At 39.0% G+C, this 51,186-nt stretch overlaps 3 protein-coding genes and 1 pseudogene across 3 annotated transcripts in view; 2 read left to right on the forward strand and 2 right to left on the reverse strand.

The window, feature by feature from the left end:
* Positions 1 to 10,533: 10,533 nt before the first annotated feature.
* Positions 10,534 to 11,542, reverse strand: LOC146470945 (uncharacterized). The gene has a single exon (XM_085121362.1). It carries the CDS (start codon positions 11,505 to 11,507, stop codon positions 10,893 to 10,895), a length of 615 nt encoding a protein of 204 aa, XP_084977488.1. The 5' UTR covers positions 11,508 to 11,542; the 3' UTR covers positions 10,534 to 10,892.
* Positions 11,543 to 13,648: 2,106 nt separating this feature from the next.
* On the forward strand, positions 13,649 to 21,424 carry LOC146470946 (uncharacterized; annotated as a pseudogene).
* A 3,633-nt stretch (positions 21,425 to 25,057) lies between these two features.
* On the reverse strand, positions 25,058 to 37,764 carry LOC146470947 (uncharacterized). Its single transcript, XM_085121367.1, has 10 exons — positions 36,495 to 37,764; positions 35,623 to 35,703; positions 33,084 to 33,251; positions 32,893 to 32,932; positions 32,311 to 32,328; positions 31,509 to 31,647; positions 30,325 to 30,430; positions 28,145 to 28,440; positions 25,570 to 25,644; positions 25,058 to 25,218 (listed from the first exon to the last, which is right to left on the reverse strand). Exons 1-9 carry the CDS (start codon positions 36,792 to 36,794, stop codon positions 25,590 to 25,592), a joined length of 1,203 nt encoding a protein of 400 aa, XP_084977493.1. The 5' UTR covers positions 36,795 to 37,764; the 3' UTR covers positions 25,058 to 25,218; positions 25,570 to 25,589.
* An 11,212-nt stretch (positions 37,765 to 48,976) lies between these two features.
* The window catches only part of LOC146470948 (uncharacterized), a 16,727-nt gene continuing 14,517 nt past the window's right edge, over positions 48,977 to 51,186 (forward strand). Inside the window, exon 1 of the mRNA XM_085121356.1 lies at positions 48,977 to 49,331. Within this exon, the coding sequence (XP_084977482.1) occupies positions 48,977 to 49,331 (355 nt within the window). The remainder of the gene's footprint in view (positions 49,332 to 51,186) is intronic.

Genomic DNA, 51,186 nt, shown 5'->3' on the forward strand with positions numbered 1-51,186 from the left:
GGCGTGCGGAATGGCATAATTACGCGAAATACGATTTACGTGGGAAATAAATTAACTTAAGAGCGCGTCATGTTTTCGCGCCAATTTTATAAGAGCAGCAGTTTTTTTGATGCTGTGGACTCTTGCTAAATATTAACAACAATTCGAGGATTTGATCGTCTGATTGTTGATTTGGAAGAAGTGAGGGTAAAGAAAGCGATGAAAACTGTTTATAGTTTTCGCATTCAAGGAACTCTGAGTAAATTCATGTTCACTTTACTCCATGCGACTTCGGTTGACAAAAATAACGTGGCAGCGTGAAGTCTTCTCAGGACAAAGATTGATCCTTTACCGAGGGCAAATAATAAACATTTTTTTTTATTTTTTTATTTTAACCCTCGGTAAAAGATCAATTCTCATACCCTGTATGCTCGATGATTCATTTATCATGAGCGGGAAAATGAACAACAATCTGACCAAAATGCATTTGTGATAAGAATAGTTTCACAACCTTTCAAACAACCAGTGTCGATAATTAGACATCATACTTGTCATCTGCTTTTTTGCTCTAGAGCTTTTCGCTTTTAAATCTCATTTTAGGTTTGGACGTCTGGCACTGAAAGACCTTAATTAAAGACGGATATGTTTAGTTCGATAACGCGTAACTGAACAATAGCTACCTCAGAATCGCCGTATTAAATAGCTAGTAGCTAGCTCAGCAGCTCAACAGTTACAGTGACTTGCGTACTCGTCGCTCGACGAAAATGTAAGGTGAGAAAAGGTAGAACATACTTTTCCCATGAGTTGTACAAATTGTAACCGTCAAAGAGTCTGATAAAATGACCGAGTTTAAATTTAAAATTTCTCACATAATAGTTTTGGCCTTGGACTGCAGTTATTTCTCCAGTCTGGTGTTGCTTTTTGTCTAGGCTACTCGCTGCCACGTTCTTTTTGTCAACTAGAAATTTAATTTATTCTTAGTTCCTTGAATGCGAAACTTCATCGATTTCTTCACTGTCACTTCCTAACCAGCGATCAGACATGTTCTATCCCAGGCCTATATTTTCTAATCTTCGATCTGTTGTTTGGTTGTTTAATAGTCCGCAACATCGAAAAAACTACTGCTCTTATAAAATTGGCGCGAAAACAGGATGCGCGCTTCAGTTAATTAATTTCCTGCGTAAATCGTATTTGGCATAATTATGCCATTCCTCACGCCATTCCACATACCATTCCGCAAACTCTTTCCGCCTTTTACCCTCACCGGGAAACAGGTGCGTACGGACGGGATGTTTTTTTTTACTGCGTCTCTGACACAAAGTAAAAGGTATCAATGTTTCTCAAAAATATTTTCCATTTTGTCTACATACTTTGCCAACGCGTGCAATATGTTTCTCTTTGTCAGGTGCGAGCAAATGTTGTTGTCAGCGATTGGTTTCAGTTTGTAATCCATATTCATGACTAACTTGACACGTAACTCTCAGACTGGTAAGAAATCCGTTGTACCGTTGTAAAGAGAGATTTGACGGTCTTCTTCAACGATGAAGAATGGTAAGATACGAAAGCGTTTTGATAAAGCATAGAAAGAAGTACACGCTAAAGGTGAGTCCTATTTTACAAAGATTACTTAAGGTTTGTGTGGACGCTACAAACAAACCATGGACATGTTGCCGACTTAACACGTGCGTTGGCTCGCCGGCTGCTTGTTAAAAACGTCAATTTCAACTCCTCGACTGCTCTAAATGGATTAAGACTTGGTCTCGTTCTTAGCAGTATCCTTTAAGTTACTTCGAAAGTTTAAAGAACACACTGACTGTTCCGCTTTGTACAAAATTTTTCTGAGGCAATATTTTTAAACAGCCCCACACATTAATTATGCATATACTTTACGACACAAAGTGTAGTCACGTTTATCGTTTTTGGAAGAGGCTTAGTGTGACAATGGTGCATGTATAATTAATGTAACGAGCTGTACGGAAAGTTTTCCTCTTACCGCCCTTTGCCGAATGGATGCCTCAGTTAAAAATTGAAATTTTCACAATTGAAGCGTAGCTTGAAATTTTAGGTTTTCAGAATTTCTGACATGATAATTTGCATTTTCAGACGCCCTAATTCAGTAAATTGGAAGTAAAAATGTGAAGGCAGAAACTGAAAGAACAAACTGGGATTACTTCAAAGGTAAGAACTTTGCGTCATCATGCAATCAAACCGCGGTGGTTTACCTTCAGGGGCCCGTTTCTCGAAAGACCCGGTAACTTATTGGGCCCGATAAGTATATTTTCAAATGTTTTTTCGCCGATTACACAGTGATTACAGGCATGGCACTTGGCCAATGTTTTCATAGAGTTATAAGATTTAAAAATTTAGTGCTCAAAGCTAACAAAAATTGACTTCGTTAAAAACTTTTATCACCAAAAACACTACCGGACCCGGGAAATTACTGGGACTTTCGAGAAACGGGCCCCATGCAGGCCCGAGATCAACAAGAAACTTCCCCTGGTCGTTCTCCATATTTTTTCGTCTTTCATTAGAGTTCAATCGTCAAACAAGTCTGTTTGAGGATTAAGATATTTTTTTGGTGATCACTACATTTATTCTCCCAACCTGCAGTTGGGTTTAGTGATCATGTAAACAGGACAAATCCTTGGCAGAAAAAGTACCCTTTTTGCATACCTTCCATTGACAAATGGTACCCCTTTCGTGTACCTTTCATTGGAAATAGTGCCCCCTTTCACAAACCTATTTAAGAACACTGCATCCCCTTTCTATCCCTTAGAATAAAGGCCTCCTTAAATACCTAACTGACAGATTTCACAACCCTTTCATATATTTTGACTCGTGAAATCCCTACCCTTTCACAAACCTGAAGCGTAAAAAAGTAACCCTTTCGGGCGAAGCCTCCCAGTATAGGCCATTACAGGGAAAAACCCCGGGCCAATTAACCAGTCAAATTATGCTGCCCAATCAACGGCACTTTCACAGTAACTGTGTTCGGGGGTAATAATCCTCTGTTTCATTGCTCGTTGCTTCCAAATAATTCGCTAAATAATTAGAGGAGTACTTTCTAAAAATTATAGTAAAAAATCTTTCAATTTGGTCAATTCTGCGCTGAGCAATTATTTTAGAGACTTCGCTTGTGAATTAATTTACGCTTAAACTTTAAACAGGACAGTCGACAGGAGTTTGGCAATGAGTCTCTTTGAGGCTAAACATATCGTTTTCTATTGCTCATTGCTTCCAAATAATTTACTAAATGATTAGACAATGGTTTCCTGAAGAATATAGTAAAATAGTATTTCAATTTTTTCAATTCTACGCTCAGAAATAGTCTTCCGAATTTGCACATCAGTTAATTCAGCCGTCACTAATTTAACCCGCGCACTGAACTGCACCGTTAAGAGTAAGTGCCCTCAGGAGTAAAAATCTTGGTGTTTATCTCTGGTTGCTTACAAATTCTACGGAAAATGGTTAGAAGATCCTTTTCTCGATATGACAGTAAAAAAGCTTTTAATTTTTTCAAATCCATGCTAAGAAAAATATTTTAGCGAGTATCTCAATAAATTAATTTAAGCGTAGAATGAAACCCACGCAGTAACCGGAAATTCAATACTTCGTATCTTGCACAATTTATATCTTCAATCTCAGTTCTACTAGCTTGCCGCTAATTCGCTCAATAACAGTAGTGTTTTTGGCTGAAGATTATTGTGAAAGAATACTTTAATTGGGTCGATTCTACGTTGAGAAATAGTTTTCCGAGTTTGCCGGTCAGTTAATTCAGCCGTCATTAATTTTATCCGCATACTAAACGGAACAGTAACTCTTTTCAGGAGTAAAAATCTTCGTTTTTATTGATCGATGCTTAGAAATAATTCTCAAAATGATAAGAGCATCCTTTTCTAAATATTTTTTTTTTTTTTTTTTTTTTTTTTTTATTGTTTGCAAAATCACATTACTTACATTACTTACAGTACGGGCTAAATATATCACTAGACAATACAGTATTCTACCTACAATACATGTTTACTGGTTACTTACGCTACTGAACGAAACAGGACTCTACTTACAATTTAATACAGATAGCCTTAAACATAACAGTAACTAGATTACTTACAAACTGCGGGTTACACGCTACTAAAAAAAAAAAAAAAAAACAGGAAAGCAGTAAGAAAAGGATGAAATTTTGTCACTGGAAGAAAAAAAAAAAAAAAAATTGTGCGTTTTCGTTAATTTAAATTAATTTTAAATTTCCCATTTTTCAACTTTCCATTGTAAGATTAGCGCTGACTTCAATTCTAGAAAATTTGTAGGTTTTTCTAACATTTTACATACACCTCTAGAGTGCTCTGAGCCGTGAGAAAATAATATCTGTCCACCCCATTCAGCACGCCAAATAGTTTCGTCTTCTGTCTTTGAGAATGTTTCTTGAAGGCAAAAAATTGAAGCTTTTTGTTTTTTCAGATAACAGAATATAGCTCTTCTTTTTTCTGCTTTACGAAGGCCACGCACATTCAGCGACAAAATCTTCAAGTTAGACATTGTTTATACAAAACAGTAAGAAACAAAATTCGAGCATAAATTAAGCTAAAGAAAATTAGGCCCCCCAAAAAAAGAAACAAAACACGGACTACAAAATAATTGACACTAAACTAAGGCTAATAACAAAAGGACACTAACGCTTAAATTACTATTCTGGGATTTATCCGCGTTCGTCCGAAAGTGAAAAAAACAAGCTATGCAAAATCCTAAACCTCCATCCGTCATTGAAGCAAATGAAGCAAAATTTGTAATAATATCAGTTTTGTAACGTGATCGACGATCGAGAGGAAGAGAAAGATAAAGGCTGCGGGCATAATAAATAAACTAAGCTTAAGCTACATATGAAGTATAAACTATCAACGTAATCTGCTAAGGTCCGCCTCACACTTAATTCGAGTAGCAGAACTACCTTCAGGATCTGTTTTCACATATATTGTGCCATCTTAAGTCCAGATTCTCCAGTTTCGACTTCCTTTTTTTTCTCTGACCTTTTTGAACAATTGTGATCTTAAGGCAGTCAAATTCTCGTTGATATAGATTTTGTGAGCTCCTTCGATAAAATCTTCGAAATTTGCCCTGCGTAGCTTTTTCCTGTTCTTGTATAGTCTATTTCTACTATAATAATTGGTAAACCGGACAATAATCGGCCTAGGCCGAGTATTACCTTTCTTCATCCGGTGTGCTATATCGATGTCCTCGGGCTCCAGATTGACATTTATGCGTTTAGCGAGGTTGAGCACGATTTCCTCTCTATCTTCTCTTTCCTGTTCGGGAATCCCGTATATTTCTAAGTTGAATTTTCTTGAATACTGTTCCAAGTTGTCGTGCATTTTTGTCGCTTCTTCCAATTTCTTCTCTAAAATATTTCCCTGCTCGACGCTTGACTGGAGCTTGTTTTCCAACTGGTCAACTTTCTTCTCTAGTTCGTTGTTTTTCTCGTTAACTGCCTTCATTGTATCTTTAAGCTTCTGGTTTTCTTTCTTCATGTCTTCCACGTCTGCTTGGGTGAATTGTATGCTCTTTTGAAGCTCTTCACAATGTGTCTTTAACGCTTTATGCTCATTAATGAGAAGATTTGTATTTGCTTCGATGCGTACCACCACCTCCCATATCGCTGCTAACGCTGGAACCTGAGGGTCGCTTCTTGATACGCCTACATTGCTCGCATCATCTACAACGTCCGCCATTTGTCGGGTGTTGCCAGCACGTTTTGCTTCTGGCGTTCCCTGCGAATTTTCGCTACTTAAACTGCTCATTTCTTCTCTTTTACGTCTACCGGTTTTCTTCTTCGTTCCCTGGTCTTTCCCTTCCATTTTTTTTATGGTTTTTACATGTCTGCTTCGAGACCCAGACGGAGCTTAGAAGTTTGCGTCCGTCGCCATTGCCGCTCGTCCCAGTACCATCCTTTTCTAAATATGATAGTGAAAAAAGTTTTTAATTTGGTCCAATCTTCGCTAAGAAATATTTTTAGGGAGTATCTTAATAAATTTATTTGCGCGTAAAATAGAACACGCGTAGTGAGCGGAAATTCAATATTTCATATCTTCCACAATTTATATCTTGATGTTTGTTTTTTCTAGCTTCTAAATAAATCACAGAAATGATTAGAGGATCTTTCTCTCTCTCTCAACGTTATAGCGAAAAAATCTTCTTATTTGGGAAATTCTACACTGAGAAATAGCTTTTATAAGTTTGTCGGTCAATTAATTGAGTCGTGAAATTTATGTTGCTTAGTGAACAGCACTTCACAGTAACTGTGTCGTCGAGAGTAAAAATCTTCTTTTTATTGCTCGTTGCTTGCAAATAACTCGCTAAATGATAAGAGGATCGTTTTATAAAGATAACACAGAAAGAAACTTTTAATTTGGTCAATTCTACGGTGAGAGAAAGGTTTCTTTTTAAATGTGCTAGGCAATCAATTAAACAGTGAAATTAAGCTGCATAATCAACGGCACTTTCACAGTAAGTGTGTTCGAAGTAAAAATCTTCTCTTACATTGCTCTTTGCTTCAAAATAATTCGCTAACTAATTAGAGGTTTTTTTGCTGAAAATTATAGTGAAAGAATCTTTTAATGTGGTCAATACTATGCTGAGCAATAATTTTAGAGACTTGCCTCGTAAATTAATTTACGCTTAAACTTTAACCAGGACAGTCAACAGGAGTTAAGCTGTGAGTATCTTTGAGACTAAAATTCTTCTTTTGTATTACTCATTGCTTCCAAATAATTAGCCAAATGATTAGACAATGGTTTCCTGGAGAATATAGTAAAAGAATATTTTTATTTGGTCAATTCTACGTTCAGAAATAGTTTTCCGAATTTGCACGTCAATTAATTCAGCCGTCACCAATTTAACCCGCTCACTGAACTGCACAGCTTTAAGAGAAAGAGTCTTCAGGAGGAAAAATCTTTGCTTATATTTCTGGTTGCTTACAAATTTCTCGGAAAAAGATTAGAAGATTCTTTTCTCGATATGATAAGGAAACAATAGTTTTAAATTTATCAAATTTACGCTAAAAAATTGTTTAGCAAGTATCTCAATAAATTTATTCACGCGTAGAATGGAACCCGCGCAGCCACCGGAAATTTAATGCTTCATATCTTGCACAATTTATATCTTCAATTTCATTTCTACTAGCTTCCCGCTAATTTGCTTAATGATAGCAGTAATCTTGCCTGAAGATTATAGTGAAAAAAATATTTTAATTTGGCCAATTCTACGTTGAGAAACAGTTTTCCGAGTTTGCCAGTCAGTTAATTCAGCCGTCCTTTTATTCATTCGCAAACTTAAGGGCACTTGAACAGTAACTCTCTTACGGAGTGAAAATCTTGGTTTTTGTTGCTCGATACTTACAAATAAATCTGAAAGTGATAAGAACATTCCTTTCTGAATATAATAGTGAAAGAAATTTTTAATTTAGTCAAATCCTAGCTGAGAAATAACTTTAGGGAGTATCTCAATAAATTCATTTACGCGTAAAATAGAACACGCGTAGTAAGCGGAAATTCAATACTTTATATCTTCCACAATTTATATCTTCATGTCCGTTTCTTCTAGCTTCTAAATAATTCACTTAATGATTAGAGGATCTCTATTTCTCAACATTATAGTGAAATAATCTTTAAATTGTCTCTTTTCTACACTGAGAAATAGTTTTTATAAGTTTGTCGGTCAATTAATTGAGCCGTGAAATTTATGTTGCTCAGTAAACCGCACTTCACAGTAACTGTGTCTTCGAGAGTAAAAATCTTCTTTTTTTATTGCTCGTTGCCTCAAAATAATTCGCTACTTGATCAGAGGATTGCTTTACGAAGATTACAGTCAAAGAAAGTTTTAATTTGGTAAATTCTACGGTGAGAGAAAGGGTTTTAAACAAAATTGGCTAGGCAATTAATTAACCTGTGAAAGTATGCTGTACAATCAACGGCACTCTCACAGTAAGTGTGTTTTGGAGTAAAATTCTTCTTTTTCATTGCTCGTTGCTACTAAATATATAATTCGCTAAATCATTAGAGGATTATTTTTTGAAATTTATAATGAAAGAATCTTTTTATTTGGTCTATTCTAGGCTGAGCAATAATTTTGGAGACCTCACTTGTTAATTAATTTACGCTTAAACTTTAACCATCACAGTAAACAGGAGTTTACCAGTGAGTCTCTTTGAGACAAAAAATATTCTTTTTTTTTTATAGCTCTTTGCTTCCAAATAATTAACCAGATAATTAGGCAATGGTTTTCTGAAGAATGAAGTAAAATAATATTTTAATTTTGCTAATTTTACGTTCAGAAATAGTTTTCGGAATTTGCACGTCAGTTAATTGAGCCGTCACTAATTTAACACGCGCACTGAACTGCACTTTAAGAGTAAGTGTCTTCAGGAGGAAAAATATTGGTGTTTATTTCTGGTTGCTTACAAATTCTAAGGAGAATGGCTAGAAAATCCTTTTCTAGATATGATAGCAGAAAAGCTTTTAATTTTATCAAATCTATGCTAAGAAAAAATTTTAGCGAGTACGGCTCAATAAATTAATTTACGCGTAGAATGGAACCCGCGCAGTAACCGGAAATTCAATACTTCGTATCTTGCACAATTTATATCTTCAATCTCATTTCTACTAGCTTTCCGCTAATTCGCTTAATAACAGTAGTATTCTTGGCTGAAGATTATTGTGCAAGAATATTTTAATTTGGTCAATTCTACGTTGAGAGTTTGCCGGTCAGTTAATTCAGCCGTCGTTAATTTTATCCTCATACTGAACGTAACAGTAACTCTTTTCCGGAGTAAAAATCTTCGTTTTTATTGATTGATGCTTACAAATAATTCTCAAAATGACAAGAATATCCTTTTCTGAATATGATAGTGCAAGAAGTTTTTAATGTAGTCGAATCCTTGCTAAGAATTATTTTTAGGGAGTATCTTGATAAATTCAGTTACGCGTAAGATGGAACACTCGTTGTGAGCGGAAATTCAATACTTTATATCTTCGTTTATTTATATCTTCATGTTTGTTTTTTCTAGCTTCTAAGTAATTCAAAGAAATGATTAGACAATCTTTCTTTCAACATTGTAGCGAAAAAATCTTTTTATTTGGGTAATTCTACACTGAGAAATAGCTCTTATAAGTTTGTCTGTCAATTAATTAAGCCGTGAAATTTTTGTTTCTCAGTGAACAGCACTTCACAGTAACTGTGTCTTCGAGAGTAAAATTATTAGTTTCATTGCTCGTTGCTTGCAAATAACTCGCTAAATGACCAGAGGATTGTTTTATAAAGATGACAGAGAAAGAAACTTTTAATTTGGTTCATTCTACGTTGAGAAATAGTGTTCCGAGTTTGCCAGTCAGTTAATTCACCCGTCATTAATTTTATCCGCAAACCGAATGGCACTTGAACAGTAACTCTCTTACGGAGTGAAAATCTTCGTTGCTGTTGCTCGATGCTTACAAATAAATCCAGAAATGATAAGAACATCCCTTTCTGAATATGATAGTGAAAGAAATTTTTATTTTTATCAAATCCTCGCTGAGAAATAATTTTAGGGAGTATCTCAATAAATTCATTTACGCGTAAAATAGAACACGCGTAGTAAGCGGATATTCAATACTTCATATCTTCCACAATTTATATCTTCATGTTTATTTTCATAGCTTCTAAATAATTCACCGAATAATTCGACGATCTCTCTCTCAACATTATCGTGAAAGAATCTTTTAATTTGGTTGATTCTACACTGAGAAATAGTTTTTATAATTTTTGTCGGTCAATTAATTGAGCTGTGAAATTTATGTTGCTCCGTGAACCGCACTTCACAGTAACTGTGTCTTCGAGAGTAAAAATCTTCTTTTTTTATTGCTCGTTGCTTCCAATTTAATAAAAACTAAACTAGTGAGCAGCACTCTGCGAACTGTAGTTGTATAACTTCTTTATTTCTCCTACGCGTTTCGTGTGACTAGCGCACACTTCGTCAGGGAGGTTAACAATACAACATGATGTGCCTGTATTTAAGAATTGGTTCATGCTTAGCGTGCGTATATCGAGTTATCGATGCACGCTGGAAGTTTGGAGAGCACGAAAGAAACGTAAGAGTTGCTCGAGGCGTAGCCGAGAGCAAATCTTACTAGCTTCTTGAGTGCTCTCCAAACTTCCCAAATGCATCCATAACTCGATATACGCACAGCTAAAGGCATGAACCAATTCTTTTATAACATAGTGACAAGAAAATAGTGCCCGGAAAACAGGTTTATTTGTGATCGATTACAAAATTCTCTCAATGCACGTTTGTGAACGAGAACGTTTCATCCGAAATTGGCAATGAAAATTGCTTCTTTGAATATGTTGAAAGTCAATGAAAATGTAGACAAACGTTTTTCAAAGTCCAAAGAATGACAAAGTACTCAAATTTGTCAAATGTTCAAGTCAAAGTTAACGGCCGAAACTGGAGTTTGGATTCATAACGATGTTTACGTTCTGCACGGTACAGTTGGAGAAGACCGAGCTCAGGAGCTTGCTTGTGCGACGACCACACTGTTGTTTTGAATTTCTCTGCAAACAGCAGTGGTAAAAGACTCAGATGAACCAGGCACAAGGCTTCTTGAGAGAACTTCACTGCAACTGCGAAGCTGAGACGAAGATGGGCGCGTATTGTAATGTGCAAGACTTTGCTCACTCCTGTGGCCGGAGATCGCCATGATGTGTCTGTTGGGGATCCCTGCGTTAGACCACAGAGTTATGGCAGTTGCTCTGATGCTATGGTTCGTGTAGGTTTTTGACAGGGATGCTGCTTCGCTGATATTCTTCATCATGGAGTCGAGCGAGTTCGCTCCGACGGGACGCGTTTCATACCATACGTTGTCTCCAACACTCCAATTCTTTCGTGGTTATTGAAAAAACGAATTGCACTTTGGATTTAATTTCGACAAGTACAGCTCCAAGGCCTTATAGCCGTCGTTCGGGTCTTCTGTTTCATACATTCGGGCGTACTTTTCTGTGCTGGGAACGTCAGATACTCCACCGGGATGATTCTTTGTAGCCTTGTCATGTGCCATCGTCACGTACTTTCGGCCAGTGGGGTCGACTTCAAACTTGAAGCTGGTCGGTTTGAGCTGTCTCTGTCCCTCCCGACCTCTTTTACAAAAAAAGGGAACCACATGGAACCATACATTTCGTAGAAGAGCGAGTGGGTTGCTCAGTGCAAGAACCTGTGAGGATTTAAGCCGCACCAAATCTTCGTTTTCAATTGTCGGCTTGTGCTTTACGTTTTCTTTCCCTTGACGCTTCAGGTTGACAACTTGGGCATTCAGCATCTCGTTTGATCTTTTAAACCTCGGGTCAGACGAAAGCTTTAGGCCTTTATTAAGTGGCGGTTCGTTTAAAAATCGTTCCACGGACTGGCGAAAACCGAGGAGTGTAGACTTGCTGTACACTTCTCCTGATTTGTTCCTGGCCTCTGGGTAGAATCTGCGAAGGTTTGTATCCAGCTGACCAAGTGTCATATTTTCAAGCGGCGTTTGTATTTTTCTCTCAGTACACCAAGCTAAAAAAATGTTAATACGATTTATGTCGCGACATTTGCCTGTTAGACTAGCTAAAGATCGCTAAACGTGAACTCTGTGATAAATTACTTTGGTAAGTCCCACGCAACCGAGAGTACTGAAACCACCCAACTGTGTTGGATAAATCTGGCCCCGGATGTGGCAGGTTTATTAAGGGTAAAACTGACAACACCGCAATAAATGTAAACGGTTTAAACTTAATTAACAAACGTGGGGCAAAAAGCAACGCCACTAATATATATTGACTAGTAGACAAAGAAACAGCAATAACCCGTTGGCTGGCGAAAGGGGGGGGGGGGGGGGGGAAACTTGTCCTTGAAAGTCCTGCTTATTTTAAATGATACCAACAACGGCGGCATTGTCACTGCAAATGTACTACTCACGGCAATGGCGTTGGTTGCAGTGGCAACAGCTTGCTCAATACAGCCAAGTCCGTCTGTGATCCTGGGCGTCAAGAAAGCCGCGATGTGGTCCTGAGAAAGCGCGGACTGTACTGCTTGAGCGACCACGGTGGAGATGAAGTATTGACGTCAAAGGACACCATATCTGGGTTACCCTGTGTTGCTATCGGTGGGACTTCAGCAGTTCAGGCAATCTCGGCCGTTTACTCCTTGATTAACGAGTGGCTGTAGAGATTGACGCGGCACGCTTTCCAGGAGGCAATATTACTTGCAAAAGAAAATCGGTAAGGGGATAAGACAGGAGCCAAACAGGAAACACCTTGAGACAGTGTTCCGGCCTATAATTAAATTACAGATATATTGACGAAAGAAACAAATGCCGAGGTCAATAACATTCCTCGCTAATCTAAATTTGTGGGTTCAAGAAAGACAGTGTGATTAGGGCAGAACGAGATCAATGAAACAGAATGCCGGCCCAACCAGGTCGAGCATTGCACAAGTATTAAAAGAACAAAGAAAAATGGATCAGAACAAACACTGCCAAGTTCCAGCCATAACAAAGTGCAATATCACAGAGCCGAGTGCATTGGACACACCCCCAAAGGGGCGATCAAGTGGGTTGTACACTCATGTGGCAAAGTGAAAGCACAAAAACAACATGACCAAAGCCGTGAAAAGCACGATAAAAATTACCGTGACGTACATGGTCCAAAGGACCCAGTGAGCCTTGAAAGAAAAATGGGAATTACCCAGTGAACAAATAAACAAGAACTCACGAACAATCACAAATGAAAACGGCTTGGTAAACAAATGGGAACTGGCAGGTATCTTTCAAATTCAATATAATCACTGAAGGCGCAATGGCCCTCAAAAATCTCAATACTGCCCCTCTCAGACTGCGAAAAAAAAAATTGTACTGTCCTAACATATTTAAAGGAATACCATTGCAAGCAAGAAAAAACGGGATTCACAATTCTAAAACCCCGGTGACACCAATATAAGACATTGGTAATCGGTTCAAACACAACTTGTAAATATTGAGTTAAAATGATAACTAGAGATAAATCGTCTGACATACACATATAAATTGGACACCGTAAGACTCAAACATCAACCGGGCAAGGTCCTCGATCGCTGAACTAGTCTCAACGGCGGAAAGGAAAGCCAAGTCGTTAGTCCTGAGCTGTAAAATTACGATATTAGGGCAAGAAACTCAACGACCCCAAGGACGTGTTGAATAGTCTTAGCTATTGTTCTCCCTCCGGTCCCTCGCCATATCTCATAACGAGATCATCAATCAAGTGAAAATCGGTCAGGAAAGCAAGACTATACTTTGCAATAAGAAACGACCGCAGGCGGTGGATAAAAGAATGCCCGAGGATGAAAACACGAGTTGGCGCCATCTCGCCAAGATACAAAAACCACGATACAAATCGGAAAATACTCGAGAATAAACACCAATGCCCAAAAACGGGGGAAATGCAACAATTAAAAACAGAAATATCCAAAGTGATAACTTGTCTGAATAGGTTTGTGAGGGAAAGCTTGTCCTTGATATGAACACACCGATGGCAAGGGAAGGAAGGACGCTTTTTTCAAGGAATCTTGAATATCAACCTCGTCAGAACCGCCCTAACACCTCATTGGTTAGACTTTACGCAATCTTGGTACCTAGCACCGATGACCTCAACGGGTTATCACGCGGGCACCATGTCGCGACATAAATAACATTATGGGTTCCATAATGTTTGCTTTTCGTTTATAGACAATGCGTGAAGATTTTTTTAACCGTGTTTGAATAAATTTCTCAGCTTAGATACAAGTTGTCAAGAACTTTACTTGTTGTTGTTGTTGTTGTTGTTGCGTAATTAGTCAAATACCGTACACTTTAGCAACTGCGGAAATTTTTTCTTCTCGGATTATTTCGTTTTAATAATTTTGTTACCGAGTCTTTAAGTAACTTCTTGTTTTTCATTAGCATGAACAAACGAAAGAAACAGTAATAATTACCTTTGAATGTTGCCACAGACCAATTTGTGGCTTTTTTAGTGCGAGCGGAGTGCCTTTCCGCGAGAATTTTCTGCAGCTCGGGCTCTGTTAAATTTGGAAAACGCGTTTTTTACTGCTTTTGCTCTTCTCTTTGGGTGCTAAAAACTCCATTTCAAGAGAAAAGTCGGGTAGTACTTCATTATTTTCTAGTTCCATTTCCGGTGAAAATTTGTAACAACTTTAAGCGACGGAAACCCGAGTTTGTCTGCAAGTTGCACACGTCATCGAATGGACGCACGGCCGTGCGTATGTTGAGAATTATAATCCATCAAATATTTTCGCTCGCGCGCGATTGGTCTAAACGCCTCACGTGACCAAATATACCCCAGCTAAAACTGAGGAATATCCGAGGATATTCCCCAAGTGATATTCCCCAATTTCAAAAACTTTAAGGAGCGTCAAGTTTGCAATTAAAATGAATGTCAAGATGGGGGAACGGTTTGCTTTTGTGACAGAAGAAGAGATAAACCTGCTGGTCGATAAACCAGTACCAGAAAACAATATACGCTCTAAACTTTTTTGACGGTAAGCTGTTCGTAAACGAAATGTTGAAATACTCAAGCTCGTATGTGCAACATTTTCTCTTGGTTTGAACTCTGTTTAACAGTCCTTGAATTAAAAATGTGGTGAAACTGAAAAATATGAAAGGCGAAAAGTTTAAGCCCGTCTCATTTAGGAGTATTTATGGTTTTCTTTCAGTCTGGCGAAATGAAAAAGCCATCAACAAGCTATTAAACGAGTTTAATTAATAAGCTCGAAGCTCGCTCACACGACGGCAAATGTTACAGTTGTAATTCAATGAGAGCAATTTGTGCTGGCCTGGATATAAGGAATTTAAATCACGAAAACATAAATTTCAGTACCATTACTGACAGAGTTCAAGCCGGTAAATGATGCTATTGTCGAAATAGTTGTGTTACCACATTTACATTCAAGTGACATTGATTGACATTGATTATCTTTCAATTATCGGAAAACAAAGCAGTGTGATTTTGACTCTGAGTTGGAGACGGAGAGGTGTGCGCGAGCGAGGCGAAATGAAGCTGTAAATCTAGGCGTGGGAATTAAAACTTTAAATCAGTTGAACCAAATCTGTGTGACGTTGTCGGTGCCAAGCAATTATTCCCGACACAAGTGGCGACCCTGCCAGGACGAGAGAAAATGGAGAACATCGAGAAAGCTATTGAAGCCAAGCTAAAGCTGTTGGAGTTTACCAAGGAGCACGAAGCGGCTGAAACTGGGGACCTAACGCCCATGGAAAGAAAGCGCTAGACCTTGGAAAGAAAGGTAGAAGAAATCCACGAGCTTAAGGTAAAAGCGCAAGAAATTAAGTTTGAACAGGGATGTGAAGTAGACGCGATAAGAGAATGGAGCACAAAACTTGAAGACAGGGTGGCGTTGTATGAAAAGGCCATTGTTGATTTAAGTCTAGCAAGTAAAAGCGCGAGGGACCTAGAAACACAGAAGGTCAAAGAGCATGAACAAAAAATTGGCAGCCGCTTTGAGGGAGGAAAACTTGGAAGAAGAAATGAAGTTCGAGAAACTGAAGTTCGAACAAAAACTAAATTACGAAAAGCAAATCGAGGAGGGGCGGAAATTGCAATCAAAGGAAGAATTTACCGCAAACAGTGCTGCTAAGTTACCAAAGCTCGTGATTACGAAATTCAAAGGTACACACGCTGATTGGCCGAGATTTTGGGGTCAATTTGAAGCAGAAATCGACAAATCTGGGGCTCCCCAAGTAACCAAGTTTTCCTACCCAAAGAAGTTGGTAGACCCGAAAGTCAGAGTGTTAATAGACGGGCTACCATTCTCAATTGAGGGGTATCAAAGAGCGAAAAACATACTCCAGACCAAGTATGGCCAAGAGAGCGAGATAATTAATGCTTATGTAAACAACATCATATCTCTGCCGACGTTTCACAGTTCTAACCCAAACAAGATAAGCGAGTTCTATGAGAAATTACTTCAAAGCGTGCAAGCTTTAGAAACGATGGGCAAGCTCAGAGAAGTCAATGGGTACGTTAGACTAACCCTAGACAAACTAGAGGGCATTCGGGGAGACTTAGTCCGAACCGATGATGACTGGCGAGATTGGAAATTCCCTCAACTTGTCGAAGCCCTGCGAAAATGGACGGAAAGAAACCCTTCCAAATCCGAAGAGAGAAACACCGAGAAATCCCAGCTACCATCCGTAAGGCCCGCTAACAAAAGTAGGAGTTTTCAAGCGAAGCAGACGGGCGCAAATCAGGCCGCGCCAAAGCCATGTGTTTACTATGATAGCGTCAATCACAAGCCGTCAAATTGTGACAAGATAATCTCAGTTTCCGATCGGAGGAAATATGTAGCCAAAAACCAGTTGTGTTACAATTGCACGGGCACTAATCACAAAGCCGCACAATGTCGATGCACGATAACTTGCCAAATCTGCATCAGGAGACATCACACGTCGATATGCGATAAGCCGAGGGAGCACATGCTCGTAGCAACCGAGAAAAGATCAGTCATGAACCCGGTCGTTATTGTTGATGTAGAGGGCGGCAAATGTCGCGCGCTGTTGGACACTGGGGCGGGAAGCGCGTACGCTTCCGCGGCATTGCTTGACCGATTACACAAACGTGCAGTGCATAAATAATTCAGGAGAATCGAGATGATGATGCAAGCTACGAGTAAAGAGATAGAAGTCCATAATCTCACAATCCGGAACACAGCGGGAGATTTCACTCTGAATGTTGAAGTCACGAAGGTGGATCGGGGGGTTCTATTATCACTGGATAATCCCAAGTACGAGACTTTGACAACAAATTACAGCCATTTAAAAGAAGTCGAGATGGCGGACAACGTCAACAAAGCACAGCTTCCCGTGCACCTTATCCTAGGAGCTAGTGAATACACCCAGATAAAGACCCGGACCTCACCAAAGATTGGAAATCCAGGGGAACCAATAGCCGAACTTACACAGCTGGGGTGGACTATCATGTCGCCCGGGAAGGAAGTGGACCTAACCAACATGCTGCTAACACAGACGTCGGTTGTCGAATATAAAAATCTCTGCAGGCTGGACGTTCTCCGATTTGAAGACCATCCTACAGGCGATCAACAGAACGTGTACAAGGAGTTCAAGGAACAGCTCGGGCGAAGCCAAGAAGGGTACTATGAGACTGGCCTTCTATGGAAGGCAAATCACCCACCATTAGCCAACAACGAAGCTGGGAGTTTGAGAAGACTTGAAAGCCTCGTGAAACGTCTTCAGAAGTAGCCAAACTTGTTGGAGAGATACGACTCTGTCATCCAAGATCAGCTAACACAAGGGATCGTGGAGCGTGTCCAAGACAAACCAGTAGCGAAGGAGTTTTATATCCCTCACAAGGCGGTAGTACGTGACGCAGCTGAGAGTACGAAACTCCGTATCGTGTACGATGCTCTCAAGCAGTTTAAGGCCTGGGTCAAGGGCTTTTAAGAGGAAAAATGGTTTATTGTAGATAACTTTAACAAATTCAATGGCACTGAACTGAAATTTGGAAGATAAAAAGATCTCATTATTCTGAAAATTTTTTAGCATAATAAGTAGTGCTAAAGATCACGTGACATGTCACGTGATCATTTTTGTGAAAAAAGCAAAGATTTGACAGGTAGGCGACGGTTTTAAGAGATAACATTAAACAAAAACGCGTTTCTAATAAATATTAAATATCTCCATCGCTTCACGTTTGAAATGATCGTCCATTGTTTTCCAGAAAAAAATTATCAGGGCAAAGGTCATTTCTTAGTCCACAATTCAACCTTTGATCGTTAATTTCTCCAATTTAAAAACTTACGGACAGTCATTCCAAACGTAGAAAGTTAAATATTTAAAATCTGCTTCGGAAAAACTAATTCAGTTATCTTTATAAAGAAAATTCGCCGCCATATCGCCGATTTACGAAATTCTCATTTTTTGGTCACGTGATGTGTCACGTGATCAAAATTATACGTTAAGGCAAAAGAAAACATCAAGTTTAATATTCAGGGAAAATTTCATCCTGTTCTAGGCAGACAAACCGAAGATATAGGGGATCATTCATAATTTCTGAACACCCTTCAAACCCAGGCCTTAAACTGCTTGAGCTTCTGCAAGACCTAACGGAAACTCACCGTCGTTGAACGAGTGTTTGGAACCAGGCCCACCCTTGCAGAACAAGCTCTGGAGTGTTATTGTGCGCAACCGATTCCACCCGGTAGCGCTAGCTGGAGATCTGAAACAGGCCTTCCTACAGATACGTATCCGCGAACCGGATCGAGATGTGATGCGTTTTCATTGGTTGAAAGATCTCGTTTCACAAGAGGTAGAAACGTTGTGGTTCACAAGGGCACTGTTTGGCCTAGCTATATCACCGTTCTTACTGGGCGGAGTGATTGATCAACACCTGCAAAGCCTTGAAACAAAGCATCCGGAGGAGGTCGATGAGATCAGGAGAAGTCTTTATGTGGACGACCTGATTACCGGCGGCGAGACAGTCCTTAAAGCCCAGCACTTAAAAGGGTCAGCTCAATCAATTTTCGGCGAAGCGAAGTTTGAACTGCACAAGTGGCACTCAAACGTACCAGCACTGGAGAGTGAAGTACCCATCACAGAGGAGATTAAACAAAGCTACGCCAAAGAACAATTAGGAGGAGTGAGAGAAGGGGAAACCAAGCTACTGGGAATGCCCTGGAACAAGGAAAGTGACACTATCGTATTAAGCTTCCCTGAGACGACAGTTGAGAAAGTGACGAAGCGAGGAATCCTAACTACTACTGCAAGAATCTATGACCCCCTGGGGTTGGTTTCTCCTACAACCCTAGTCAGCAAGATGTTGTACCGGCAAGTTTGTGACATGAAGTTCCCGTGGGATCAGGAACTTCCCAGTGATCTCCGTAGTCGTTGGAAGGAATGGGAGAAGACTACTGAAGAGAATCTGCGAGTGCCGCGAAGCCTGGTCAAGTTCCAAGAGTCAATACAAGCGATAGACCTGCACGCATTCGGAGATGCAAGTCAGAACGGTGTGTCCACGGGGGTGTACGCGGTTGTTATTCAAGATTCGGGTACAAATCAGGGATTGATCTCCGCAAAGTCAAAGCTTGCCAAGAAGGGCCTCACGATACCCCGGCTGGAGTTGGTGGCCGGTCACATGTCGACAAATCTACTGCACAACGTGGTGGAAGCTCTGCAAGGGTTCCCTATCAGAGAGGTGTACAGTTGGCTAGACAGTACCGTGGCTCTACACTGGATCAAAGGGAACGGTGAATACCGACAGTTTGTCCAAAACCGCGTGCACAAGATCCAGGAGAAGTCGTACATCAAGTGGAGGCATGTGACTTCAGAAGAAAACCCCGCAGACCTGGGTAGCAGAGGCGGTCCGATCGATGGAACTACAAGCCTATGGTTGACGGGCCCAGCTTGGCTGCCACACCCAGACAAATGGCCAGCACCCATCGTAACAAACCCGACTTCAGAGACGCAAACAGAGGCAAAAGCGATCTAGGACGTGTTAGCAGTTGCCTGTAAAGCAGAGGACGAGCTGGATGAAGTGGTGCGGAAGTGGGATTTCTGGAGGGCGATCAGGATCACTGCGTGGATATTGAGATTCAGGGAGAACTGCGGAACAAGACGCCCAAAACCAATGATTGACCCTCTCAAGACTGAAGAGACCAGTGCTGCAATTGAATTGTGGATAGGAAGAGTCCAAGACAGGGGTCAAACCGCTAGGAAATTCGAGGTGGACAAACTCGAGCTTAACCTGCAGACGAACGAACGAGGCCTGTACGAATGCAAAGGGCGGATACAAGGCGACTACCCGATCTACCTTCCTGACGAAGATGTGTACAGTGAGAAACTGGTAATGCACGCTCATGAAGAGACACAGCATGGGGGAGTGGGGCTGACTATGGCTGCGGTGAGACAGAATTACTGGACACCACGTCTGAGACGTTTGGTAAAGCGAACCATAAGAAGCTGCTTCGGATGTAAGAGGTTCCAGGCCACACCCACCCCCTGCGTCCGCCTCCTGGAAACTTGCCTAGAGAAAGAACCGACCGTTCTGTGCCATTCAAGGTAGTCGGAGTGGATTTCGCTGGTCCTATCAAATACTTAACGAAGACGAAGCAGGAGCGGAAAGCCTACGTCGTGCTGTACACGTGCAGTTGTACACGGGCTGTTTACCTGGAACTGCTGGCTGACTTAACTACAGACGAGTTCCTGCGAAGTTTGAAGCGATTCATAGCTAGACGCGGTCGACCAGAGAAGATATTTTCCGACAACGGCAAAATGTTCATTGCAGCGGAAAAATGGCTCAGGGGAGTGAGAAAGGAGGAGAAACTTAACAACTAGCTGTCCAAGCACCATGTAGAATGGCAATTCAACCTCAGCCGAGCCCCATGGTGGGGCGGACAGTTCGAAAGAATGATCGGGTTGATGAAACAAGCCTTGTACAAGTCCATTGGAAAAGGAAACCTCCGGTGGGAGGAGCTGGACAGCGTCATCCTAGACATCGAGACAACGCTAAACGCCAGGCCACTCAGCTACGTGGAAGATGACGTTCAAATGCCGCTGCTGACACCTGCCACAATGCTGTTCGGACAGCCAAACTTGGTGCCTGAGGAAGACCCGGAGCAAATCGAGCAGAGTGATCTAAGAAAACGAGCCAGGTACCTACAGAGATGCAAGGGTGTCTTATGGTCTAGGTGGTCATCTGAATATCTAAAAGCATTACGAGAGCGACACAACCTGAACCACAAGACAAGAGAAATGAAGCTGACAGTTGGAGAAGTTGTGCTGATAAAGGGTGAAGAGCGGAACCGGGGCAGATGGAAGATCGGCGTAATCGACAAGCTGATACCAGGCAGAGACGGAGTCGTGAGAACAGTGTGTTTGAGGGCGGGGAAGTCTTTTTTTTGAAAGACCAGTGCAGCATTTGTACCCCCTCGAGCTATCATGTGACAGAGCAGTGAAAGACGGGAGTGACCCCCTAAACGTTCATGCACGAGAGTTCAGACCACGAGCAGCAGCCGGGGCTGCGCGTCAGAGGATCGCGGAGATCGTGCGCGACGAACGCGCAGAGGAACACTGAACAAACATTGAACCTTTTTTAAAACTGTTTGTAAACTATAACTCATTGTTGTTATTATATTTGCCTCACTAGAAGACAAATAGGGGGAGAAGAGTGTCGAAATAGTTGTGTTACCACATTTACATTCAAGTGACATTGATTGACATTGATTATCTTTCAATTATCGGAAAACAAAGCAGTGTGATTTTGACTCGAGTTGGAGACGGAGAGGTGTGCGCGAGCGAGGCGAAATGAAGCTGTAAATCTAGGCGTGGGAATTAAAACTTTAAATCAGTTGAACCAAATCTGTGTGACGTTGTCGGTGCCAAGCTACTATTCCCGACACTATCAATGCTTACCTGGTCGAGATCGCTCGCGAACATAAAATCTCGTCCACGAAACAAAAACCAGCCATGATACCCCGAGATGTCGAAATTCTCTACGAAGAGAAGCAGATTGTCCTACTCTCGAACAACAAGTTTAATCCTCAGTGATTGTGAATGACTTCGTTGCCGTCTCCATTCAATGCGGTCAAGTTAGCAAATAAAACGCTTTGATGGAATCCAGCAAAAACAACCGGTGGCGTCGTATTCGACTGCGGGTTCAGTCAGCTTCGATTTCTTCACAGGTCGTTTGCGGCTAGCAAATTCCGCAATTGTATTTTCGATATAAAGTGCTACTCCAGTTGATTTAGCTCGCCCGACTGTTTTTTTTTTTTATGCAAGTTTATTCCAAACAAAACATAACTTACAATACTAACATTTCTTACTAATTAAACAATACCACACGTTACTTACAATACCGTAGCATAACTTACAATAACTAAACTTAAATTGTACTACTTACACTAAATGATCGACTGGTTTTTGATAATAATTACATATATTCAGAATTTAGCCCGGATATTTTTCACCAAGTGTTTGGAATCGCTATGGGCACGCCTTTTGCAGTCACGGTAGCTAACGCTTTTATGTTTCATCACGAGAAGGATATTGTGGAATATTACGCCCAATATCTAACGCTATTAAAGCGTTTTATTGATGACATTTTTGCTATCTGGTGTGGGCCTAAAGGTACCCTCTTTGAATTTCTTAACGCTCTCAATAGCAAAACTGATCGAATCAAACTTACCTATTGTATTAGCGAAAGTAGCATTTCTTTTCTGGATTTGTTTCTCTATAGAGATACCTCTTCGAACGTGCTGCAATTTTCCACCTTTCTAAAGCCTCTAAACAAATATCTGTACATACCCTTCGAGTCGTTTCACCCTTCTAGCAATAAGAAAGCCTTTATCAAAGGGGAATTAATGAGATACGCTAGAAACAGTTCTTCCTTTAATTCATTTAATGAAACTAGGGAAAAGTTCTGGAAGCGACTACGAGTTAGGGGGTATCCTTTCAGCTTTCTGCTTCCATTGTTTCGTGAAATACGATACAGTGACAGAAAGAAATGGCTTTACAAGAAACCTAAGAATAAGTCTAGCTTGGGTAGGACTATTGTTTTTAAGACTACCTTTAACTGTAGTCACGCACGTATTAAGAGTGTTGTTAGCACTATCTTACTAGAATTAGATTGTACTGTATGTTACAAGAAAACTGCGACATTAGCTAATATTTGTAAGTTATTTTTTGGGGCCCACAGTTTCAGCTGGCCCCAAAATTATATCACGCACAAAGTATGTCACGCCTTGCCGAAATCTACCGTCTGTTTCCTAGACGCATTGCAGTGGTGTTTGTCTTTCCTATATGCAATTCCGTAGGTGTGTTTTTACGAAAGTATGTAAACTCTAAGCATGAGTTAGGTATATATACAGGCACATCATGTTGTATGGTTAAACTCCCTGACGAAGTGTGTGCTAGTCACACGAAACGCGTAGGAGAAATAAAGAAGTTATACAACTACAGTTCGCAGAGTGCTGCTCACTAGTTTAGTTTTTATTAAATTGCTAAATGATTAGAGGATCGTTTTACGAAGATTACAGTGAAGGAAACTATTAATTTGGTCAATTCTACGGTGAGAGAAAGGGTTTTTTTTTTGTTTTTGAAAAAAATTAGCTAGGCAATTAATTAACCTTCGAAATTAAGCTGTACAATCAACGGCACTTTCACAGTAAGTGTGTTTGGGAGTAAAACTCTTCTTTTTCATTGCTCGTTGCTACCAAATAATTCGCTAAATGATTAGAGGATTATTTTTTGAAAATGATAATGAAATAATCTTTTTATTTGGTCTATTCTACGCTGAGCAATAATTTTGGAGACTTCACTTGTGAATTAATTTACGCTTAAACTTTAACCATCACAGTAAACAGGAGTTTATCAGTGAGTCTCTTTGAGACTAAAAATATTCTTTTTATTGCTCATTGCTGCCAAATAGTTAGCCAAATAATTAGACAATGGTTTCCTGAAGAATATAGTAAAATAATATTTTAATTTTATCAATACTACGTTCAGAAAGAGTTTTCCGAGTTTGCACGTCAGTTAATTCAGCCGTCACTAATTTAACCCGCACACTGAACTACACTTTAAGAGTAAGTGTCTTCAGGAGTAAAAATCTTGGTGTTTACTTCTGGTTGCTTACAAATTCTACGGAAAATGATTAGATGATCCTTTTCTCGATATGATAGTAAACAATTATTTTATTTTATGAAATCTATGCTAAGAAAAAATTTTTAGCGAGTTTCTCAATAAATTATTTTACGCGTAGAATGGAACCCGCGCAGTAACCGAAAATTCCATACTTCATATCTTGCACAATTTATATCTTTAATTTCATTTCTACTAGCTTCACGCCATTTTCCTTAGTGATAGCAGTAGTCTTGGCTGAAGATTATAGTGGAAGAATATTTTAAGTTGGTCAATTCTACGTTGAGAAATAGTTTTCCGAGTTTGCCGGTCAGTTAATTCAGCCGTCATTAATTTCATCCGCAAACTGTCGGTACTTAAACAGTAACTCTCTTCCGGAGTAAAAATCTTCGTTTTCATTGCTCGATGATTACAAATAATTCTCTATACGATAAGAACATCTTTTTCTAAATATGATAGTGAAAGAAGTTTTTAATTTGGTCAAATCCTTGCTGAGAAATAATTTTAGGTAGTATCTCAATATATTCATTTCCTCGTAAAATAGAACCCGCGTAGTAATTGGAAATTCAATACTTCGTATCTTCCATAAATTATATCTTCATGTCTGTTTCTTCTAGCTTCCAAATAATTCACTGAATGATTAGCAGATCTTTCTCTTAACATTATAGCGAAAAAATCGTTTAATTTAGTTTATTCCACACTGAGAAATAGTTTTTTATAAGTTTGTCGGTCAATTAATTGAGCCGTGAAATTTATGTTGCGAAGTAAAAGGCACTTTACAGTAACTGTGTCTTTAAGAGTAAAAATATTATTTTTATTGCACTTTTCTTCATAATCATTCGCTAAATGATTAGAGGATCGCTTTTTAAAGAGTATTGTGAAAGAAACTTTGAATTTGGTCAATTCTTCGCTGATTCTTCGCAATTAATTAACCAGTGAAATTAGGCTGCTTAATCAACGGCACTTTCACAGTAAGTGTGTTCGGGAGTAGAAATATTTTTTTATTGCTCGTTGCTTCCAAATAAGTCGCTAAATGATTAGAGGGTTGTTTTCTGAAAAATATCCCGAAAAAATCATTTAATTTGGTCAATTCCACGCTGAGCAATATTTTTTTAGACTTCGGTTTTGAATAAATTTACGCTTAAACTCTTCTTTTTTGAGGAACATATCTAGTCGTTGTGGAACAAAAAACCGAGTCCCTGTCTTACCGGCACAAGTCGAGCATTCATCACCTATGGATAATATTAGTGTCATCACGTGCTGATGTCTTGTTCTGATGTAGCGTAACGATTTTAAAATAACTCTAAGACAAAGACACGTCTTTATTAAAAAAATAACTTAATTTTATTGCAAGTTGTATTATTATGTGTAAGAATTAAAGGATCTAATTGTGGTTTTAAAATTAGCCAACAACAATAATTTTTGAGGTAGCCTTTTTCTTTTAATCTCCTGTTTAACTACTAGAAGGTTTGTCTCCAGACAGTAGCTTTCTGTGATTCATCCATTCATTGAATGTGCTGGGGGAGCTGTTTGATATCTTTACAAGGAGAAACTAAAAACAAGGAAACATTGAAAAAGTTAGTGACAAATATAAAACGTGATTATTTTAAAATATAATGAACAGGAGAAGCGAAGATGAGAGAACAATGAAACCCTGTGGCTGTCCATCAATGGCTTCTTTTGTTTGATAAGAGAACAAGACGCACGTTCAACGGTTTGTAGAAAACACAAGCAAATTAAATAAAAAACGCCAATAAGACACCAGAGAAGAACGTGATAGGGATAGGGAGGTGATAGGGAGAGTGGATTAAAGCTTTTAAGAATGAATAATGAAAACGAACAAACAAACAAAACAAAAAAAAAGCTCGTGTTATTTATTAGTTTTACAGATATTACCGCTGACCTTCAAAGCATCCATCATCGTCAATGAGCACAGTTCGTAGACCGGGAGAGACTGGACAACAAGGCAAAGCTTGGCCTGGAACGAATATGAAGAACAAGTTGGATTACGATCGATTTCGTGCACAATACGTCGGCGTCTGCGTCTGCAAACTTGGTTTTGCAAGACAATACGTGGGTTGCGAAAGGTTACACAAAAGAAGAATAGTATACGGGATTGATAGGTAGAAATTTTGTGGATTTCGAGAATAAAAAGAAGAACGTTTGATATGGAATAATTCAATAATAATTCAATGATCAGAAATCGGTGTTTTGTGTGTGAACAAAAGCCCTATTCGAAATGTTTTTGCTGCCTGCACAAGAGCTATTCGGTATAGTGTACACATAGCCTTAAGAACGATAGTTTCAATCCACCGTACGGTAAAAAACATGGCGGCTGTACATTTTACCACAATACCTTGGGAGCTTCAGACAGTCTGTAGACACATTGGAAGCCATATTCTTTGCGGAATTCGTCCCTGGACTAACAACATTGTGTTTGCTAGTTTTAAAGTTTTTAGAACTTCTCTGTGCGTTTAGGGTTTTCGAACGCTAAGAATTATGGGTAAATGTACCGGTCACCATCATTTTCGATACGGTAGATTTTATTTCTAACACAAGGGCACCTTGTCGACCAGGGCCCAGATTGACGAAAGCCTCCAAATAAAGTTAAGATGGATTCAAAGTATTATTCCTTGACAATAGCCTACTACTGGACTAACAATAGCGTATTGCTAAGAAAGGTACTTACTGGGACCGTGCCTACACTGATACAGAGGTATTTTTGCTCAGTTTATGGCTACGCGGGAATAGTAGTTCTTAGCAACGGCTATTGAAATCCAAAATTAAAATTGGGGGTAACCACGCATATTTTAGAGACAATTAAGCAACAATTGTTCTTAAAAGCAGTAAAATGCAAAACAATGTTTGGCGTTTTACTCCCAATTGAAGCTTTCTTATTTTCTTTTTTGATACCAAGAGCACTTGCTAAGTTCCGCTTTCTAAGCGTAGTTTTAAACTGCGCAAAAATATACTTGTATTAGTAGGCACCACCCATAGGAAACCCGAGTATCTCGAGATGCCCAGAACGTACGCGGAGTAACAAAAGTAAGCACCGTCCTTAAGATGGTTCAAAGTGTTGTTCCTTTACAATAGCCTATTGCTGGACTAAAAAATAGCCTATTGCTAAAACGATACCTACTTATAATTATATGAAATTAACACTTCATGAAGTTAACACGAATTTTAAAAATTCGCCTTAATTTCTTTTTTAATTTTAACTTTCGCGTTGCGCGTTAATTTCTGCGACCTTAATTCCCATTATTTTCGCCCCAAATTCAAGATACACTCCAGGAAGGAAAAAGCATTCGTCGGTATCATGGACACTAGCTGTGAAGAACGCCCAAAGTGGCCAGATTCCTTTGCTTAACCCCTATCTTTAGGGACAATTCCACGTTGTTTGCATTTCGGACTTTCACACTTAGCCTCATTTTGAATTTTTAACACCCCATTCGCGTTAATTTCCATTATTGCAAAGTAATTTTTCCTACAATTCGCGTCATTAATTTAAGTCGTGTAAACTTCAAAGACCCTTTAAATGAACACAAGCGTTAATTCCTATAATAAGATAACTTAGGAGGTTTCGTGAATCTGATCCATAAACAACAGCGTTTTCTTAAAATCCACTAAGGAGCGCAACGTGCATATCACCAATAATAGTTAGAAAATTTCCCAAAGTTTGACTTGAGGAAAGTTTGTAAATGCTCCGACTCATATGTTTAAGAGAAGTTGATTAGCTGAGACTACTGAAAACCAAGCCTGAGTGAGGTGAACGTACCTTCTCTTTGGAAAAGTGCTGTTTCCTTAGCATCTATATGAAGAAAGTGGAGAAAAATGTGAACTCGGCGTTTCTCGTGGAATTAGAAAAATATACTGATTGATCACACAATGTGAGCTCTTGGTTGGCTATGCAGTTAACAAATCGACGGCAGTTTTCTATGGTGTATACTCTTATAGATCATAAATAAAAATAATAATAATAATAATAATAATAATAATAATAATGTAATTCAGTGTTATACGCTTTCAACATAAGCGAGAGGGTATGTCTGGATTTCCCGCACAGTAAAACCTGGTTTTCACTAGCGCTGGACGCAAGCACAAGCATAAGAGCTTTATGTCAAGTGAAAACCAAAGCGACGCAAGCAAAAGCAGTCATAAATCGCGCTAAAAATACTTCGGTATTTGTAGGCATCGTCCTTAAATAAATTATCTGATCTTATCTTTTTTTGATCTTCTACTTCTACTCGCATAAAGAAACTAGGTCGATACTTTTTACTAGTTACTCTTTGCTTGTAAGTAATTTCTCTTAGAAGAGGCTGTGATTTTTCTATACCTCTCTTGACACAGTTGATTCTTGTTTAGAACCGGTTATATGAACACCTGCCGGTAACGCAACAACTCTTTATGGTCAAAGATTACCTAACTGGAGTCATAAATTACCATTTCATTTATAAAATTAATTTCGTTTTCTAGACTACCTTAATTTACGACTAAATGATGCTCTGGACTTGATAGACCAAGCACCAGTCATTCCATGTCGAAACAAAGACGACGGCGAGTCACTGACAAAGCTTGCACGTGTGTTCATGTGTGGAGACAATTGGTTCTCGTGCTCCATCCAGGACACTGTAGCGTCTGTGGAGGACCTCTGATGTCCACCACGGGATTTAGGCTGAACGTGGGTCATGTTTCGTGTATACCTTAGAGGCTTTCCTTTTTGATCCGTCAGGACCTCTGATCCGAGTACCTTGCGAAAGTCCCTGGATAGATGAGCCTAGAATGAAGAGAGAACGTCAACTGGAGTGTAGATTTTCGGCGGTATTTGACTTAACGTCTTTTCAGAGTGCTTACCTTTTGTAAAAATAATTGTAAAACTGAAAATGGTTTGAATCCAGTGGTCATGTCATAATTAAGTACGTAAATTATGATCATCCGGGTGAGTGTAGTCCTGAGAAGGACTGTTTGAGGTGACATTGACTGACGTTTCGACAACCTGAGCGGAAGAAGTCGTCTTCATAGTGAAGTGAATTGTGGAACGTCAGTAGATTGCATAAATGTTTCCAGTTGTTGACCTCATTGGTCAACGAAGTCCAGATTATTATTGGTCGTTTGTCAGTTAAGCAATAACGCGATTGGCTGTGAAGACTCTAAAAAGTGATTGGTGCGCTTCGATCCGTCTTTTGTTAGTAAAATGTACGTCGGTTAAATCTCTATTAAATCATCATACACGCCACATGTTAATGGAGAAAAGGAGGGGTGTAATTTTCCTGCATCCGTACTGAACAAGCTTTTTTAGCTAATAATTTTGTAAATGGCTTAGTATTTTGAGGGGCTTACTCCAGGTAAGCAGGTAACCAGTCACCGTACTCTCTATAGAATAGGCTGATTTAAAAAGAGAAAGGGAACGTCTGTTGACAAAAGGCGCGCGCATCAAGAATACTCAAACGATAGTCGAAATGGACTCGCGTCCACACTATTCCGCGCACTCTCGCGTCCTCAAAAACGTTCCCGTACTGTTGCTAAATCACCCTAGTATTAAATTACAAGGGCATTATAGGAATACATGAAGAAAAGCGTACAAGAGAGCAAGTTACTGATGTTGTTATCTTCACAAAGGCTTTAACGATAATAAGAAGATATTATCATTCACAGCATTATGGAGTAACGTCAATACATTTGAAAAGTATCAGTTAAACAACAGAAATTTCTTTTTTTATCTCTCTCTTCTTTTTGTTTCGTTCCTTTGTTACAGATTTAATGCTTTTTGCTTATTTGTTTGTCTCCTTCAACTTTCAAAAGCATGTTTTATCAAATAACTTGTATATCGTAATTTCATTTATAATATAGAAAAGAGTGTTTTACTGGAAAAAAAAAACACTCGTAAAATCCATTCGAAACTACATGAGGGCCTTGAGTGGCGTATTTTCCATATCCTCACTAGCAAGGATATTGATTTGGTCATTTCCCGCTTTTCACGATTGTTTGTGCAATCAGTGAATAAACCCAGTGAACGATAGATTTGTCTATAGAATGAAAAGTAAAATTACACGGTGGCTTGAAGATACGATTTTTTTTTTCTCGTGTTAAAAACACATTTTTTTTTACCACTCAAAAATAAAATTCATATCCCCGACTCACCGTGTAATATCCTCTATTTATTGATGCACTTCTGATTATTTTTTAATCCTTTGCTGAATAAAATTCAATTTGTAAAAATTCCATTACCGTTAAGGACGGTGCCACCTAATAAAGAAGTTTTATTGCGCAGTTTTTGACTCTGCAGGAAAAGCAGATTTTAGCAAGGGCTACTGAAATCCAAAAAGAAAATTGTGGGTAACCACGCATTTTTTAGAGATAATTAAGCAACAATTACTCTAAAAAAAAAAAAAATACAAAGCAATGTACAGTATTTTTTTTTTTCAAAAATTGAAGCTTAATTATCTCTGAAAAATGCATGTTTACCCCAAGTTTTCTTTTTGGATAACAAGAGCACTTGCTAAGTTCTGCTTTCTCCGCATAGCTTTAATCCGCGCAAAAATATCCTTGTATTAGTAGGCACCGCCCATAGGAAACCCGAGTATCTCGAGATGTGTAGAACGTATGCGCAGTAACGAAAGTAGGGACCGTCCTTAATTCATAAAAATTCGCGACTACTTACTCTGGTTCGTAAATCCCTGGTTCTGAGATGGTAGATGTAACACAACAGTGTGTATAGGCTACTGAGTTTGCTGCTAAAGGTGCGAACATAACGGTAGTGTACATCTCTGAGAGAAAACAAAACAACAAGGGCTAATTTTAAATAAAACTTGCAACTTGCAGCTGAACCCTTGTGTTTATGTACGAGCACAAGAAAGAACTCAATCAATTAAAGAGTAAAAACCGAGTTCAACTCTCCTCTTTACGTCCAAAGGGAGCGAGAGAGCCTGGGACGTAAAGAGGAGACACCCTGGAAACGAGGTTGATAGCAATGTTTGTTCAGATAACTTTCTGTGTGCGCATGTAATTACAAATGTTTCCTAGCTAAAAGTATAAAAGTTTATTTTAATTCGTTCCGGGTTACATTACAGGTTAATTGTCGAAGTATTTTGAGCCTAAGTCCCTGTTTGGTCAAAACTTTGCACAGTTCTGCCTGATTTTCCTGACTTACGTATGCTCGGAACGTTAGGGGGGGGGGGGGAGGGAGGGGACGGGGTATTTCTTATCTCCACAAACTAACTACTCACAATTACCCTTATGCCCAAAATCGCTTATGGCTTGTTTATACGTTTTTGTGCGATTTTTATGGCACTTTGCTTAATGCAACTAATTCTGGCACGTTTAAGGTGCAGTTTTTCAAATCGCCTAGTAGTGTTTCTAATACACTTAATCAATACCAGAAGAGCTTCTGACTACCGTCCTCCTGCTTCAAGAACCAATGTAAAATTATTCACCATTGTTTTCTTAGGACCGAAAATTAGGAATTCTCTACCCAAAGACGTAACAAGTTTTGAGACTCTATTGAGCTTTAAAAGAAAAATGTTTAACTTTCTTGACTTTTAAATTAGGCAATACTTCACTTGATTCCTCAAATTTATTTTGTATAAGAATGTGAGGAGACCTCCATCGTATGAGCCTGGTTGTTTCTGGAGGCCTGCTCGCCATTCAATGTTTGAATTTATTTTTAATGAATCGCGTTACACTTTTATTTTTGTTCTCTTCAGTTTAAATGTAACTGCATGCACCTTGTAATAATATGGCGTTGTAAAGATCTAGGTTTCTCACACAGTCATCAATCGCAAAAAATCTAAATCTCAGGACGCACCATCCTTAACTATCCACTAACAAATCAATAAAGTAACAAACCTCTGATCTATGCTTTCCTCTTCGTGTTCAGACTTGCCTATCTCACTCGGGAAGGCTGGAATCAGCTCTGCGTCTGCCAACACTGGTGCGTCGGAGCGTTCAGACGGCCTCTTCTTGTTGAGCATTTGCATTAGTAAGCCTAGAAACGGCAATTTTAATTTTATGGACAATTCGCTTATGCCTCCTACTAATCGAGTTCGAGGTCTGCATTGTAAGTTACGGACCGAGTTTTTTCTTTTTTTCTTTTTTTCCCCCTTGATTTTTCGCGCGCTATAAATCGACGAAAAAAAAAAACGTGGATTCGTAACTTAGAGTACGGACCAAGAAAGAGGTTAGTAAGATATTTAATATATCTCCGAGGTCAACCGACCGCGCTCGAACGGAAACTTTCAAATTAAGCGGGCCGTACAGTGAAACACGGCCCGCAAAATTGACCAATCGCCAGCTCTTACCCCAATAAAACTATGCTTTGTTATCAATGTGCCGAATAATAAAACATTAGGTAATTTTCACTATGACTACAACTACCAGAATCCTTCAGTCCTTTGTTTCTTCATACTAATTATAGCTATTGTTCTTTGTTCTCTACTGGGATTACAGAATTTTAATTTGAAAAGAGAAACGAAATAAACTTTGGTCAAATGATGCCATCATTTAAATGGCCTATTATTATGCACAATATTGCGGAATAGCCCCTGATTTCAGCCAACTCAACCTACGGCCTCGTCGGTTAAGTATCAGTCGATTTCCGCGCAATTTCGCAGGAAAAATGTTAAATGTTCTCGTTATGACAGTAGATAACTGCTATTTAAATTTCGCCCTGAAAAAGAGCAATGACGAAAGTAGCTCGCGTTTGGCAGGTTGAGTTTTGCTTTACTGTGCTCTGTCATTGGTAAGCAAGCATGCTAGTTTCTCAACCAATGAACAACAAAACCAAAACCAATCGTAACTTTCCTTGGAAGAGTTTTGCTGCACTTGGCGCTGGTTACATGTATTTGCTTCGAATTGCTGTTTGTATCTGTTGTGATTGGCCAGAGTAATTACTTTTTGGTTGAATGACGCTGAGTTTAAAACCACTCTATACTGTATTCTCCCTTCGAGCACGTGAATTCCACTGTGGTGGTATTCACTTCTTCGGAGGTGAAATTTTTAAAAGTAAAACCTGAAGCTTTGCCTGTCTCAGCAGCATTTTCAGAAAATGCTGTTTCAGATCATGTGGCAAACGGCAGAGATCGTTTCCCCATCTCTATGCAGTTTTATTAATCTCTTTATTATGAAAATGGTCTCCTTGGCAAGGCGTCTGGGACCGATATTTGCTGCTAATATTACACCGGGTAATTAATTACTAAAGTCACTGTACTTGGCCATGGTGACGTTGTAGAACTTGTTTTCTGACTCCCGCGCTCTTCCATCGCCTCTACAACCTACGGAAAGGTTCACGTTGGTAATCGTTCAATATATAAACCACAAGCAGCCAGTTTTCGCGTTTGCTCGCAGAAGACAATTTTATTAAGTCCATTTTAAATCCATTCTAAATCAACCTTAAGCTCATTCAACAAACCCTGAAATTCTTACCATTAGCATAATATTTTCTTTACCAAGACATTCGCCAAATGACTGTCCCGCTCGCAAAGCGGACAATCTGCCTCTGTACTGGAACAACTTGGCTTTTATTTCACTCAGGCCTCCTTGATCTTCAAATGAGAAACAAGCTTTCTTCTCTTTACTCTGCGATTCTTGTTTCTTGTAAAAGCACGGAAATATGTCTGGTTTCTGTGCAAGCAGAAGACAATGTTTACTCATTTGGCATGGGAATCCATGTTTCGAATCTTAATGTAACTCGAAAACGCCTGCCAAATTAAGTGGCCAAACGGTAACGCAAGAGAACTTAACCTTTAAATGCGTGTCGACTTCCAATGTGACTACATCTGACCTAAACATAATTGAGACAAGTAACTTGCCTTCGCGTTGTTCAAACGTAAAAAATATCACACTCGGTGTTGGTGCAAGCTTTTCATCGTTTGAACATTTATACATTGTTACGCAGCAATGGCAACAGAGTACAGAATACAGAGAACGGCAAAAACTCTTTTGAGTGATCAGATAATTTCCATTGCATTTGCAGCAATCTGTTATTTAAGAAAGATGCCTTACAATGGCACACGAACGTAAGATTCTATACGCGCGTGAAAAAGAAAAAATTCTCAGTATTTCGCTTACTTTTTTCGGAGAAAGATTTTACTTCCGCATCATGCAAACGGGGAAGACTGCAAGTAAACTTCGACAGCAAATCCCCAACAGGCGTCACACTCGCGTAAACAGCGTTCGCGTTGCCCTAAGAAAAGTACTTTACCTTCTGTCAGATTTGAGTTCTTGTTTGTAGACGAGTTACACTTTTAGAAAACTACTGTTTTGTCAAATTTTACAAACTTCTAATGAGCGGTTCCTTAGAAAACAGTTTATTTCCACTAAAACAATTTTTGGTCAAACGCGCATGCGTGGCTTTTAACTGGGTTTTCATAGCAAAGATCAAACGCATGCAAAAGGGCCTAGCTCTTCGTGAACTTACATTCATCGCTGGGGGATAAAAAATGGTGTTCACAAACCAGAAACTGAGTTATTTTAAGAACAAAACTCAACTTTGTAATCTATTTGATATAAAATTGAGGGATCGCTTTATCGACCTCGTATTTGCTTACCACAACCCTAGCGCGCACTTAATAACGCCATTAACTGAACGGACACAAAGCGTTAGGGCCCCGCCAAACGATTGCAGTGTCATCCAACATTGTTGGACGATAATGCATAGTGTTGAACAAGGTGGCCAAGCGAATGAAACATGTTTGCTGCAACACTTGAACTCAAGGGTCTGGGACCAAAATCTACCCAGAATCCTTAGAAAACAAACCCGCGCCATATTTGACTTGCCCAAAAAATGGCGCGAGACCGATCAACCTCCGCGTCGGACCATATCCTCGCTTTTCCTGGTCTCAACAGTTTTACTTACTCCTTTGTCCTTTCTCTTTCTATTTGAAGAGACATCGATTGTGTTAAAGCTTTCGTCGTTGATCGAGATTCAAACTTTGTTTGTTCGCTATACTGGGGGTTCATCTTGAACACGTACGCGGTGACGTAACGCGCGTAGCAAATATAAACAATAAATCATTGCCATGAATACAGAGACCCGCAAAGTCAGCTTAGCATGCGCGCGTTCAGCAATGATGTACACCGTGGGCAAACGAATGCAACATCGTTTTTCATACCTGAGAACAAAAGAATTGATGCTGGACTATGTTCAAGACCATGTTTGATGGAAGTCAAACTTCCTTTAACATCAAGCAACATCGTGCAACAATGTGATTGTTGGACGATGTTGCACCAACATGTTGCATCCGTTTGGCCGGCATTAATGCGGACAATCCTGACAGAAATCAAAATGGTTAGACGACATGAAACCGGGACCTCTGGATTGTAAGCGTGTGAACACCTTTTCCCAATTGCGCCACAATCTCGCCCCTCTCGTGATCAAACGTGATTTTGGTTTTCTGTCGTTGGTTGACCAACAGACGCGCACGCGCATATCTCGGAACGCGCGCGTAACTTTATTTGCATGCGATTGAAAATAACGAACTCAACGGGCGGAAGGTTTTTAAAAAAACTTTAAAAACAAAACGTTTATCTAAAAAACTTAGGAAGACGGCGTTTCGGCCGAAAATCTAAGGCCTTCGTCGGTTTAAAAAGTGAGAAATAAGCAAACGCCTATCTAACAATTCACAGTTTGCGCGTGCTACAATCACGACGCGTAACGAAAAATCACCGAGCGAGAGAACAAATCACGCGAGTGAGCTTTAAATTCCCGGAACGTCAATATGTTTATAGATAAACGTTTTTTGATGAACGTTTTTTACAAGTCAGAGTCGTATACAACGGTTAGATTACATTATGTCCATTCCTGACAGCAATTTCAGTATTTTTCATACATACATAACTTTATTTCAATTCGGATTTAGTATTAAATGTCAAAAAATTCTAATTCCAGCGCTTAATTTATCATCATTCATACTTAGCTAGCACTTTCCCTCGACTTAACATTAAAAGTTATTAAATTTCCCACCTTTTCACCAGTGTTTGCTTTCTCTTCCTTCTTTTTTCTCTCCTGTTCACAGGGATCGTCAGTAAAACTGAGATTTTTAAACTGAAATATCAAACACAAGAAAATCCCGTGAAAAATTTTTTGGAACATTAACATGAGCAATTACAACCTAGTTGGAGTTCTATCCTACAATAGATTGTGTTTCCCCCCAGTGCCTCGTCATTTTTTCTCTTATTATGAATTGATATAAAGGAAACTCACTAGCATCAGCATGAATACGCGTGCGCACATACTAGCTCTACACCAACGTCCGGCGACACCAACAACATTCCCGCAGTTTGATTTAAATTCGTGTCAGAACTCAATCAAATCAGGGGGATTTAAATCTTTTACCGACATTTTTAAATCATGATGCCTTAGATGTCCAAGCGGAAAGGCCCCTGTACGATTTCTCTTTAATCGGGAAAAGGTTGGTTTTCTCGCAGCAGTAAAATCGGCTAATGCTTTGTTTGTTTTGTGTTTTTCTTTTTCTTTCCTTTTTTCTTAGTTTTTTTTTTTTCAATACACATTGTCAAATCTACTGGTAAGTCGTTTTGTGACGATATGAAAATTGTGCAAAAAGATTTAATCGTACCTCAAAATATGGTGTTTCCTGTCAGCTTTGTAAGCAGCAAAAAAATTGATTTGGCGAAAAGAAACTTTCAAAAACCTACCCAAACAAAAAAAAAAATCTGCTTTTGATTTTGCAAAATAATACTACAAAGAAAAAAAAAGGTCAAATGTCATGAAGCAACTCAAATGTAAGCTGTGAAATCTATTGCCCGATATTTCATATTTCTATATTGTAAATATTTAAGAAGTTTCATGTTCTAGCTTCTAGTCATTTTACTGACCTTCTCGGCTTCTTGATCACAACCGACCGTTTTTTCGACAAGATCTCTGACATCCAAACAAACGTCGCCGACTGAAGCCGGCGTGTAAAAGCCACGAACACTCTGCTTCATGTGGCGGTTATATTTCTCTTGCCAATGATCCTCTGCGAGCTGCGATTTATAGTAGCAGTTTGTTCGAATTCGTACTTCTCTCTCACCGTGCGCCGTGGAAGGCGCTTGGATTTCGGCTCGAAAATTCTGCTTCAAGCTTCGAACAATGTCCTTGTAAACTTGATTCTCGGATTTTTGTGACACGACCATCTTGTGTTCTCAACCGTGTTTGTTTTTACATTGAAACTGGGGAGTAAAATAAATGAAATTTGGTTTGCTATGGATGACACCAGGATCAAACAGAAACATACAAGTTTTTAAAACTTACAGTTATCATAGGGACGATTGATGACGCGTTACGTGACGACATTCTAAACTAATCAGCGCCCACGATCCGAAACGGTTTTAGTTTTAATTAATGAACCATTGGTTTGTTTATCTTGTCTTTTTTGTTTAATTCCTAACAAACAATCACTTATTATATTGACCCTTGCTCCCAAGGATCTCACAAATCTGTCAATCTCAGACTGTTTGATTTCCAAAGATTTTTTCCAGTAAAAGACGGTGCCTACTTTTGTTACTGCGCATAGGTTCTGCGGGTTTCCTATGGGTGGTGCCTACTAATACAGGGATATTTTTGCGCGGTTTAAAACTATACGGAGAAAGTAGAATTTAGCAAGAGCTCTTAGTATCCAAAAAGAAAATTGGCGGAAACAATGCATTTTGCAGAGATAATAAAACTTCAATTTTGGAAAAAAATGCCTACATTGCTTTGTAATTTAGCGCCTTTTAGAATTAATGTTGCTTAATTACCTCTAAAAAAAAAGGCGTGGTTACCTCAATTTTCTTTTTGTACTCAGTCCAATTGCCCTTTCTAAGATTGGCTTTTCCTGCATAAACTGCGCAAAAATGCTTCCTTATTAGTAGGCACCGTCCTTAAATCTAGTTATCTTATCGTGTCTTAGGTAAGACGCGTTATTCAAAGTTATAGACAATAAAACTGCCGCGTTTTTCCCTACTAGTAGAGGCCTCTTTTCCGTTGAATTCGATGAACTGACGGGCGAGAGGAAAAGAGAACTCTGCCCTAGGTCGAAACGGACTTTGATTCAACCGCCGTCCCTAGTCGTGGACGTCGCTTACAAAACGCATGCTCACTTTATTGTTTGTTGGCCGTGACTTATGTCCACTGACTCTTGCGACGGCATTCGTTTACAATTACTCCGTTGTCATTTAATGAGCCCGAATAGCTCGGTCGCTAGGCAACCGTAGCAGGGCAGAGGTCTCTTTCCCTGGCGCCCGTCAGTTGGGCGAATACAACAAAAAAGAGGTCTCTGTTACCGACAACCAAATTAGCCAAGTTGATTTCCTTTTTGAAAAGGAAAACTGACTTAAAATTGATAACTATTTTTTTGGCAGTTTATTATCAATAACTTGGTTCAAACACTGAATTTATTTATTTATTGTTATTGACAACATGTCAGTTCGTGAGACAGTTGTTGACAAGTATGTGCATCTACGCCATGTTTATTGTTCAAAGTCAACGGTTTGATATGCGCAGTAGCACTAGTTACCAAACTCTCACAGACAAAAATAAATAAATCATTTTGGTCTTTAGAGCGTGGAAAAGCTTTATCTAGCAGTAACAGTTGTGGAATGCAATAAATTGTTGAAACGTTTTCCTTCAGTTTGTCGAGGTCCTTATTTTACTTAAACTTATTTCATTTTTCACTGTTTTTAAACTCACAAGTTGTGCGGAGCATCCCCTCCTACGCTGCATCTCAATTACCTCATAAATACAGTAGTCCGCCGTTGCTTATTAATATACAGTTAATGCATACTTGTATACTTTTCAACTGTCTGGGGAACAACCCCCTTATAAGGAAGTCCAAACTTTTTCACAGCCCTGGCAGCGATACACTTCAGCTCCAAAGTTTTTCTCTCAGAAAGAATCCATCGGGCCTCATCAGTTCGAGCCATCTCTGTGGGTGTTTTACCATCGTTGTTAACAAAATCATGGTGAGCTCCTGCATCTAGCAACACCTTCAACATGTCGGTCAACAAATGGAATTTGTCACCACTGGGTCTGAAAGTCACGGCTCTGTGTAGCGGGGTATCTCCATTGTTGTTGATGGCATTAACGCTGATCCCTGCATTCAAGAGGACCTTAAAGGTTTTGACGCATGGAAATTCAAATTTAGGGAGATATTTGTGTCGGGTTTTATAATTAACAGCCAAATGCAGCAATGTATTTCCTTGATCATCACGAGGACTAAAGCAGGAAAGCATTAGCGGTAACCATGAAACACTTGCTCGTCCTTCGTCTTCAGAGAACTCAGCTTTGGTAAAGAATTGAAACAATTCTAGTAAAGAATATAGACGGCTATTCAGCACCTTTTTCTTTTCCTCTTTCAGTCGTTGTGGTTCGTCTTCAAGCTCTTTTGTCAAGTTCACTGTCTGTTTCTCATGCTCCAAAACGGCTTTAGAAGTATTATTCAGTGGGTTGACACAGGGAGCAGAGGAGTTATGCTAGAAATGTCAATAAAAAAACGTCTTACCTCTTAAAATTGCATTCTTGTATTTCTTTGCGTAATTAAAACCTCATTTGCGAACCAAATATATGCATTCATTTGCGATCGAATGCGATCGATCGTTTCGAACCGCCATTATTTTGAAAAGTGTCGACCGCTGTTTGTTGGGCCAACTGACTGTGGGCAGTAAGAAAAGAGACAAGGGATGAAACAGATTTCGGTCGAATTTTCGTTTCCCAATAACTCGCTACATATTCAACAAATGAGCCCCAGTATTTGCATGCGGTATTGCACTTACGCTATCTTTAAGCTGCCTAAGCCATTACGATGAAAAGATTCATTAAACGGGCCTTTTACAATCGCTCATTTCGGTTGAAAAGTTGGCTTTTCGTGGGATGTGCACCGCAACATACTGGTGGCGGAAATACGTCATATAAGGTGTCATGCACATGACCGGAAGCAATTTGAATGAGTTTATTGTTGTGGATTTATTTCCACGATCTTCTCCTTTAGATTTTTTTCGCTGCGGTAGGTTTTACTAACTTGAGAAAACGCGTTTCATTTCAAATCTCCCTCCAAGCTCTTGAAATCAGCTGTTGTTTTGAATTTCGAATTAGTAACGGTTGACTTAACTTCCGATTGCAACACATGGTATGTCACTTCCGCCACCAGTGTGTCTCGGTTCACATCCGACGAGTCACGTGGTTCTATGTTACTCCCCTTGTCATTTTATCTTCTCGGCACTTCGTGCCTCGTTCGGAAAGCGTCGCTTTCCGAAAATCATTCGTTGGACTTCGTCCAACTGAATACACGGTCCCAATAAACAGCGGTCGACACTTTTCAAAATAATGGCGGTTCGAAACGATCGATCGCATTCGATCGCAAATGAATGCTATAATTGGTTCACAAATGAGGTTTTAACTACGCAAAGAAATACAAGAATGCAATTTTAGGAGGTAAGACGTTTTTTTATTGACATTTCTAGCATAACTTTTCTTACTATCATGATAACGTCCTACTTTCCTACCTATACGCCCCCAAAAATCTCTCAGTCTTGTTTTCTAGAAGTTTTGCTTGTTGATGTCTACATTTAGCCAAAAACAACAGCAACAACAACAACAATGAAAATTGATCTAGACGGGCAATAAGATAGTCATTAGGGACACGACACCGGTAAACGTGAGATTCGCGTTCATGTTGTTCTTGAATAATTAGATTAGTGGCACAGATGAGACTTGTACAAAATATTTGTGACCTTTGATCCTAACTACTCAATTTTACTGAGAAACTGAAAACAGCGAGCGTAAAATAATAATAATAATAATAATAATAATAATAATAATTTACATTTATATAGCTCAAACCTCTATATTGATAAATTCAGTTGCGCTTCACAATATTGTTAAAATAGAATTATGTTAAGAGCAACTAAGAACACAAGAAACTATTAAAAACTACAAACCCACACAATCAAAGGCAGCGATTACCTGGTCAATAAAATATAGGGTAAACATGGTCACGTGGTTATTTCTGCCGTTTGCTGTTTGCAGTAAACGTAATTCGAAGTCTCCTTATTCTATCCTCATTAGTGTGTTATTGAGGTAACGAAATACTCCAAGTAGTTTTCGCCGTTTACGCGACAGATGAAACCATATCGTTTTGAAAACGTTCCACTTTTGTCAGCATTTTCAAATCGACCCGGTTTCAGTAACCGTCTCGACCGGCGTCGTGTAAACAGAAGGCGAAACCGCATCAAAAGCGACGCGGCTACAAATGAAACCGCGTTCGTGTAAACACTGCCTAAGTTGCCTGTAAGGCTGAAGCTTAACCCAGTTTTTGTATTGTGAAGTAAATAGACTAAATAGGAGTATCCCTACTCTCTCCCCCGCCTGGATAGGACTGAGATAACGGGGATCATACAAATTACAAAGCCTAAAATGAGGCCCAGCAGTTCATATAGGAAGCAACAGTGACTTCATACAGTGTACAAACTGATAGATGAATTTTCCAGTCAATGACACAGGCATACTTAGGAAAAAAATCCAAATTCTCCCAACAGGATTCAAACCTAAGACCTTCTGATTACTAGTTCGGAAGCTCCATCACTGAGATATACAGTAGATTCGTGCGATCACAAGAAACGTAAGGCCATTTACAGCCAGTGATGACACAGGGATACTCGAACTAACTAACTGATGGAAAACTTTTATCACAATTTGGAAGTAAAAAGGACTTATCAAAAACCATTTCGTTCCACCCTGGGACATATCTTATCCTTCAATGGGTTAGGGTCACACATAGAAAAAAAATTAGACCGGTAGTTTTGTTCCTTGTTTAATAGAGTCCAGCTAGCACCCCAAAACCAATCAGCCAACTCGGTGAGTCATGTCATTTCTTGCGGTTAGGCTATTTTTGTCCTAGATTGGACGAGCGAAATTACCCTGAAAATAGCTTTGTACTTTACTCAACGAAACGCACCCAATTTGGGGCTAAAGCATATATTTTGAATTTATAATGTTAACGTCTCTAATCTAATTGCCTAATGAATTTAAACTCAGCGCATACGGTTTCAGATTTGATAACGCATCCAGAGAGAAGAGAATTCGCACTTTGCTTGTTAACCGTCGGAAACGCTTGTGGAAAACTTACGGCGGGGTTAATGGGTTTGTTTCAAGAACCGTTTCTCTCGAAACACTGCATTGAAGAGCTTAAGCTCGGAGAGTATTGTTTAACTAGGCATGCACGTAAAGCTGGTTGGAATAAAAATTTAAACTGTTAAAAACGTTTTGAGCGGAATGTTCAGGAGATAATAGATTTAGTGTGATAAAGAGTGCGAGTTCTTTTAACCTGCGAACGCGGGAGAAAAAGGGGTATTCCCCATCTGTCGCGTACCTTCGACCTCTCTTGACAGGGCTCATTAAAATATAATACTCTGGAAAGGAGGCAAATCAAATTAAATGTACTGTGAGCAGCAGCCTTTTCGAAAGAGAGATAAACGCTTAATTATACGAAAAAAAATATAAATTGTTTGCACGAAAGGAGAAGTATCAGGGGGGTCAGGGATTAAACGTGAAAACATAAGCCCCAAAATTATTTCTTGTGCTGAAATAATAATCTGGTCACCTGAAGATTAAAACTACGTGCGTATGCGTTTTAAAGGGCTAAGTGTATTACACCTAATAACGATTACATATAGCCTAGTTGTTTAAAGCCCAATTACGCTAATCCTAGGTTAATGGTTAACGTGAACTTTGATTCAACTTTAATTACTTTTAATAAAGATTCTTCTAAAAGTTTTTGCTTCTCAGTTTTGACCTGGACTTTCTTTACCATTAGCTGAAACTGATTAGCTTTTTAAGGTATTTTTATGAGCGAGACAAAAACTGCGGTTAACTTTTAATCGTGGATTACCTTTAACCTCGTTCCCAGGCTTTAACGGCGCAAATCCATGGAGCCGAGTGTGCTGAGCTCAATCACTGACGTCATATTTGATCGCGCACCAAGAACGAGGCTTGGATGACCTTTAATCGGCTTTCCAACAACCGGGCCCAGCATATTACAGAGGAAGATATCCTTTGGTTTTTGGTCTTTTTGGAAAATCATAACATCCGTTGTAAGGTAATTTCCACAACAGAGGTGACATATAAATGAATTTTAATCTCTCTAGGAGCACCCATTTTTATTTTTTGACAACCAAAACCGCTTTCTGTATAAGAAAGACGAGTATTCCAGAGAGATCCAAATCTAGACGACTTCGGTTCCAAATATAGTAAAGAGAAGTCGTGAATCATGAAACAACAACGGCACACGATCAAATGTTACAAAGGAAAGCAGTTACAGTTATTCGATGTTTTTGTTGAAGAACAAAGAACATCGAAAAGATCCCTCAAGCAGTATGGTTTTTTTTGGAGGAAAAGCTATGCTATAGATCACGTGGCTCGTTGCGTAATATTTTATCCTGAAAAAAAAAATAGAAAAGATATGACGGTAAGCGACGGTGTTAAGAAAAAATTATGAAACAAAACGCTTTTTTAATAAAAATTAAACCCTATCTAGACAAGTATGGGGGGTGGTGGTGGTGGTGGTGGTAGTGGTGAGGGGGGATGGGGAAGGGGGGGGGAGTAAAGCCCGCGGTGGCTTCGAAAATGGAAAACGTTTCTTAATGTTTGAGTAAATAGCCTGACACTTCTAGCCTGCATTGAAAATACGCAGGACGCGAAAAAGTGCGCGGAGCGCGAGGAAGGGAGACACGCGAGGGCGTCATCCTCCCTCATTCGCCGGTGCGCCAATCTCCTACCCAGAGTCCTCGGACTCTTTGGCCAGCGGTTGGTCGCCAGGAGAGTCTCTGGGGACATCGAATTTTATTACCGCAGGATTTCTGCGGTAAAACAATAGAAACCGTTACGGAAGAGCCAATCAAAAAATTTGAATTTTCGATGTCCCCAGAGTCTCTCCTGGCGCCCACCCGTTGACCAAAAGGACTGAGGAATCTTAGTACGAGATTGCCGGTACGCAGGCTATGGAAGTTCAGAACTATGTCAGAAATGTATGTGTGAGAAATTTGATGTGGTCGGTTGGTGTTGATTGGCTTTGATAATACCATGGCAACCAATTTTTGACAAGCAGTTTTATTAGAAAATAGAAAATCACTCAGTCTGCACGTTACTTTTCTGCTCTTTTTATCTTTTTTTTTTTCTCATATTAGTGTTCCTTTAGTGGTTTTGGTTACTATTCGTTTAATTTTGGCGCTTTCCTGAAGTTGGGGGAAAATCCAGAAATCCAAGAAGACGGATCCAACATAGTGGCAATTTGGCAATAATAACCTAATTACCACGTCATATGACGTCATCATTTTGCAATGCGGACCTCAAAGGAGACATCTTCGAGCGTACTATCTATTCCCTAAATTTCACTGTCATAGTTTATATACTTTCGACTTTCGGGCTTATGAAAGGGGGTGGGGTGTGTGTGTGTGTGTGTGTGTGTGTGTGGGGGGGGGGGGGGGGGTGGGGGGGGGTCAATCAGCCTTGCCCAAGGCCCTAGAAGACCGGGGACCGTTTCTCGAAAGTGCCGGTAATTTACCGGGCTCGGTAAATATCATTGGTGGTAAATGTTTCCTAACAGAAGTCAATTTTTGTTAACTTTAAATATACTAAATTTTAAAATCTCACATTTCTATGAAAACATTAGCCAAGTGCTATGTCTGTAATCACTGTGTTACCGGCAAAAATAGCTTATCGGACCCGTCAAGTTACCGGGACTTTCGAGAAACAGGCCCCCTGTCAAGATATGGTTAACGTTTGTCTTCCGCTGTAGTTGACTTAATATGTTGTTACATCACATGTACAGAATTAACCCCTTCAAAGAAACAACATTTTTTGCGAGGTCAACATTGTTTAAAATGTCTACATTCCCTGAGGCGATACATCAGTGGCGGATTCAGCGGAAGAGTGCGTGGGATTCGGACCCCTCCCCTTTCCCCAACCCCAGATAGATAGATAGATACTTTATTAGACCACAAAAAAAATCGTGCGAGCGGATTCACGCACGAGGCGAGCGCGAAGCGCGAGTGACGCGCGTCGTGAGGGCCTCTCTCGTTAGCGCGAGTTCCACGCGCGCCGCCTGCTTACCTTCGCTTGCCTGTAAAACGTAAAAAAAAAAATAAATAAATAAATAAAGCCTGTTTTGCAGGCAACGGCAGAAAAGCTACAGTTTTGGCAGAGGACTTATCTACACCGTCCGCACTTCTTTCTTAGTTAAGGGAATGGCAATTGTTTTGTAAACAGCACACACCAAATTTACCACTACCGAAAAATCTTATGGAGAATGTAAAATATGCTGGCCGGCGGTGATGGTGTGGGGGTAGGGGAGAGAATTTGGAGGTGTTGGGGATAAGTAACTTACCGCAATAAAGTTTCAACGATATATCTAAATCAAAGTTTGGATCCTCTTCCCCTTATCCAAAATTCCTGCTCAGGCAACATCATTTAGTAACTATATTGCAAAACCCTCGTGTTAATTCATGAATATGTTCTGTCCTGAGTAATACAAGGTTCCGAGAGTTTGCAAATCGTATCAGTACAATGACGATATCGAACATAAAATCTACATTAAAACGACTTTAACTGTCTTGTCACGGGCAGATTCTTTCTGTTCTTACACCAGTAAAACGCACAGGTAAAAGCTCTGATTAAATTACGTGCTAATGGAAAGTCCTAACTTTGTCTGACAATCGCACGTGTAAGCCAATGCGTTTCTTATCCCTGAACAAAGAAATTTTAAATCACGGTTATAATTCGATGCAAAACTCCTTTTAACAGAAAAACGCGACAGACAAATTAAGAAACCAAGAGTTTAGTAAAAACACTGTTTTGTAATAAGACACCGTTGGTAATTATTCGCCATTCATAAGTTTATCAATGAGATATATTTTCATCAAGCAAAACGACAACTAAAAAAGGCAATTAACCAAGTAAGACTTCACTAACATCTTCCAAACTGAGTGACAGATCTGCCTGGTAAATAAATAAAATAAATAAATAAACACTGCCATAATAAGCAAGCTAGGGAATAACCATTTGTTCTCCATCTTTTTTTCCCTTCCCTTTTCGAATTTCCCGGCTCAAGTATGTATGAACAAAGCATCGTTCGTAGCTTCCTTAAGGAAAAATAGATCTTAGATCTTCGAAGAAGACAAATTGTTTACTCCAAATGACTTAAGTTTTAAAGAAAATTTGTTTTTTCTTGTATCCGTAAAATGATCTAGCTTTAGTATACATGGAATGGTGTAATTCAAAACTGCCATTCTAGAGAAATCAGTTTTACACGAACTCGTGCACTTAACTATCTGAGGGAAGAATTTTAAATTAAGGTGATATTTCTCTAAAGACGCGAGTGTACCTTTCGTCATATCAACGAGCATCAGCGTTCAGGCAACATCTCAAAAGAGGTTAGTAATTTTTTTTTCTTTTTATAAATCATTCAGTTGTGATTAGTAACATGGTGCACCAGTCAATTTGTCCTTTTATGAACAAACTCTGTTAGCAAAATTTGTGAAAATATCTACGAAATTTCAATTGTTTTATATGTGGCAGATGTTTGCTGAATTGGGTTTGCTTGCATTTAACGTCGTTCCTTTGACTATTTGCTTTGCGAAAAACTAGGCTGTGGTACCATCCAACACTGTTTAAGATTCTTGCACGCCATAAATTGACGAGTATTCAGCTAAAATCTTTCTAAAGACAGAAATTTATACATGATGTCTCAACTTCCTGATATAATCTGTTTAGCTGTATTATTAATCTCGTTTTGCCCCAAACGAGATAAATCTGTTGAAGTTCTTCTTATTCTTTTAAACAGACAACTAAGTATCCTTTTAATGGAACTTAAACATTTTTATGTTTGTCTTCCACAGTACTTCAGTGACTTAATGCTTTGATGATCGAACGACAACAATTAAACAATCAACCCCTTGAAAGTTGCAAAATTGTTAATGTCTGCATTCTCTGCGGCGGTATTTCTAGCCAAAAGCTTATTCGAAACACATAAACGAAAGCACAGCTCAGGCAGCATCAGAAACTAGCTTGTAGACAGGCTTTTTTAAATCGATTTTCCCAGTCATGTAAAAGGGCATTGTTTCGCGATAAAGAGATGGAACGTCAGATGTTTCAAAACCTTTGTGGTGTCGTCAGCACGGTCAGAAACAATACCAAAAACACTGTAACACCAATCGCCCCAATCTGACTTGTCTTTAGCTAAGATCCCGTAAATTAGGTGATACGATTGACGCAAATACAGAGCGAATTAAAAGACTTTTATAGCAGTGCCTGTAAAATTCACAAGGCAGAGATTACATCATTTAGTTAACTTTAAAGGAAACGTAACATTGCTGGCCGTCTGCAAACTTGTCACCCGTGACTTACCCTCCCAGTCCGTGCATTACAGACTTACAAATATCAGAGTTATATGAGAGTTAAAATAGGCGATTAATTCGTATTTTTATGTTTAAATTCAGACTCGAACAAGTTTATGTAGTTGTGGAGGTATATGTCTCCTACATATTGGATCATTTAGGAGCTATTTTGAAATAAAAACCCTCGTGTTAATTTGTGAAAATGTTCTGTTCTGAGCAATACAAGGTTCCGAGAATTTGAAAATCGTCTCATTAGAAGGAAGATATGGAACCTAAAATCCAAATTTAAACGACCTTAAATGCTTTGTCGCGGGAAGCTTTTTCTGTTCTTGCACCAGTAAAACGCACAGGTAAAAGTTCTGATTAAATTACGTGCTGTGTTTATATTGAAACATCGCAACTTTGTTTTGCACGTATAAACTCAAACGTTTCTTATTCTTGAACTCAAGAATTTTAAATCACGGTTATAATTCGATGAAAAACTCCTTTTGTCACAAAAACGCAACAGACAGATTAAGCAACCAAGAGTTTAGTAAAAACACTGTTTTGTAATAGAACACCGTTGGTAATTATTCCTCATTCAAAGATTTACGAACGGGATATATTTTCTATCAAGCAAAACCAAGTTAGATTTCATTAACATCTTCCAAACTGAGTGACAGATCTACCCGCTAAATAGATAAAAAAAAAAAAAAACAAATAAACACGGCTCAAATAAGTACGGGAATAACCATTTATTCTCCATCTCTGCTAATCTTCCCGCCTTATACCGCCCTACCGTGGCCTTCTCCGCCCTACTTTGCGGGTGTACCACGCCTGAGAGTATCTTTGCTTAACAGGAAAATTTGAAAATATATTGTACGAATTTCCTTGCCTTAAAACTTAGAGCAAATGTCGTGTTGAAATATTTTTTTCATGAAATATGACAAATAAAAATGAAACAACGCCAACATTTCATATCCTCTAATTAGTTGAGTAAATTCAAAAACACTTGACTTACTTAGGTGAAACAATCAAATACTACTGCGTAACCGATACTGTGTCAGTTGAGGCAGGACTGTTCAAAGTGCCAAGTTGTTTTCACACTTTACTGGAGAGTACATGAAACTATCAAGAAATGAGAACCTGTTTATGAACCTATATAGCCTACATTTCTGCTCAGCACCATTTATATAAGAACCTATTGAGGCTACCTTGGAAACATAGAGGTTCTTATTCCTTGGTTTTTACTGTATACTAGAATTATACCCCATGAAATTTTTAATAGAATCAAAAGATGGGAGAGTTTAATGGGAACATTTTTTTAAATTAATTACATATTGGAGATACAGAAAAAGGATCCGAGACTATTTTTTAGATATAAAGATAATTTTTTTATTTTGCAATACCTTTTTAACATACTTTAAGAGTTTTATCGTTTTCTTGTATAATTAAAAGATAGTGCGTGGTGATATTTTTTCTTGTAATATCTTATTTTTGTCTTTTCTACAGGCCTATCAGTTTGGCCACTTTGAGGTCGAGCAGGGGACTACGTCGAGCTGCAAACTGTATCTAGTTTATAAATTGACACCACCATATGAAAGACCACTTTAAGATTAGTCTTTTGGTTAAATTTAGTTCTGTTTAGTTGACTAACAACCAAGTTGTGGACCTTGAAACATGGTTCCAAATCCATGCAAACGTCTCCAGTTTGGTGGTCCTTCGTATGGTAGTGTCAATAATTTATAAATAAGATAAGATTTGCGATTCGACCCAGTTCCCTGCTCAACCTTAAAACCGCCTATCACATGTAACCCTTCTAGAATAAAGTCCAATATTCCACTTTTATCAAGCCCAAAATCACATGGTGTGTCTATAGAAAACCACAAAACCAGAGAAGCATCTTGGCCAAATTTAACAATAATTCTTCCTTTTGTCTTCACAGTCAATGGAATAAAAGTCACAGGAAAACCATGCATTTCTCTGCACTCTTTATCATTCTTGGTGTTGCTGTGATAACGCAAGCCACTCATGCTCCCCCCAAAGGAATTCATTTTGTGGGTATCGGCTATAACCTTCTGAAAGCCAACCCCGAGGGCGGTGGTTTATCCAGAGGAGGAGTAGACACTGGACTGCTCATCACAAGGAAAATCTTCAAATTGACCTACGAGAAAAACAAAAAATCAACTGATTTGGTGTACCTAGTTCCAGACCAAGTGTCCTTTGCGCCTCGTAGTTCAAGCAACTGCCTAGAAAAAGGGCAGACTGAAGTGGTGACAGGCACCAAGAGCTATCAAGATGAACTTAAGGTTGATGTTAAGGCCGATGGTAAGAGCAAAAATGAATTTCATGTCGATTTAAGAAAAATTGTTTTTAGTTCGACACGATCATGCAAATTGGACAAGGAAAAAAGTCTAGAAGTTACATGAAATGTAAAACTGGGCGTTTAAATGGAGACTAGGCTGAATATTGACTTTAGTAATATATATATATATATATATATATATATATATATATAATTTAGGCGTTGATCACCGGTGAAGCCAATAGAGTGCTCTACAAGAAAGGAGCGGTTAAAGAAGTAGCTGGACTACTCAATTTGAGCACATATGGATCATAATACAAATTTGTTTGGTAGATCAACGCAAGGTTGATCCACTCCTCAGTTAATCTCCATACACACATATATATATATATTCCGAGTACCTAAATTATACACGATGAAAGGGAAAAATTAATTGAAAACCAACCGTTTTAACGCTAACCAAAGTCGTGATGGCATAAAGCACTCAGGGCCGAGTTGTTCAAAGCCCGATTAAGCTAATCCTGGGTGAACGTGTGACTTTGATTCTAGTATATTTACTACTCCGTAACGATTCGTCCCAAAGATTTTTGGCTGTTAGTTCTGTCTTAGCCTTTCCTTTATCATTAGCTTAAAATGAGCCTTTAAAATCGTATTGAATCGTCTTGAATGAGCAAGATGAAAACCTCGGTTAACTTTTAATCGTGGATTAGCGTTAATCGGCTTTCGAACAACCCAGCCCTGACGTAAATTCTATTTAGACCAGGATTTGTCCTCTTCTACGTTTGAGGGGGTGGAGGGAGGTGGATTCTATCACCCCTCCATAACTCTACCACTATTAGAAAGCTATTAGAATGACAGTTAGAGTTATAAAAAATACATTGAAACATGTTTTCCTTAAGGTCCGTAACGAGAAGTGATGACTTCACATTGCGTGGTAAGTATGTCATAATTACCAAATGGCGGTGATCTTGGATCCCACATCTTCGATTTCCGGGTTTCCCAAAAACTTCAGGAAAGCGCCAAAATTAACCAAAAGTAATCAAAAAAACTAAAACACTAATCGCTTTTTTTTTTTTTTTTGCTGTTTTTTATTAAAAAAAAAAAAATAGATTTCCTATGAAAAAAAAAAAAAAAAAAAAAAAAAAAGCACAAACAAAATCTCTTGCAAAAACTTGGTTGCCTTGATAACATCAAAGTCAATAAACATAACGGGCCACATACCATCGTTCCCAGATAAATTTCTGAAAAAAAATTATGTTCGGATTCAAAGTCACCCTATCAAATCAACTGCGGGTCCGTTCATTTTATGCTTCCAAGAGTTCTATAATGTTCTAGTTACCATAGCGTTCACATTTTTTTTACACGAGGACATTTTGTGTATTAATTATGCGGGTTCAGTTCGCGCTCACTCTAGCCCGTTAATGCTCTTCCGGAGAAAGTGTTGAGTTTGAGACAGATCATTTTTCTTATAACGAATACTATTTTTTTACTCTTTGTGTATAGCTGGCTACGATGCAGGACTGTGGAAACAACAAGCTTTATGTCAAACAGCCATTCTTAACTGTTACAAGTTCTCGTTCTTTGTACGAATTGTTAATAAATGGAACGTGTTACCTAAGGATGTTGTTCACGCTAGCTCAATAGCTTTATTTCGAAACAGCCTTAAATGTACATGTACACTACTGGATGATTGTAAATAGTTTTAATTTTGAAAGGTCTGGGATTGTTTTAGATTTTAGAATGTTTATTGTTTGGAGACTGAATTGTTTCGTATAGGGTTAACTTCGTGTTATGTTATGTTATGTTATGTTATGTTCGCACGTGAGTACCTAACACAAACAGATGAGAGAACAAGCACGAGCATGAGACAAACATCAC

The sequence above is a fragment of the Pavona decussata genome, unplaced genomic scaffold (genome assembly GCF_977016875.1).
Source record: "Pavona decussata unplaced genomic scaffold, jaPavDecu1.1 SCAFFOLD_108, whole genome shotgun sequence".
NCBI classification, from domain to species: Eukaryota; Metazoa; Cnidaria; class Anthozoa; order Scleractinia; family Agariciidae; genus Pavona; species Pavona decussata.

What these genes read in the sequence shown, in the direction of transcription:
- LOC146470945 (XM_085121362.1), bottom strand. Translation starts at nt 11,507, where the DNA reads ATGACACTTGGTCAGCTGGATACAAACCTTCGCAGATTCTACCCAGAG.
- LOC146470947 (XM_085121367.1), bottom strand. Translation starts at nt 36,794, where the DNA reads ATGGTCGTGTCACAAAAATCCGAGAATCAAGTTTACAAGGACATTGTT. An exon ending in AAGAAAATATTATGCTAATG is followed by an intron (nt 32,933 to 33,083) that starts GTAAGAATTTCA and finishes ACCTTTCCGTAG; the next exon opens with GTTGTAGAGGCGATGGAAGA. An exon ending in TCATTTAGTCGTAAATTAAG is followed by an intron (nt 25,645 to 28,144) that starts GTAGTCTAGAAA and finishes TATTCGTTCCAG; the next exon opens with GCCAAGCTTTGCCTTGTTGT.